The sequence below is a fragment of the Strix uralensis genome, chromosome 1, assembly GCF_047716275.1.
Source record: "Strix uralensis isolate ZFMK-TIS-50842 chromosome 1, bStrUra1, whole genome shotgun sequence".
Lineage (NCBI taxonomy): Eukaryota > Metazoa > Chordata > Aves > Strigiformes > Strigidae > Strix > Strix uralensis.
Window position 1 is genome coordinate 37,126,492 of NC_133972.1, and position 63,997 is coordinate 37,190,488.

The 63,997-nt window shown below is 39.9% G+C and overlaps 1 protein-coding gene across 3 annotated transcripts; it reads right to left on the minus strand.

Annotated features, from left to right (window-relative positions):
* Nucleotides 1-19,296: 19,296 nt before the first annotated feature.
* Nucleotides 19,297-58,898, minus strand: ABCB5 (ATP binding cassette subfamily B member 5). 3 transcript variants are annotated; one of them, XM_074863064.1, is made up of 29 exons: nt 58,760-58,896; nt 57,629-57,726; nt 56,495-56,582; nt 56,325-56,373; nt 55,111-55,264; nt 54,592-54,658; nt 54,172-54,363; nt 52,822-52,993; nt 51,671-51,795; nt 49,472-49,646; nt 48,390-48,503; nt 47,402-47,512; nt 44,904-45,029; nt 43,433-43,636; nt 42,039-42,209; nt 39,303-39,464; nt 38,579-38,818; nt 36,423-36,569; nt 35,900-36,004; nt 35,043-35,120; nt 33,812-33,895; nt 31,675-31,878; nt 30,727-30,827; nt 29,284-29,424; nt 28,643-28,799; nt 26,186-26,383; nt 25,056-25,262; nt 23,912-24,058; nt 19,297-23,379 (listed from the first exon to the last, which is right to left on the minus strand). In XM_074863064.1, the coding sequence occupies exons 2-29, from the start codon at nt 57,699-57,701 to the stop codon at nt 23,182-23,184; spliced, it is 3,990 nt and encodes a 1,329-aa protein (XP_074719165.1). In that variant the 5' UTR covers nt 57,702-57,726; nt 58,760-58,896; the 3' UTR covers nt 19,297-23,181. The 3 variants fall into 3 exon arrangements, with proteins under 3 accessions (XP_074719165.1, XP_074719175.1, XP_074719184.1); XM_074863074.1 differs by lacking the exon at nt 26,186-26,383 and having other exon boundaries at nt 58,760-58,898; XM_074863083.1 differs by lacking the exon at nt 31,675-31,878.
* Between the last annotated feature and the right edge of the window lie 5,099 nt (nt 58,899-63,997).

Sequence of the window (63,997 nt, forward strand, 5' to 3'; positions counted from 1 at the left end):
TCAAACTTCTAGATGGTTAAAGCCAGGTAAAATAACACCCACATGAGACGTAAAGAAGATTAAGTTTAAATTTAGAATGCTTTCTAGACTGAAAGTTAGAAACTGATGAATAGGTTGTTTTCAATGTTACTCGTCTGTGGAGAAAAAGTGATCATCACAAAAAGACAAGAAAGTAATTCTCAAATATTCATCTGCTTAACATAAGTAGTTATAGCAAGTTTTACAGAGATCTTGTAGCCTCCTGCAGTCTGCACAGGGAGAACTTCCTATCTGGCTACATTGTAAACATCACTATTCCATCTATAATCTTGCATCAGGTAGCAAATCAAGCTTCAGTTATCTCTGTATTCAAAACGCTCAGCACTACCCAGCAGAATGCTGTTCATAGGAAAGGCAACCTGAACTTTGGTTAGGCTTTAGTAACCACGTGGCTTTTAGATGAGTAAGTATTTTGTGATGAATACTCCGAGAATATTCTTCTCTACTGCTATTGGGATGTCCCTATATAGCTTATGATGCTCTGTATTTAGGTATTTGAATCTAGAAATTAAATTTTCCATGAAGTCACATAATGTTGTTTATGTTCCCTGGTTAAGTAAATATCTCACAAGTCATATTTTTGTCTTTAATGGGTCTAGAAAGTGAATTTTACTGTCATCTCTCACACACATTTCAAGCCATTTTAATTCTACTAGCACCATATTTACAGCAGACAGGAAAATATATATTTTGATAGGGCTAAGATTGCTTTTCTTTCCCATCATACTTCAGTTCTGTTTGGTAGCTGACTGAGGTAAGGACAGTTAAAGGTGCAGTGCCAGCGGTGACGGTGGGGCCCTTCCCTGACCTCATTTAAACTGGGCAGTAAGTAATTGCAATGCAATAAATGTGGCTACAACAGCAGTAAAGCTTTTGTGAGAACACTAATACCATTAGGTGATCTCAGTATCAGCTCTGAAGTTTTATTCTGAAAATGTTAGGGAGTGGTTTTCAGACAGCTGAGATACTGAAGAAAAAAAGTCAATCAGAACAACATAACAATAAACCTACTTGCCACAGACATCCATATGATCCTAAATAGTTTTGTGTTAGTGTTTTTTTCCCCCCTCATCATGTCTATAGACTCTTTATCCTGCAAAAATACAGTAATGTTGAAATTATTATTTACTGGAAAATCTTTTAATTGCTAAAGAGCACATTTTCTGTTGATGTGGCAGCTATAAGAAATCATTAAAAGCTACAACTTTACATGTAATATCCTATGAGCTCTTGTGTTATACCAGTTATGACATCCCCGTTGCTTGTAGTGTCCCTACTCCCAGCTACACTTCGAGTGAAGGGAACAATTGTTGCAAACCAGGGGATGGGGAAATCTATCACAGAAACAGATGAAAAAGATTGGGAATATTTCACCTGGGAGAGACTGCAAAGGGCAGGATTTATACATAGGGTACACAGAAAAGAGTTTGGAACTGTCTTCGTACCTTCCTGTGCAAGAACAAGAGCATAAGTTCAATATCTAGGAACAAAGTAACTGTCCATCTGAAATGCAACAGGAATGTTGTATCTATTTCCAAAAATTGTTGCAAGACTTATATATACTTCACTGCACTGTACTGGACTGTATGTGTCCTTTTGTGTGATTTTACCTCTGTTTATCTATTTAAAACATCCAAGACAGAAGAATTTACAAGCCTGGATGCAAGTTCCCTGTTTTGGGATGCAGTTCCTTTATTCTCTGCTCAGAAAGGGGAAATACTATAAAAGAGTCATATGATGCAATATACACTTTCTACAGCACTCCTCTAAAGACAAACATTTCTTCTGTACCAAAGAGCTACAAGCATGAGAAATCACACCGCCTCACCACTGCTTCTCCTCTGAAGCAGCACCCAGCTTCAGAGGGTTTTCCAAAGGCGTCCGGAATTGCCTGGGGGTGTGCAGAAGCTGCATAGCAAATAGCAGCCACAGATAATTTCAAGAGAAATATTAGTTCAACTGCAACCAATTTCCTGCCCTTTGCCATGGGACACTATTTTGCATGAGCCTATTTTTAACTTGGGTTATTATTTCTCTACTATGTTGTGATAGCTACAGGAGTACTGTTTTCAGTTTATCAAAGCAAGCGTTAACTTGGAAAAATGGACTTATTCAGACTGTATGTAAAGGCAGAAATAATACTGCTGCCTTTTATTTTAGAAGCAAAAATCATAACAAAAGATATATTGGAAGCACTGGTGCAAAACATTATAAATGAAAATCCCAGGGCCTGAAAAGAAAAACATAGAGAAAGACCATCTGCCTGCCAGCTTCTATGGAAGATGTAGCCTGTTGTGCTAACCACTCCAGGAAATCCCAGCTTAAATCAAAGTTCTCCAGCCAAGCTGCTGTCTTTGCACGTGGTGGATAAGGAGGCGCTCACAATGATTGATCCTTTGGCTCTGAGCCTTTGCTGTTGACAGTTGTTGAGGGTCTCACAAGCACTGCTGAGGCTGTCCTGTGACATTGTGAGTTTGAGGGTCGAAGTATCCTCTGAAACCAATCTCTTGAGACCTCTTGTACCTTCAGATCTGCAGTTTCTTACCTCTGTGTTTTGCCTCTAGAAGCGAATAAAACCATAACACAACTCTACAGTGTTGTTTTATGGAGTATGTTTATCCAAACCATGCTAGGGGGCCAGGTGATGCCCCAGCTGACACACCTGGATGAATGCCAGTAGCAACCATAGCTTTCAGAAAGAGCTTCCCAGTGTGCTGACAAGAACAGTCACAGGTATGGAAATGGAAAGGGTGGCAGTGCAAAAAATAGCAAGCACTGCAGAGTAAGGAAAAATGATACACCTATTTGCTTTCAATTATACTGCAGGGAAACAGGAATAGAATGAAATCTCCAAGGCGGCAATTAAAAAGTGGTTGAAGATGCTTTTAAAAACGTATAAGCATAACTAATCCATGAATTTCACTGTCTAAATACTCCAGAACCATAACAATAGAGCAAAGATTTCAGTCTTGAAAAACTTCCTTGAATCAATTTTAGGATGATTGACAACACAAAATTAGCAATAGATGGGATACATATTTAAAACTGAAAGACAAATGGAATCCTTTACCAGCCATCATAGTCCATTCCTCCACTGAACTCACTACTACTCAGAATCATATGTTGACTGAAAAAGTTTAGTATGAGTTTTATTCAGCTGGATTGAATATCCAGTGAAGTCAATTGGGCTGTAGAGCTCAGGGACTGAACCCAAAAGGTTCTTCTATTTAGAAGGAGCAAAAGCTACCAGGAATTGAACAGCCTTAGGGCAAATACTCATCTCAATAAAGATACCATGAGTGAGCAAAGAAACGACTAGAGGGAAGAATATATATATCACCAAATTTAGTTGTACTTTAGATGTCAGAATCATAAGAATGAAGTGAGAATAACCTCAAGTCAAGCAGATTTGGATGCTGCAAAAAACTAAGACTGATATCAGGTAGTTCTTAAGATGTATAGATAGAAAATGAAAGAAGCAGCAAGACCATTGTGTATAATTGCCTCAACCATGACCTAAACTACTAAGTCAATACCTTGTCTCAGCTTTCCAGGAAGATGATGATGTCATGTATGTGGGAAAGTCAGAATCACAAAGGGAGCAGACAGCATGGAAATGGAAATGACCACGGTCACAGAGCTGGTGGGCTCAGCTCAGATAATCTCTGTTCCAGAAAGGAAATGGCATCTTCAGTTCTGCCCAGAGGCAGCCAGTCTGAGACGCTCTGGGTACATCAGAGGCATGTCACATGTTTTACTTGGCAGAAAATAGATATTATGAATAATTTTGGATGTGAAGAAACTGATTAGAAATGACTCCCATCATCTTCTAGACTTGTGTGAATAGTTTAGGCAGTCTTAAATTTATTTTGCTGAATCAATGGTACGTGTAAGAGGAATCAGGAGAAAGTGTAATTTGCATTCAATTTGATAATCAGTAATTTAATTTAATGAACTCTTCCCACATCAGCAAAAATTGAATTTTAAATCACCTGATTAAATAAAGAGAACCTTTCAATACATAACCGAGGACTTGTTTAAACTTTCTGGTGCAAATTTTCTGTGTTACCCCAGGGATGAATATGATCTTCAAGTCCAGACAAAAATATATTTACTGATGTAATACAGGGAAACAGGGTCACCGCCACCAGCACATTCCATTTACAAAACATCTCAGAATTAAATCTGTAACTCCTTTAAATTCAGATAGTGCATATGAAGTTCTTGTTTAAGACTGGGGATTCATGCCACTGTTATTGAATATAGAACAGAAGCTCAGACTGGAGCATCATTGGTGCCTTTACCTGGTATTAGAGCACTTCTAGGACTGTACACATGTATAAATACATTATCACAAGTGACACAATACACATGAGGTGTAGAGCACACAACCTGATTTGCAAAGATTGAGCTATGGTTAGAAATACACCCTTCTGAAAAAAAGCTTCTATTTGACAGATATCTTTCCCTTTACTTTCCTGTGTAGTTACACTAACAGATTTGGTATACCGTATAGATTTTATAAATACTTTTCTAAGGTTAGTATCTTTTGTATTACTTTCTTTAGGTTCTTTCAGCTAAGATGGTTGCTGTCTCCTCTCATTTCAACTAGCAGTGGTGTGAGCTGGCACACAGAGGAAGGATGTAGACATCCAAGCAGCAAATAAAAGTGGCAATGGCTTTGCAACCTGCAACCTCCAATCCATTCAAAGCAGTAGAAGACAACAGTCATTTGAGGCAAGGAAGCTTCTGATGAATTTCTTTTGCAATTTAGTCTTTATCCTCTGCTGAGGGAGAAAGCTGACAGTTAAAAATTATAAATGAAAAACAAGAAAACAGAGGGGAAAAAAAATCTCCTTTTTCCACAAAATATACTCATTGTACTCAACCCAAGACTGATGTCTGTCAATTTTATGGGAATTAATGATGCCTTACACAGAGAAAAGTCTGCCATGGGAGCAAAATTCTGTAAATTACCTCAAAAGGTTTTTTTTCAATTGAAGTGTTGGACCTACTTACACGCATTTATATATTTGTAATAAAATAAATACTACGTGTTTATAATTTATTTATATATTGTATACTTATATCACATGTAATATATTAAATGCATTAAATGTATCACTGCATGTGATATATACTTACACATTGTGTATGTGTTATAAAATTAATTTTTTCTTCTGCTGGATATATACGTGTTTCTGAAGAAAGAGTATAGAAATTTGTGTCAGTATATGGTATTTTGTTCACAAATTAATGAAATCCTTGCTTTTAGAGTATAGCTTGTTTAAAAAAAGAGCTGTGATCAATTTTTCCATGTTGTGCAATTGCATGCTTACAGACTTGCTTTAGGCTTATGAGCATTATTGCCTTGTATTTTTCCTTTAAAATACCAACAAATGATATTTGTTTTCTGAACGGATTCCACTCAGACTGTTCCTTTCCCCAAGATTAATACTCTCGACTCCTGAAGCATTTGAAAATTCTGGCAACTCTCCAATCAATATGTTGAAATGATTTTCTTATTAGCATCTTATCTGTGTTTATCGGTGAGATGTTTGACCCTGAGCATATAATCAATAGTTGGCCAAAATATAAGTTCAGAGGGATAGCTTCTCAGTTCTATACACAAGCTTTTCTGGATTCACATATTTATTATTTTTTCCTAAGGTTTAGTGAATTTGCAAGAAAATTCTGATGGAAATAAACATTCCCCTGATGCCAAAAGTGAATATAAAACTTACAGTCATGCACCATAAAAACCAGCTTCCTAATTTAACAGAAAGTTTTAGATGATGGGAAAAATGTGCCTGAGGACAGCATGGAGCAGGAAGATGTTTTTTCTGAAACAATATAATAATTTATTTTTAAATGAGAAGTCTTTTCTCTCCAGAATTATGAAAGTTGCTGTGCTTGGATTGTGGAAAGACATGATGCCTTTTGGAATAGGCTTTCTATTTAGGACATTTCTTCTGCAATTTGCTTTGACCTCAGCAAAGTACATGGGTGAGCATTAATAGAGGGGGACCTTGTGTTTCAGTCCTATCAAAGCACACTCTTTGCAGAACAAATTGGAAAAAGCTAAGTAATTAAAACCACCCCACAACTGCATGTCTGTCTCTCCTTGCAATAATGTTGTCCATCTTCAAGCCATGTGTGTCCATGCCAGCTCTCCAAATTCATTGCAAGTATCAGTATCTGTCAGGACTTCATTTTAGTGACAAAACCACAGATAAAGACTTCTTTCTGAGTTCAAGCTCAAACTAGTTTTGATACCTCAGGATACCAAGCTAAGTTTGAAGCAAAGTAGAAAAGCTGTTGGACTACCATTTTATTGTGGCTTTTTTTTTTTTTTTTTCCTCGCATTTGTCTCCATGTTAATATTACTTTAGCAGTTCTTTCACTGGCTGGTCCCCTAATCCACACGCTGGTGCCTGGATGCTTTGGCTGATGTCTCTCCTTGCAATGCTGTGTTAGCCAGCTTTGTCAAGAAAGGACACACAGGTGGAAAAGAAGCTAGGGAGCAGACATGAAGTGTTTCTCTGAACCCCTGCAAATTGTCTGCAGCCAGACAGTTGCAGAGACTTTAAAAAGCCAAGGTTATCTGCAGAATTGTTGAAGAAAGTATTGCAATTAGACTGTAATTTTTCAGAAATATAGGTAATTTGCAGTGTACCCTTCTGACTCTGGCTTATTCCCTTTGCTTTATGAGGGTTGATCATCTAAGATGTACATATCATTTTAGCTCCTGAGACAGTGACTCAGTTTATAATCAGGATCAAATGCCTCCAGTTTGGAGATATCTTTTAAACCTGCATGACTGGATTCACAAATACAACCAGTATATGAGAGCTGTAGAAAACGCAGATAAAAGCGGTATTTTAATTTTTAAAAGAAAAAAAAGAAAGAAGGGAAAAAAGCTTTGTGAAAACATCTGAGAATTTGCTTTCCCATGACTTCAGCTCTGGCTCCAGGGATTCCTTAGTGAGAATGACACCTAGCAGGATGATTACTCATGAAAAAGAGACAACCTTTTAATCCCAGGGGCATGATCATGTATTGCATGCATAAAACTGCTCACTCAGGATAGTTCTGATGCCACAGGTTTACTGACCTGACTGCTCACTGGGCAGCATTTGCCTCTGCTTGTGCTCTATTTTCCTACTCACTAGCAGTGAATGCATCAACTACCACTTCTGTCTGGGCAACAGTAATGACTGCGACCTCAATAGAAATCCAGTCTCTTCACAGTGCCTTCCTTCTCTGCTTTTGTTACACAAGATTTCATAATGTTCATGATGTGTGATCTTACTCAGCTTACGTTTCTTTACAGATAGCTGCTTTAGAAGTGAGAAGGTTCAAAACTCATTCATACAATACAACTTCAATAGCCACCACTTCATTACAAGAAACAGATAAAATAATATAAACTAAAATCCACTTTAAAATCAGTTTTGTAGGATCTCTTCAGTTTTTTCCCAGGTTTCTCTGTTGGGACAAGGAAAGCAAACCGATGTCTCTTGGTTAAAATACCTTGCCCTTTAAGCTATTCCCTACATCTCTCCAGAGCCACATGGTGCTAGGTAAATTGCTTGCAACTGAAATAATTGGAAATAGTTTCACTGAAAGAAGGCTTAAAAAACATACCAAAGCTAACAAAACTGGAGATTTAACTTGACTTACAATGCTCCTGAAATACTTGAGCACACTGTATTCCAGGAACACAGTTTATCCTCTTGCATTGAACTGCACAGTTTCAGGTACAGTTACGCAAATAGGAAAAGATCACTGGGAGTTAATAATAGTTATTGAAACACATGCTCAGTTAGAACCATTATTTTAGCCATGCAGTAAGCAGGCAGCTTTAGTCAGAAGCAAACCTCAAACCACTTAAACCATGCCACCCCAATTCGGAAAAGTTGAGAGTGCAATGTAATGGCAAATAAAAAAGGGAGTAAAACCACCTGTTGATTGTTCACAGCCAGGCAAGGAGAAGGTGATAAAGTCACTAACGCCCACATGTTAACTATTGCCTTGACAGCATCGCACTTACCCTCTCCGTGCCCAGCTTCTTGACAAATAGATGCAGTAGAGGAACTGACTGCAAGACTCTCTGGGGCTCTGAGGAGAATTAGTTATCTTCCTCAGGAAAGTTACTCCTGTGGTGTACATTGAAAGAGATGGGTCTGGCAAGTCAAGTGATCTAAAAACACTAACCCAGGACTTCCAAAACTAACTCTGCAATTCCCTCATGAGCTGGGAAATTTGGAGCTTGGAGATCGCTATAGTTCCCTGGGGCTGGACTTAACACACAACCTGAAGGACTTTACAGCCAAAAAGAAGAAATAGTTTTACTGGCAGTCTTCCTTCTAACTGTCTGTGCCTTGAAGAACCACTGGGTTCCCAAGAGAGAAGAAATTCTTGCAGGGAAGTCTCTTGCCCCTCTCCCTCCAACCCAACGTGTCACAAGACAAAGTTTTTGCTACAAATGAAGGTTTACACAAGTGGAAATGTCTTTAAAAAAAAAAAAAACCCACAACAAAAAGAGGCAGTCCACTGTGAGTGGGGATTGCAGAAGCATGAACTATCTGCAGTTTATGCTGTGCAAAGAGAATAGGCCGTTCATAGTGAAGACTAAATTTCTTTGTGTCCTAATGGCAAATTATTCAAGCAGCTCTTTACCTCGCAGCCCTGCCAGCTTGCTGGGCCTGTGCCTGAAAGTGGCTGTGAGCTATCGCAACAGCATGGGACACGCGCTTATGGCATTGCTGATGCAACTAAAAATATTGTGGAATAAAGCAGGGATCTGGACAAAGTTTGTTTGCCAATAGATGTCACTGTTGCATATTTTATACAGCTTTAAGTTCTGGCAAACTAGCCAGCCTAGCTGTGCTGGAAAAGGTCTGTATATGTGTCTTATTTTGTTTCATAGACTCTTGTCTATGCTTTTTTATGTATGTCTGTTCATATGACAAAAAGCAAGTAAACCGGGGCATCTGCTCGCTAGTGCTTCATCAGTTACATAGTTAAAAATAAGTTTTATCTGTAACATAACAGTAAAAGCAGGCCTTTACCATTGATCTGTTTGAATTTGCAGGCCTGGCAATTAGCAATACCATCTGCAATACAGTTGATAATCAGACTGCACAGAGATAACAGAGGTGAAACCAAAGAGCCGCAGAGCTGCACATAGCAGCCCACAACCGCTCCAATGTCTCAGTTGGTGCTGAGATAATATCTGCTCACGTGCCATGTTGTTGTGGGCACATGTAACTGAGAGCAGGACTTGGCATGGCTTTTTGGCAACCCCTGCTTCTGACTCATGTTCCGAGAGAAATACCAAAACACTCCTCTGCTAAAGCACCGGGAAAAGGCGCCTCTTCCATGCTGGACACATCAGCTGGAGACTCTGCTCTGTGGGGAGGAGAAATTTTCAGGGGGTTTTATTCTTTCACTAGGGGTTTGCCTTCCCTTACTTTTCAGATTATTCATCCTGGATACCTCCTTTCATGCTGTGGCCCCTGCTCATGCTCCCACATCTCTGGTTACGTAGCAGGGGAATCACAGAAAATGCTACTATAATTAATGTGCCACTGCAGGATCCTGTCCTGCCTGTGCTCTCATTCTTGGCTAATGACTCAGCCCCTCTTTTATTCCCCCTTATGGCAATCAACGTGCATCAGTGCCTTTACCCCAAATGGCAATGTTTTTAATAAGGACAGTGATCATATCCCTTGCTTGGCAATGCCAGGTAGAACACAAGTGGTTTTGATCCTACCAGCGTAACCAGAAAATCCAAAGAGTTTTCTTGGCCTCTTGAATTTCCTGCATCTCATTAGACTGTCCGGCGCACATCTGTAACAGCTCACAACCAGGCCTGTCAGCACATGGCTCATTAAAAAGCCATGGCTGCCAGCTTCTTTTGGCCTAAATCCTTCCCTTCACAGCATAATACAAATACTGGTCTGTGCACTGAGTACCTTAGTGGGAGCTTGAGGGAAACAAAAGCAATCTCTTATCAGACAGTTCTGTTCTCTGTGGGTGTCAGTGGGTGCTGATGTGCAATAGCCTCTCTGCTCCTCAAGAGTAGGGAAGTGGAAAATCTCCACAGATGAGACTCTGTCCTGAGGAATTTGCCTTGTAAATTACATAGAAAGGTCCAACGGGTGAGAAGGTTTTGGTTTTTTTTAATTTCCTCTCCTCTCCTAATCATGTCGTATCATATGCAATTTGCAAGGTATATACTTAAAAAAAAATTTAAAAAGGAAAAAAATATATGAGGATTTAAGTTAGGGCTGTTATTTCCAATTCCCCTTTACTCTGTCCTAATTAAAAAACATTTCTGGTAAATTATTAGAATTTAATTCTTGGAGCATGTGAGCTCCTAAACATGTCAAAAGCCAGAATACCTCAAACTTAAGCTGCCTTGAAGCCTTTGCCATCCCAGTAACAAAAGCTGGAGGTACAGACTTGAGTATCCTCACCTTGCCCTGCTAATACTGCTCTTCCTCAGGAATCTCAGACATTTCCTGCATTGGGGATCCAGAGAATTTCTCATGCAAACATTGCTCAAGACCTATTTTGCCTAAAAACATCTTGATTTATGGCAACTTAAAAATATTTGACTGTCTGTTGAAGCATTAAAAAGCACTGAGAGTTTTGTGGTCATGTATTAAGGAAGGAGAAAGAGTGACTTTTTATTTGGGTGTTGGGTTTTTTTAACAGTAAAAATGTTAGAATCAGGTAATTAAACCAAATATGTATGAAAACATAGGTGACATGTCTCCTTTCTCCTCCAGACTCAATTTGTTCCATTAGGGAGAATGTCAGAGGGGCAAGGCTTGCTCAGAAGGCCCATACAGGGCACTACCAGCAGGCCTTGTCCCCAGCTGTCTCCTGTGGGAGAAAGGGGGTAGAAGGGATGACCCACCTGAGACAACGCTTCAGGGGGTCCGCTGGGGTGGTGCAGTTGGTGGTCCTCTGGGGCAGTGTAGTTGGTAGCCTGGTCATCCTCATCACACCAAAGTGTTTATGTGGCGAGTGGTGAGAGAGATGTAGCGAGGATGGGCAGTGGCTGTCAGCTGCCATGGCCAGAGGTTGGGCAAAGCATGGGAGACCAGAAGCTGTGGTTTCCTGTCATTGTCCTCCCTTTCCTCTTCCACACACCTGTCTCCATCTATTTTCCATAAATCTTTCTTTCCCGTCCTGCCGAAGCAACTTGGTGAGAGTAGGTGGGGTGGCCATCAGGGTGCCAGGTGCTCTGTGGCTCGGCTCAATGAGAAGGGCTCTGCAAGGTGCACAGGCTCTTCTCGCTGCCAACTTCAGATGCTGTGAGCCCAGCCTGGCCTCATCAGTGCAAGGGGGGCTTTTCAAGCACTTTCCTCCCTGGCCAAGGTTATTAAACCAAACCCTTTCCCTGGGTGAGGCAGGCACAGCTAGGGACAGAGCAGTCTCACTCAGGGCATGAGATGGCGCTATGCGATGCACTACAGAACTTAACTAGAACGCAAACAACTATTGTTTTCTTTAATTAATCTGGCTTTCCTCTCCTCAGCCTCCCTTCCCCAACAGGTTCCCCTTGTCACAGGAGTCACCTGCCAGACTTGCATCTCCAGTTTTTTAGAAACAGGACTGCATGATCAGCTTTGGATGTGTACTTTATTCAGTAAACAGGGAAGCAGAGGTTTGCTAAAACTATTCACAGGTAAATACAGAAAATGGTTTTAGCCGTGAAAAATTGTTGAGAAGGTTGAAGCTCTTCATCTCAACATGTCTAGAAAAAAAAAATTACCTGCATAAACTTTTTCTAATCGAGAGTTTTAAAAACAGAAACAAAACTTTCAGTTGCTGTTTGAACAAAATGTTAAAAATATTTGGCTTAGCTGAAAAATAGTTTTTTAGTGAATTCATTTTGATTCTGGTTTCCCCAAAACAATTTGGGGGAGAATATCTTTGCACTTGCAATTTGCTAGGGAAGAACTTGGCATGCAGGAATTAATGGTGCCAGGTAAAACCCTGAGCCTGTATTAGAAACCTGATACACATCCCGACACTGATCCTGGCATATCTAATGCTTCACTGGGTGAAAAACTGACTGGCTGGCTGAGTCCAAAGGGTTGTGGTTAATGGAGTTAAATCCGGTTGGCAGCCGATCACGAGTGGTGTCCCCCAGGGCTCGGTTTTGGGGCCACTCCTGTTTAACATCTTTATTGATGATCTGGACGAGGGGATCGAGTGCACCCTCAGTAAGTCTGCAGATGACACCAAGTTGGGTGGGAGTGTTGATCTGCTCGAGGGTAGGGAGGCTCTGCAGAGAGATCTGGACAGGCTGGAGCAATGGGCTAAGGCCAACTGTAGGAGTTTCAATAAGGCCAAATGCCAGGTGCTGCACTTGGGCCACAACAACCCCCAGCAGCGCTACAGGCTTGGGGAGGAGTGGCTGGAGAGCTGCCAGTCAGAGAGGGACCTGGGGGTGTTGATTGACAGCCGGCTGAACATGAGCCAGCAGTGTGCCCAGGTGGCCAAGAAGGCCAATGGCATCCTGGCTTGCATCAGAAATAGCGTGGCCAGCAGGGACAGGGAAGTGATCTTACCCCTGTACTCGGCGCTGGTGAGGCCGCACCTCGATTACTGTGTTCAGTTTTGGGCCCCTCACTACAAAAAGCACATGGAATTACTCGAGCGTGTCCAGAGAAGGGCAACGAAGCTGGTGAAGGGTCTGGAGCACATGTCGTACGAGGAGCGGCTGAGGGAACTGGGGTTGTTTAGTCTGGAGAAGAGGAGGCTGAGGGGAGACCTCATTGCCTCTACAACTACCTGAAAGGAGGTTGCAGAGAGCTGGGGATGAGCCTCTTTAACCAAGTAACAAGCGATAGAACAAGAGGTAATGGCCTCAAGTTGCACCAGGGAAGGTTTAGACTAGATATTAGGAAGTATTTCTTTACAGAACCGGTTGTTAGGCATTGGAATGGGCTGCCCAGGGAGGTGGTGGAGTCCCCATCCCTGGAGGTGTTTCAGAGTAGAGCCAACATAGCACTTAGGGATGTGGTGTAGTTGGGAACTGTCAATGTTAGGTTAATGGTTGGACTAGGTGATCTTCAAGGTCCTTTCCAACCTAGATGATTCTGTGATTCTGTAACAAAGTAACTGGTCCTGCAGACATAGCTTGCCTCCCTTTGTCTCCTCAAAGCTCTCAGTGGCCCTCATGCTTCAAAGCCTGGGACTGTGGACAGATTGCTTATCTCTGCTGTCACTGGATGGAGAAAATCTCCTGTCTTGTGATCTGAGCATAATGAGGCTTCTTAAAAAAATATGACCTTTTGAAATCTCTGTTACTCATCACCCAGAGAGCAACCATACCGACAGAAATCCTCTGTCTTTTGTTAGTTTCCCGTAGCATCATTACTCACCATTTCTGGAGGTTGCTTACCCTTTTCATGTGTAGGACTTCTTTGTTAGAGACATGTCATTATTGTGCTTCATGTGCTTGAAAGTATTCAGACAGGACTGAAGCTGAATGGTGCTAGTCATTTCATAAACACCTTGGGGAAATACCTCTCCCTCTCTTGACAGTTCTGCTATTCAATCTGAAGCAAGATAGGACTAGTGAATGTGATGAGCTGAAAGAGGGAAGGCCATATGAAAGATGTATGGCTAATGTCCTTGTAGAACATCATTTACCCCTTGAGCCTCATGAAATATTCCCAGAGAACACACACATCTGACTGTCATTCAATTCAACCTTTAATGGTTGCCAAGTTTTTTTGAAGGTTAAAGCAGTGCAGAGTCCTGAGGAAAGATGTGGAGATGTTTCTGCTTGTGTGTATTCCTCTAACCATGCACTTCAGGTATTTAAGGCTTGGGGTTTTCTTCCTGTTTTAATTTTTGCTAGACTGATCTCATTTGGGGACAGGATTCTCCCTGCCTTGTCAGAAAGAAGCTGGCTCATTTTAGAGGCAATTGTCTAAATAGTAGATATGGTAACAATTATAGTAAAGCCCCTTCTGACTTTGACTTGCCATCAAACTGGGGTTACATGCATTAACTGCATCTCAGTACTGGAAGTTTCCAGGCATTTCCAGTTCTAACAGTCAATCTGACCATCTTTATCCCCCCCCGGTAAATGAAATGCAGCACAACATTTTTTGTGTACTCTGTTTCAGGGAAAACATTGTCTCAAGTAATATGGTCTCACTAAGTAGGCCCTTGCTAGTCTTAGTGAAGGACAGAGCTACCACGGTAGCTTAGGTTCTTTCTCTGTGGCAGTGACTGCAACTGAGACATTGACTAACATGTGGGGCAATCTGAGAAGAAATGGGGGGGAGGGTGAAGGAAATTCCATCAGATTTTGAGGAAAACAAATAGAACTAACGATGTAAAAAAAATGCATAGATAGTTTTTAACAATATCCTGTTATTTACAAATCACACATAATCAAATAACACAACCTGTTATACGCAACATTAAAAAACCTTTATCAATGCCTGTTTTCTTGTGCTTGTGCTTTTTTTTTTATTAAAAAATCAGACTCAGCTTAAATATGACTTGTGTTAGCACAAGTTTATTATAAACACATGTGAAAGTTTATGTGAATGTGCCAGTCCTGGTGGCATTATGATTGAGTGTACTTAGCAGGAAAGAGGATAAAATACATTTTTAGATATACTATACTCCCCATAAAGATGAAAACAAGCTAAAGAAGTCATGGCAAAAGCTGAACTTTAATGAAATGCATTTTAAATGTCACCCACATAATACAGTTCTTTGCTGATGCTTGCCAGTAACTGTGCAATTGTGACTAGGGTGGGATAAGCTGTACTGGTGTTGGTTTGAGATAGTTTTTAAGGACACTCAGTGTGAGGGTGTTGGCCCATGGCGGGTGGCACTTCCAGGCTCCTGTGCTGAGCAATTTCTTAGTGCTGTCTGGGGTCCAGAGCAGCAGCGGGAGCACTGCTGCCCCTGTGTTTTTCTGAGAACGATGTGCAACTGTGGGATGGCTGGGGGAAGAATGAAAATACGAAGCCTTCACAGGAAAGAAAGCCTCTGGCAAAGCAGCGAGACGAGGAGAGGTTTAATTTTGCAGCAAGAAGTGTTTTCAGAGGAGCTGGTTTGGGTTGTGTAGCTTTTCATAATACTGTCTCTCATGGAAGCCAGGGGGCAGCTTCTGGGGTCTGGACAAACCTGCTGCTGCTTCATAGCGTGAGCTGTCTGGGCTTTTCAAGTGCAAGGAGTTTAATTGTTTTCCCAGGAGGTATGGCTAAAAGGCCTAGACATAAAAGCTAACAAAGGTTTATCTACTGAAAAATGGAATAAATATGCGTAACTAACATCATGTGGGCAAGTGCACTGTGTGAGTCAAGAGTGATGGCTTAAGTGTCTGAATAAGCTGAAAAGAGAAATTGCATCATCAAAGCTTGATGACTGTCAGAAAAAAAAGCTACTTTTGACTCTGCAAGATTGAACTAAAATGCTGAAAGCAAATGGAATTTTCCCATGATTTGAATTTTTGCTTGGATTTTTTCCAAACTTCTCATCATGAAGCAATCTCTAATGTAGTTAAATATATACAAATATATATTTTATAAATATAAAACTATGTATCCATTCAAGTATACTGATATATATTGCAAAGTGTATACTTTCCTCTCTTTCATAAATGGGGCAGATTAGACATTTTCTCTCAGAAAATACACATCCATAACTGCATTTATTTGTGAGAAGCAACTAAGAAGTGCTAGATGCAAAGATTATTTAATGGTGGTGGATGCAGACAAATTTATCAGAATCAATATACATTATCATATTGTGCAACTAAATGTATAAGTGTAAAATAATTATAGCAAGGTACTAAGATATACCAAAAAAAAAAAAAAAATAGGGAGAGAAAGAAAACATTAAAACATAACACTGGAAGAGTCCCAAAAGGATTGGCATAGATTCATGGAAAAAGTTGCTCCAGGTCTCAAAGTACGTGTGAAATAAGAAATGAGTCTTTATTGGGAATCCTATTTATTCCAACCAAAACTGCATTACTGAATATTAAAAAGTAAATCACATTACAGATGTCTCTTCACATTGCTCTAGCATTGTAAAAGTGACCTATTAAAATTTCATTTTCATATTCAGTGTTGCTGATATACATTTCATTTACAGTAAATAAAACACATGTATTGGGTTTATAACCAAGACTATTAGTGCTGTATAAAGTGATAGTTGTTTGATTGAGTTTCCTCTGAAGCAACACACATACTACATTGCCAGGTGCATGTTCATATGAATAGCAGATGTGAAAATGGGAACTCCACTTACCATTTTTAGTGTGGTTTCACAAAAAACAGGCAATGTACGGAATTGTCAGAGACATAATTTATTTTGATTCCTGAAAATGTTAACTCCTTGTTTAAAATTCCCCTCATGCCATCCAAGAGGGAAAAAAATCCAGATTCTGCTAATTCACTCATTATTATAAGCCATTTTGGATGCTTCTGCAATCTGTAAATTTCTTTTCCATTTTACACATTCAGAATAAATAATTCCTGTTTCCTGAGTGTTTGTCCTTCACTCCAACGTTTTTGCCCTGCTAATAACTAGATGAAGAAATTCACTCTCTTGTGCTGCAGAGGCCCTTCCTGTTCCTTGAAGCACTCCTTGTCTGCAAGAGTGCGCTCCCCAGTGCCTTTCTGATCAGGACCTCCAAAAATTATTTGCAGGACTGATAAGCTAACCTAGCAATCTCTTTAAGAAAGATGAAACATTCAGAGTGGAATTCCCTTCACCTAATGTAAATGTATAATCTGAACAAAAACTGAGACTCCTTATTTAGATTTATGGTAAGAAATAGGCACTTCCCTGGTGTAGTTCACTATATGCTCAGACAGACATTTGGAAACAGATGAGTCATATCCTAGAGTGCTTTAAAGGCAATCTGATTGATTGCTTCAGCCCTAAATGTTTGCAGTTGAGTGGTAAGTGTCCCAAGGCATGGGACTTTCCCCCTTGTTTCCCTCTTGATAGAGTATCATGTGCATTCTCTGGAAATGCTGCCTGTGGTGGATCAAATACTGAGGATATCCTTTTGCAACCAGGGGTGAACTTGAACAATTATTTCCACAAAAATAGCCATATTCAGGTCATTCTTTCAAACCTCAAGGACCATAACAAAAGGAACTATTCTAGTGCTGATTAACTGCAAGGTGGTTTAGCTTTGGACAACACCGGAGAGGACAGTAGTCACAGGTGATGTTCATAATGATCAGAAAGAAATGAGGCTGTTACTCCTATGGAAACATCAGAGCAAGAAAATCTGTAGTGGTCAGTTCAAACAAGTCCACAAAATCTATTTGTTGAGTTAACATGACTTTAAAATATCTTTTTGTGAAAGAATTCAGTAAAATAAAGATTAGCGTCTTCAGGAGAATTACAGGAAGGCTTAGCGAGTTTGCTTTGGAGCATGTGATACTGATGTCGTTGGACAGGCTGGGGATAACTCAAGCGGATGTGTGAGCTTCCCTAAGGGCACAGCAAATTATTAGTTCCAGATGGAAAGACATGCTTCAGAAAATAGTTTCTGGACATGACTGCTGATGAGCCAGGTAGGCAATAAATGCTAAAATGAGAAGATGACTGCTAGGATCTCAGGTAGATAAGAGCTGTCTGCAGTCTGGATGACAAACACAGCACAGAGGCAGATGGAAGCAATCCAGTGTGTAAATGATTCACTTACTGAGTGCAATGACCAGTCTTCTGCTGAGAAATTTTTGTTAATTTTAGAACATAATCTTTTTACATCGCTACTTTTGGCACTTCCTCTCTCATCTCTGTCTGTCTTTTTGCATTGGACCACACGGTGCAGCATCTGCTGTGTGTGCTAGGGAAGGTGCTTGAGGAGGAAGAGCAGCCCAAGCAACTGGAAGAGAATAGTCAGGGAGAGTTATAACCCTGGAAAACGTCAGGGCGATGGGCAATCTGTGGTAAGGCTTATATATAGGGCAGCCAGAGGTTGATAAAGAATAGCGAGGCAACTGGATTTTTCTGCCTTTGCATGGAAAACTGTCAGTCCTTTACAAGTACCTAAGGATCAGGACTTAACAAAATAGGGGCCTCAAGTATATTTTACAAGAAGAAACTACATATATGCTGTTTGTGGCCTAGTTGCCTAGCTATTTATCTTCTTGCCTATGTTGAAGATCTTAGAAATACCTTAATGTCTCAGACATGGAGAAGATATGTTTTACAGAAGTCACATTTGTCCTACATACAGCAGTATGGATACATGGAAAGAGGTCAAGTGATATACTGACTTTCATCCACTGGCTTGACCAGTTCACGCACAGTTTGGATATAGCTGTAGTGACTGCCATGTCTCCAGCATAATTCAAATCCATTTGCAAACAGAAGAGCTTGGAAATACCTTAGAAAAGCTGTCACTTTATTTCCTTCTTCGGCAAGAGACAACCACCACTCCAGATAAACTTTATGAGCTCTTCTGCTTTTGGATGTTTTTCCTCAGAAGAAATGAGTTCCCTGGGTAGAGTGCCCGTGCCCGTGGCAGCAGGCAGCGGGTGAGCCCTAAATGGAGGCAGAGCTGGAGCATTGCTGTAACAAACCCGCTTCTTCATGGACGGGGAGGCCCAAGCCTCATCCCGGTAAGATATTTAACCCTTGAAATCCAGGCACGACGTTACCAACTGTCCTACAGATATCTATATGCTAGGATCTAACAGATCAAGATCTGGCTTTTTTTTTTTTTTTTTTTTTCAACCGGTGTTAGAAGGGCAGCTATTTTCCTAGAGCAGGCACAGTCCAGGGGAGCAGTTTCACTTCCAACCCTCCAGCAAAGTCAGGTGAGCAGACCTTAACGATCCTGCATAGTTTCTTAACATTTCCTTTACTAATTAGGTGAAATCACCGACCATTAACATTTAAATAGGCCCGCTCCCAAGTGTGACAGGAATTTTCCTACAGCTCAGTACAACAAGAGCCCTGTGAGCTCTCCCTCAGCCAGACACATTTCCACTTGCAAACACATAAGTAAAAAGTCAGCGGCGCAACGTGTGTTAATGGTAGCCAAGAAAGGATAGGTTAGGTATCACCTGCCACAGATTGTTTAGTGGAATTTTGCAGACTCTTCCATCTTTAATTAAATTTATAAATCTAATCCAGGTACACATTGATGTACTCGTATTTCAGTTGACTTTAAAAAGCCCTCCAGCTGTTCTTTTCTCCACATTTCTCAAAAAAGAAAATAGTTTCCAAAAGTACAAGGGTTGTGAATTGCAGTTTTAATGAAAGCTTTCCTTCTGGCCATACAATCAGCATTATTAAATAACTTCTTTATGAGGATGTGTACTTTACAGATTTTAGATGAATAGACACTGAAATTTTATAGGCTGCAGAGGAAAGTAGACATTTGGGAAAAAACATGTGATGATAAACACTATATTAATTTACTGTTTTGCAAACTGTATTATTCCTGAATTGACAACAGGTATTTCAAACTGAAACAGTTCATCCAGGAATGGGAAACATCCACACCCACTGGGGCTGGTGCACTCCAATGATCATACAAACAAGAGGACAATTAACTCTTTGAGGCCATAAAAATAATTGGGTCCTGTGCCCCCTAGTTCACATGCTTCAACTACTTATCCCATCTCTGGAGCTTCAGTCTGCATTAGTAATTGACACTGTAACTTGAGTAACAATTGCAAAGTTTTAAACAAATTTAACAGCTATGTATGATACTACAATGGAATCAAGTGGTTAAGAAACTCTCAATTCTTTCTCCAAAATCCCTTATGAATGCCTTCTCTGAAGTCTTCACTCTTCTTTTTTGGGACATGGTACCTTAATAATTCTGTAGGAGGCTTAGATCAGTGCTGACATAAAGCAAGCATCTAGGCTAAGTACTTCTTGTCCAGTCATGAACGAGGCCTTTAGTGTTCCTTGACAAGCATGGGCTGATGTGTTTCCTTCATCACTATCCGCACAGCAGTCCTTTTAGGGGTGAGGTCCCCAGTGACACCAGTAATGACTTACCATATTATGGGCATGTTTGGAGAATGCTAGCCCCTGCTTGGGGCTCTGGCACCTGGGGTAGATAGCAGCACAGGACAGAGAGTGGTGGGGCCAACAAATCCTGTGCTCTTAACACCTGTTCTCATAGGCTTTTCTTTTCTGACAGGGCTAATTCTTTTGATCTCTATAGCAGTCTGGAGTTTGGTGCTGAAAAGTTGCTTTTAGCATACATTTGTCTCTGAATTTAGATCTGCTTTTAATTGGAGCACCACCAGTCTGCAAGCTCTATGGGCATGTCCAGCATGGAAGATGACTTGGATGGTCTGAAATAAACCATCAGAGCATAGAGTTTGTTACAAGTGCCTACAAGCTAAGCATATTAATCTATTTATATCTCAAAGAGTCAGCAAAGTCATTCAGCTCAGTCTGTCTTTTTGAAGGCATGCAGTAGTGTGCTCTTCTGTCATTCTTGCAGATGTGTGGGATTTTGCTCTGCTTCCTCGCCCACCCTTTCTTTTGGGTTGGGGAGGACTTGCTTTTGTCTGGTGTTTTTCTTAGGTGTGCAACTGATCTTTTAAAAAGGGCTGTGATATGAGTGGCTTTTAGTACGTTTGTATTGAGATAAATCAATAAAATATGTTTGTACATTACCTAACATCTCACTTGTGAACTTAAGTAAATCAACACTATTTACCTTAATCATGTTTTCTATTTCCCCTTTTTAATCACGTATGAGCAGAGGATGTTCCTGAGGCACAGCTGTCAGCCGTTGCCCTTTCCCCACTTGACTGTCACAGACCAGAGCGCTGCACACCTGCTCCCTCCATCATCAGCACCTGCTCCTTCTGGCTCCATGCCTACCCTTCCATAAGGAACCATCCTTAATCTACATATCTGGTACCAAGTCTGTCCAGCTACTACAGCATGAGAATGCTTTATATAAACAAGGGTGAGGAACTTGGCAAAAGGGATGCAAGTGTAGTCACTTTTCTTCCCATAGTAGGTAACGTTGACCTCTGAAAGAGCAAATAAGGGGAAACACAAGTCACAGAACTTATTTTTCTAGGCTGACCACACTGCAGCTCTTTCAACACCTTCCAGGCCAAATAGCGCATATTTCCCCACTCCTCTTGCCCTTGTACTAGTAAATAATTCCAAGCTGGTGGGAAGGAAGCACATTTTGGATTCTTCTTCATTATCTGCATGGATATGAATGCAGTATTTTCTACAAAGATGTTCCCTTAACTAGCCCCAGATGTTAGATGATTCTTTATGTTGCAGACCCTTAGCTTACTGACTGTTATCTCCTCTATTTATATATTTAAATGAATTTCCCATTTTTACTTCATCTAACTTACTTGTTACTGCAATAGATCGTAATGAATTGTAACATTACAAAAATTTATTATTCATTACAATTGTAATGAAAAACACATATATATCTATCCCAGAAGTATAAAATAACTCTTTCTTTCCCCAAAAGATTTCTGGATTAAGAAGGAAGATATTTTATTTTCAAAACTGAGAATCAAACTCTACTGCTTGTAATTTTAACACCAGTACAGAAACAAAACAGGGAAGAGGGAATTAACTGGAGCCCACATTACATAATTTGGAATGTAATAAGGGCAGCAGCTCCTGTAGTATCTGCCTATCACGAGAAAGTGAAGAGGTCACACAAGAGGGGTGCCTGATAAATCCTGAGAAAAACTGTGTGAGGGAGAGCGACTGTATTTATTTTGGCAAAGCTGAGACCAGAGTTTGTTTTCATTTGTGTGTTTTATTCCCCTTGTGGATCCTGATGCCGGAAAACAATTGAAATGAGCAAAGGAGATAGTCATTACTGTAAGTTTTTCTGCTACAATTGAGCAGAGTTATCTGGAAATTATAAAGTACTGCAGGTTGCTCCAGGCCATAAATCCTAACCCAAAGCCACGTGCAAAGCCTTGGAAAATTAAAATGCTGCAATTGGGTTTAACCAGCCAAAAAAAACCAGCTGCTGAGTCACTCTGACTAGAGAGTACATATTCTTCAACTGTTGAAGGATGAATTGCAGCACCCTGGGGAATATATCAGAGGAATAACCAATTATTAAAGCACATGTGTAAACAAGTTTTGCCAACACTTCAAACAATCTTTAAAATTATTCATAGAATCATCTAGGTTGGAAAAGACCCTTAAGATCATCAAGTCCAACTGTTAACCTAACCCTACCTAGTCCACCACTAAACCACATCCGTAAGCACCACATCTATTCAAAATGAAGGATCTCATACTGAAAACCACTTTTTTTTTTTTTTTTTGAGCAAAAGCTATTTACATGGCTGACATGACTCCACTCCAAAAGAAGCCATCCTAGCTTCCCTGCAAGACTTTCAAAATTACCCTGATGGATGCAAAGAACAATTAAACTCTGTTAGGTCAGCAATTAAAAAGTACTAAACAAAACAATGGTATCTTTTATGTCAGTTTATCTCTATATGGACATCTTGTAACTACTACAATTATTGTCTGAAATAGAATACTGAATCTCCAAGAAATGTGTGAAGCACAGCAATATTAGAAATGTGGCATAAAGTGGGGAAAAAATCCAACAAACCCACACATCCAACCCTTCTCTCTAAATTTCATATAAATGCCTTTATTTGGAATCTCAGCAGACAGTAAGAATTGACAGTCATCTTTAATTAATAAGACTTTTTGTCTGCGTCTGGCTGGTGAAGAAACCCAAGGGACAAGCGCAAGTACCAGCTCACTGCTTATCCATGATGCTTAACCACTGTTGTACTCTGGTACTGCCTTGGTCTATGGCACCTGGTATGGGCCAGGATTTGGGGGGACAGAGAGAGCAGGGTGTCCCACCTACCCCATGTTGTGGATGAGACTACTCCAGCTCTGGCTCTGTCCAGATCACACGATCCCCACAACTGCCCAGGAGATTCAGCCCCTGAGACTTCCCCACGCACCTTCTTTGCCCCATGGGTGTGTGGGACAAGGGCTACACTGGGTACAGCAACCAGGTTGCAACACACAGTTCCTGCTCCATCAGCACAGACACAGCCAACATTAATTCTCTGTAAGTTTTTCATGTCTTTCCAGAAAAAAAAAAAAAATATGCAAACAGTATTAATTAGAGACTTGTGCATTTACAAGGGCATAGTAGTGTCCTTCCTTTGCCAGTAACTGGCTGTGGGTGCCCTGTTCAACCACTCTGCCATTATGGATCACTGCAATGATGTCTGCAGTCTGTACAGTTGTCAGGCGGTGAGCAATGATGATGCAGGTTCGACCTTGCCGGGCATTATCTAGAGCTTTCTGGACAATCTGCACAAAAATGTTGTGAAAATGCTGTTAGCACCTGGACAGCCTTCACTTTTCACAGGAACGATATTTGATTTCTTACTCTTTGTTATTACCTGAATATATGTCCCATAGATATACAAGTCAGTACATACACGGAACCTTTACTCAACAGGGTTTCTCACTGAGGTCAGTGAGGCTGATCAAATGAGCATGAGACATTGGGAAGCGGGTTCTTGGGCATCTGATTTGGGTCAGAACACAAATTCAGTATTTACCATCAAATGCAGCTAATAAGAAGACAGCTGAAGAGTATTAGCTCCCCATGGTGTTTTCTACTTGAATTTTGGGGGTTTTCTACTTGTTAATTTAAGTAGATATGCACAGCTTCCCAGTATCATTCAATTCACAGCTTGCAGCTAGAAAAGCTATTGTGATACACCTGCCCCTGCCCTGTTGTTTCACAGCTGAGCATTTGTAACATTGATTTTATCCTACAGAAAGCAACTAGCCATATACATAGACATACATGTTTCACATAATAATCATTACTCACCTTTTCACTTTCTGTGTCAAGAGCAGAGGTAGCTTCATCCAGAAGCAGAATGGCAGGATTACGAAGTAGAGCACGGGCAATTGCTATTCTTTGTTTTTGACCTCCAGAAAGTTGTGTTCCTTTCTCACCCACCCGGGTATTATATTTCTGGATGTTAAAAATTAAAAAAAAAAGAAGGCCTGTGAATACTCTTAGAGAAGGAAGATTAGAAAAGTAAAGTTTTATGCATGGCTATAAAAATGATTAGGTATTTCCATCTTGAAAGAAAAGAATAGCGCAAGTGGTTTTAATAAAGCTAAGGTTTTATAAACACCTTTAGTATAAACAGTTATACATACAGCCACACATAGTTATACCTGGTCTGAAAATTTACCACCACAAAGACTGGAAGAGGTCTTGAATGGTACCACCAGTGATACAGCTGTAAGGTGTCCACAGACATTTGCCCACGAGCATATGATCATAAGAATAACTAGAGATTTAATGCTTACATATATATGAATAACTTGATCCTGCATTACTTATGAATAAAGAATCCCAAACTTCATTAGTAGTAATGAAGATGAAATATTTTTCAGCATCATTACATCATTTTCGAGTTACACAGAACAACAGTGAAAACAAACTATCAAAGCATTTTTCCTTGTTAGAACCAAATTCTTGGCAGGCATGAAGGTCAAATGCTATGTCATTCACTTTTGATTTATTGCCCCTTCATATTTGTTAAGAAACACTCCCTGTGAGTGCCCATCGAATTAGAAATAAAGAATTTAGTTTTACTGAATTATTTTAGGAAAAAAAAAGTCTTTCTCAGAGTAATGTGAGAAATTTCAGCTATCAAAGGAAAAAATCTAAAAAAAAATGATGAGGACTTATTTGTACATAGACTGTCCTCTTATTTTACCCCCCTCATATTCTGCTTTGTCTGCCCCATATTAATTGAAATATTGGCTTTTTTTTTGAACAAACTAAGAAGGATTTTAAGCTTGAAACACACTGACATTTTAAAACAAATTCTATACTTTTTCCTATTGAGAGAAAAAAAATGGTTATTTTTAATCTCTGTAAGTGAGCATTACCTAGATTTCTCCATATAATTCCAAGTATCTAATCTCACCATGAAGAAAAGATCACTATCTCTTACCTCTGGCAGATTTTCAATGAAGGTATGAATATTTGCTGCTTTAGCTGCTTCTTCAATTTCCTCCTGACTAACCACCCTACTGTTGTCTCCATATTGAATATTTTCAGCAATGCTACAGTCAAACAAAATGGGCTCCTGTGACACCAGGCCCAGTCTGGACCTCAGCCATTGTAAATTCAAAGATCTGGTATCAAATCCATCTGCTAACTAGAAAAAGCAACAAAAGAATGATGCCAATTGACTACAGAGCTCATCCACAGATACATATTGTAAACAGGAAACATGAATTGTAAGAGGAAGCCTGTTACGTGTTAGGTTCCCAGCTGAAAGCAAGTAAATTTTGCATGCAAAATGGAAAAGAACCAGCAGTATAGATGAAATATTTCCTTCCATTAGTTTTTAATTGTGTGTGTGTTTTTGCTTCTGTTTCCCAGCAGACAGAAACAGAGTGCAGATTACAGGCTGTTGCTGCAGTCCTTCCAGCCCTACTGACCACAAGCAGCACTGAGAACCTCATGGGAAAGCCCATCCCTAAGAAGCTGAATGCAACAATAAATATTCTCAGCTGTAGGCCTTTAACTCAATCTTAAAACTTCCAAGGAGGTTTCTTTGGACTTTTTATACCCATTAACAGGGATTGCATCAAAAAGCCCATTGCAGCCTTCTGACAGTGTCACAGTAGCATCCCTGTGGGATTACATTTGTATTATCTGAAGCATGTATCTATGTCCCTAATGTGTGAATTCATATGGGTGAGATGACTTACACACTGACAAGAAAGTGACATGAACATTATGCCCCTGTGTGACCAGGTTGTGATCATCTTTGGGGAGGCAATGCAGTCTGATGTGGTCATTCTCTTCCCCGGTGAGATCTGCACCCTGAGCCAGCACACCGTACCAACATGGGTGCCAGTGTTGGTACATGTGGAAAATGCACAGGGCAGGCAATGACAGGGGTCTTGAGGTTGTCTACAGCTCCACTGGAGCCACAACCTCAGTAACCCACGCCTCTAAAAAAGGCATCTTGCCAGAGATATTGCCAGGATTGTTCAAAGCCTCTGAAACCGTGAAAGATAAAGAGTGCTGTAGATTTTATTGTTATTAATAGCCACACAAGTCTATTTTTACCACTTGTCCTTCCACAGGGTCATAAAATCTCTCCAAGAGCTGAATGGATGTGCTTTTGCCACAGCCACTGCTTCCTACTAATGCCAGAGTCTGTCCTTTGTTAACCTTCATGTTGAGTCCTTGCAAAACTTGAACTTCTGGCCTTGTTGGATATACGAAATGGATGTTTCTGAATTCAATGTTACCTTCAAAATTGCTCTGAAAAGTAATAGAGAGTTCACATGCTCATATAAGCATTTATTAGCTTTAACTATAATAAAACTTGTAAGACTTGGTAGTTAAAGTGAGAGAACTGACAATGTTTGGGAAGTGTTTTCAAAACTGCTTTTGAAGTTCTTTTAAATTACATATTGGCTTGAGTGTAGTATCATTACTTATGGGATGATCTGCAGCTGTAAGTTGCTAGATCCTTCTGGAGAAGGAGTTTTCTGCATCTCTTGTATCTATTTTGCTCTTCTCCTTTGAAGAGAATATCTTTAGACAAATATACAATGTTAATATTTTCATTTCTGACATGTGTAGTTGAGGTACTTCTACTCTTGATATAATCTATAGCATTTGCTTTCCTGATCGCACGCTGCAGGCAGCATAATTTAATGAATGTAACACAAGGTCAAGATAGCAGAGCTAAATTCTTTGGTAGGTAATTTACAGGCGTGTAGGACAAGCTGTGTTTTAAAAAGTAATGATAGTTGTTAATTAGCCTTAATAAGCCTCTCTTATGGTTTGGGGTAGGAGCCAGTCCTATATACATACTAGCAGCACCGCTAGTACAGTGCTCTCACAGCACTGTATGCTTGCACATCATAGAATGGTTTGGGTTGGAAGGAACCTTAAAGATCATCTAGTTCCAACCCCCCTGCCATGGGCAGGGACACCTTCCACTAGACCAGGTTGCTCAAAGCCCCGTCCAACCTGGCCTTGAACACTGCCAGGGAGGGGCCAGCCACAGCTTCCCTGGGCAACCTGTTCCAGTGTCTCACCACTCTCATAGTAAAAAATTTCTTCCTTATATCTAACCTAAATCTGCCCTCTTTCAGTTTAAAACCATTACCCCTCATCTTATCACTACACTCCCTGATAATGAGTCCCTCCCCACCTTTCCTGCAGGCCCCATTTAAGTACTGGAAAGCTGCTAGAAGGTCTCCCTGGAGCCTTCTCTTCTCCAGGCTGAACAACCCCAACTCTCTCAGCCTGTCCTCATAGGGGAGGTTCTGCAGCTCCCTGATCACCTTTGTGGCCTCCTCTGGACCCTTCAAGCAGGTCCATGTCCTTCTTATGTTGGGGGCCCCAGAGCTGGACACAGGACTCCAGGTGGGGTCTCACAAGAGCGGAGTAGAGGGGGAGAATCCCCTCCCTCGACCTGCTGGCCACACTTCTCTTGATGCAGCCCAGGATACAGTTGGCTTTCTGGGCTGTGAGCACACATTGCTGGCTCATAGTCAGTTTTCCATCCATTAATACTCCCAAGTCCTTAATGAGCTCAAAGCTTTGCTTTGCTGAAGTCACAGGCATCACTGGTATTTGAGACCAGTCTATACTAGAAATATTTTCATTTAAGTTTTATTTTACCAGGGACCTTCTGCCAAATCCTTCAACGTCTGTGCTGGAGAATGCCGATTCAAGAAGATATGTAAGCGTGCTCAGAACTTTAAAGGCTGAAAATCTTGTGTATACGCTTAAAGTTATAGAAACTGGATTATGGTTTCCTGAGTAGGGGCTACCACCTAAAACCTACACGGGAAGTTAATTTTAAACTTAGATGGATGTGCAAATGTAATCCTTCCAGATCACATAAACTGAAAACATTTCATGCAGAAATCTGACAAGTGCTGAGGTCAGTTTCCCAACTGACAATTTTGGTTTAGAGGTGAGTTTTTTGGAATTTTTGAGTGTGTTTTGGTTTTTTACCTCTTGTTGTTTTTTTCCTGTCATCCCTCCCTCCCCCCCCACTTTAGAGCAAAATAGATTATTTAAGTTAGTTTTGACTTCACAAGAGCACATTTTTACTTTTAAGAGTTTTCAGTTTTAAGAGGATGGCTCTTGGCAAAACTGTTTTGTCTCTGAAGAAACTAGTCTCTCATCTAGAAAAAGAGTAGAAAAATGCATTTGTATTTTAATTCTCCTATAAACCCTTACAAAGACAACGCAACTGTTAGTGGAACTGACATTGTTAGTATTTTCCTGAAACCATTTAAGATGCGGGTCAGTAGAATGACAAGTAATTTTTTTTTAACTCATTCAGACCAAAACTATGTTTAATGCTTTTGACTGGGAGAAATAATATGGTCCATTAAAAAAAATTGAGTCAGTACCACTATTTTATATAACGTCTGTCTTTTGTGACACCCTAAAAAAATATGAAGCTATGCATGCAGCTGCAGGCAATAAACCATTACTAATTTAGTTTGTTTTAAGATTTTTCTGACACCCCCCCCCCAAAAAAAAACCCCTTACCAATTTTTCACCTTCTTCACTGTAACTGTCAATTAGAGGTTTTCTGTCCAGAAGTTGAAAGATTCTTTCAGCTGACATTCTAGCTTTGCCATAATCTGGTGCCAGGGAAGCAGACTGACCAACATTTATAGCTGCAAATATGACGGAAGAGAAGACTCTAAAAGCAAAAGACAAAGCATCACTGGTTTCAGGTAGAACAATGTGTTGTTTTCCTCATGTGTAAAACAAACCCCCAGAATAAATTTTTGTAGCATCTTTAGATTATGACATTTCTGGAGCTTCTCACCCCCCCAAAATGTCATCCAGTATTAGGAAGTTCTATTTGTTCCTATAACTACTTTATAGATGAGCGGTGGTGTCATATCACTTCTTTATGTAATACCCTCTGCCCGGAAGAAATGTCAAAGAGCAAAGACTTCTCCAGAGTAGGTGTGCTGAGCATGGCCACCCACTTGCTGCTTCACTGTCTGAATACACACCTTTCCCCAAAACAGCCCTTCTGCCCAAACTGCACTGCCAACCAGACTGAATTTCTGAATCTCTATGCCTTACCTCTGTAATTTGATGAAGTAATTTGCATGCATTGAAATCACCATCCCATGTATTTCTTTTTTTTTTTACATTTTATAAAGTATACTCACATAAATACATTTTCAAAGTTGCTCAGACAATGGGCAATGAGCCATGCCCCAAATCTGAAGACTGCAGCGTTAACAAAGTAGTTTGCACACTGAGCTACTCCATAGGTAAATCCATAGAAAGGGGCTTTTGACAGAGAATCTCTGATAAAGAAAGAGACTTTCCATAAGAAGCTTGTAAAACAGAAACAGCAGACACTGGCTGAGGGAAAGCCAGATTTCTGGGTTAAAGTTTTCAAGCAATACAGCTCACCCTTTGAAAACACAACAAATCAGAACACATGCACACTCACAGACAACCCCTGCCAGACCCTAAAAGCACCCCACGTTGTGACATGGAACTGCCCTTAGGACAGAAAGCAATGAGATCCTTCATCCTCAGTTATGCTATCTTGAATCTCTGCTTTTCTATAGCAGGGCAGGTCACTAAAGCAGTTAAAAAAAAAATTTAATAACTACCACAGATGACCCATTTTATTAAGAAAACAAGCAGGCTCCAGCCCAGCCTAAGAGCTGCCTGCGGGCTTCCGCCAGGTCTTCCCATCTGAGCAGACACCTCTCATCCCGATTCAGAGCAGGGATGTATTGCTGGGTATCCCCTCAGGGATTCAGACTAAGCCTCTATTTCTCAATCTGTCCTTCTAGAGAAGTTTCATTATGTGTAGCTAATTGATTGCACACTGAATCAGAGTCTGGAGGACTCTCTGCCTTCATGGTTTAGGATGCTCTCTAAGGAAATGGAAATCTCTTTCTAGTCTGAGCTGTAAATCAGAGACCTTTGACAGTCCAGGAAAGCATCCTGCCCATATCTGGGGTATTACCAGACACTGAATTTTAACACTGTTTTGGCTGAGGACAGACTATACAATGCATCATTTTCAATTCTTTCTTTTACATTAGTTACCTTGAAGGAGGAAAGAAACAAACGATTTTGTTTAAATAAAGTGGAGCTAGAAAAATCTGGCATCCCTGATGCTTCGAATGCGTTTCAGTGGAGACAAGTCAGTGAGGTGTAGTGGGTCAAACAAGGGAAACGGGAAGTTGATTTCAAGGTTTCAGTCATATGAGAGGAATAAGACTGGTTTGTGTTACAAGGGATATGGTATGGGAGTTAAGTAGTATCAATGCAGTACTCTGAAATGGAGTGAACGTATGGCCTACATTCTAGGCATACACAGGCAAACCCAATATTCTGTAACACATACTCAGAGAATGCAGTTTATAAAGTGTTTGCATAATGAAAAGGCAAATCCTGCAAATGTTTTTTTCACTCTGCATTTAAGAATGTATATTAAAATATACCAAGTGAACAAATTTCAAAACGATATAAATGGCTATTGATATCCTTCCCAATCTTTTGGGTATTATTTTGCAAGAAGTGTATTTACAATAAATCTGAAAGACTAAAATGTACAAAGAAAGAATTATTAAAGAAAAAAATCCTACCTATATGGACCATTCAAATTAGTAACATATCTTTCATAAAATGCTTCTTCCCTTGTCAGTGAAGCTATGGTTCTTATGTTTTCAACGGATTCTGTTGAAATCTAAATTAGGAGATAAAACAAGAGGTAATCCCTTACAACTGAAATCTACAACATATCTCCTAAACACTTGATCTCTTCTCTAGCATTTATTACTTTAGATCAGGAAGTGCTTGCTTAAGAGAGGAGATTGAGGTCTGTTACCAGGTGAAGGAAAGCTCAGAGCAATGAGATTATTCACCCCATAGTCACAAGACAAGCAGGGGGTGAAGCCAACGGCATATTTGAGTTCAGAACCTTGGGCCAGCATGCATGAAGCATCAGCAGCCCCTGCCCTAACCCATGGATTGTGATCCTGATGAATTAAACCCTATTTAATAAAATAGGAACAAACCCTAGTCATGTGGACACCGTTTCCACTTTTGCATGGACTACTTCTGTCTCCTGGAAGAGCTCTATCTGGTGAATGAAGACAGTACCTTGAAACCGTTGAGCACGTTCATGGTTTGCATTTTATGATGGAATAAAAAAGTATCAATGTCAGGGCTTGGTGGCTCAGCCCTGCAATGCTTCTGGCCACAGGACAGAGAAGTGCAGAGCCACGCTGCTTACCCTAGGCACAAGGCGCACCAGTGCTGGGGCTGCTGCTGCTACAGCTGTCCCTGCCCAGAAATCCACCATGGAGGCTTTCAAATGCATTTTTATAGCCTAATTTACAGATGTTTTGTGTTATCTATGTTTTGATTTATTTGGGGATGTATAAACATTCCCTTCATCCCCCATCCTGTCCTGTCCTTTCCTCTCCCCCTTAATTTATCTTGGATAATTGAGTCAGCCGTAATATAGCTACAATGTTGTCCTTAAAAGTGATCTCACACCATAACCCTGTAGTTAAAATTGGAGGACTTACTCTTCCAGCCTCTTCCAGGGCTTTTTGATCTTTTGCGGCATGACCAGACACAGAGCTAACTCTCGCAGCATTTGTAGCAATAACGAAAGGAATGCAGGCCAGGATAAGCAAAGTTAACTGCCAGCCGTATACAAAAGCAATAACGATGGCAGTCAGAAGGGTAAAGACAGTCATAGTCATCAGTCCCAGTCGGCTTCCAGTTGCCTAAGAAAACCCCAGAAACCCCCAAATATCTGTCATTAGATTTTCTTTTTCTTACTTGTATCACCACTTCAAATTACTATATAGTTGAGGCCAGTGGTTCAGCTGGAAAACAAAACCATGTGTGGTCATGAGTGTGGACATTATGCACCTACTTATGTAGCTGTTCCTAGACGTTCCTCATACCTGCCAGGCCTTCAAAGTAGCCTAAACAGTGATCATGGTAGTTGCTTAATGAAATATGTATCTGGGAATTCCTGCACTACCTGAGGCACAGAAGACTGTCACAGTAAGGCAGGTTGGTGGTTAGGTGCCCAGCATTAGGCAAGAGGGGCTTCATTCTAACAACAGCCATCCACTGACCTGTCCCACTAATGGTCGTGGAAACTACTCATCCTCAGGTTCTCACACTGCTGCACCTGGGGTTGGGTACTCAGAAAAAAGTCCGGATTTGGCAACTCTGCAGAAATGCTTTATCTCAAGTGGGATAATGAGTGGGAAAGATGAACTCATACTGAAGAACTCCTGTCTCCTCACAGCCTGTGTAACCTTTTCATGAAGAACTTTTAAAATGAGAGAGGATTATCATCCAGAATCCGGGTGGGCTCTGATCTGCAGAAAAAAGGTCTGAAAACAGCTCTGTGGAAATAGTTCATCTTCCAAAATTTGGCTTGATGGAAAAAACAAAAATCCTTGGGCGGGAAGCAAAAATTCTTCTCTCTTTTGCCAAAGACTTTCCTGCCCTGAGAAGACTTTTCTTGTTCAATAAAATTTAAAATAGTAATAATTAAACCAATGCCAAGGTGAATTGTTGCCATATGTTCTAGGGGCTGCACATAAAGATGGATTTGGAAACTTCAGGCAGCGCAGCATGAGGCATGGTACATACTTACTGACAACTCTGCAGCGCTCCAGAGAACACAATAGCTTTGGAGACCAATTCATGCCCTTAGCTGGCTTTTGTAGTTAGGGGACCCTGTGCACCCCTCCCTTCTACTGCCCTGACAGGGTGATATAGTTCAATGCCACTGAAGCAAACTGGAACTTTAAAAGATGAAAATGACTAAGTTTTGTCAAAGACTATTTTCTTACTACAAGCCCATAAGGAAGGAGGATAGGAGAGAGAAACAAAACTCTGAAAAACATAGGGATTAAAGGGTTCTTGGATCTACATAGTTGAAGGAAACAAAGACAACTTAAAACAAACCAGTAAACTTTTCCCCCACAAGTCCTGCAATGATTTTTTTTTTTCTTTTTCCAATGAGAAGGGAATAAACAGAAAGACATTTGGCAGATTATCAGGGGCTGCTGATGAGGTAAGCAGTAGGAGGAATTGTGCAGAATTTGCCATATTCTTCTGCCAGTGTCCTGTGTCCCCTTCTACCATACCAGTGCCTCGAGTCACTCCCTCCCTTGGCTGTCACCCTCCCTGATGTTCTTTATTAATGGTGGGCCATTTCTTATTGTTTGGTCTGCTTCTGTGTGAAGCACATTTGGTGGGGATGGGAAGAAAAATTCTCTTCATTAAGGTCAGTAAGGGTTTGTTTGCAGATGCAACCTTTTCATGGCACTCAGGTGACACCCATCACAGGGTGTAAAAACCTGGGGTCCACTGATTCTGGTCCCCAGCACATATGCAGATTTCACTTTGCATGGTGAAGTGGTCTAAAGTTATATACTTAGCTTAAAGACTTACAGTGAGGGAAATGAAATGTACATGAACATCTGCTGGATTTTTGATAGTTCTTATAAATTATCAGCTGGGAAGCCATTTCCATGGTGTCAACAGCATGCTACATAAACACATCTGACAGTCTGTGGGGGAGATCTACTACCTTGTGTTCTGAAATAATACTATCAGTGTCCCTTGTCAACTGCAATTAATATTTGTAAGGAAAAAAATACTACAAAAACACACACAAAAGAATCAGCATACCCCTTTAACTTGGGAAGCATCTGTAGCAAGCCGAGTTAGCAGAACACCAACAGCATTTTTCTGATCATCGTACCATCCAACCTCCTGCAAGAAAAGACCCTAATTTTTGTTTCAAAAAGTTACATGTTCTTACCATATTTCAGATTTATCAGGATTACTAATAACATGAACAAACATTTCCAATATTTATCAGGATTTCTAATTAAATGAACAAACATTTCCAGCTCAGGTAGCATACAGAGAAATGGAAGTACAAGTCATGATGGCTAACTGAAATATTCTTCCTCTGTAGTCAGCACCTTCCAAGTAAACTAAAAGGACAAACTTAAAAATATTATTCTGTTGTGAACATCTTTGTTCATAATCAAAGTATTATAAGTTGTGATGTTCTTCTGAACATGCCTATTTAGAAACTTTTATTATAAAACCCATTTCCTCAGGCCTTCCTTGGGCCTTCTCTTCTTACACATTGGGCCTTCTCTTCTTAATGGAATAGTTACCTATTCCATTAACTATAGAAGAACAATTCCTCATCTATATTTGTACATACAGAAAGGAAACGAGGCCCTTTTACCTCCAAAGGCTATGGCAGGTTTTTTTTAATCACTAATTTTCCCTCTCCTAGCCCCTTTGTGAAGTTTCTATGAACACACAGGTTCTTGTCCCCAGTGGGTGTATGGAGTGCCAAGTTATGCATTCTCAAACTTCTATGCAAGTAACATGAAATTGCACAAATCAACAGGAAGGGTTTAATATAAGTAACTTTATTCTTCACATGGGTAATTCTTGATGCAATAGGGCAATTTGAATTGTTTGCAGTAAAAAATTATCAGATTGTCTATTTGCTGTGGATTGCAGCATGTAGATTTAAATCTAAATAACTAAACAGATTAGGTTTAAATCTATATATCACATACTTACATCATGAACACCCAAGCAAGGGGAGATTAAACTTTTTGGTCATCCTTGCATACACATATTAGCATGCCAGAAATATGCACATTTGCAATGACACTCCTTCAAAATTAGATTATTTGCAGTAGCAACACTGAGCCAAATTGCACATGGATTAGAAGATTTTCAGAAAAGTTGTACTTTTTCCTAAACTAGTGGTAGGAGAGACATGTTTTTGTTTTTTCTCCAGACCACACAATTAAAACCCAATGTGTACCTTGTAACAGTCTGCAAAAGACATCTGGCTCTCATGATACCCTAGCTGCATAATTCATACCTGCTGAAGTAATGCTCTGAAGGACAAAGAGCGCAGTCTCATTGTTAGTATCTCCCCAGACTTCCCAAACATGAATCCCTGGGGGAGGAACAAGAGTCACATTTTCCCATCTGATGCTTTAACTCTGCTTATAAAGCTGCACAACAAAAGCAATGACACCAAAAAGTCCTACAACCCCTTGTGCATATGTAAGTATTGGGAAAAGTGCCATTCACATTCCTGGAACCTGAAACTATTTTCCCACAGGAAGGAAGCAACATGACAAAGAAGGCAGGAGCTTTGTAACGCCTTATTTGTATGCCCCAGACTCATTAGAAGATAAGTGAGCCTATGTCGTCATTAGTCTCTGTACTCTGACTGCTACCAGGGACATTCACTCACAGAAGTCATACCAGTGGATTTTATGATATGGACATCATTGTGCAGTAACTGTTTCCTGAAAGCTGTGGAGCAGTCATAAGAGGACAGCAAGTGATGGAGTTTGCTTGACGGTATGAAAAACACTGTCTGCTATGAAAAAAGTCCATTTTATAATTACTTTGGCAAAAGTCTATAGACTGTCAATGAGAAATGTCAGTCTTAATAACTTTGACTTTTAAGGTCAGACCTTCAACTTTGATTTCAATCATGCTGAATCCACATTGCCTTCAGTGGCTTATTTAAACCAACAGCAAATATGGACATATGTCTTTAAGTAAACACATCCATAAAACATATATATCTCATGAAGAACCCTGGCACTTCTGCCTGTTTTTGTAAGCTCTGATTGGTGTTTTGCTTCCCAGACTGCACTGATATGAGTTATACCTGAAGCCTGCTTCTTCTAACTTCTAACATTTCAGTGTAGTGGCACTTACTTGGATTATGTATGTTGCTAAGGTAATCACTCCAAGTAAAAGAAACATTAAAGAAAGCACCAAAGTGTTTTTATTCCTCTTTTCTGTATCTGTTTCTTGAAAAGCCTATGCAAGAAAAAACACAAAAATGAGTACGTAGACAATGAGTGCCAGTTACATAAACCAGCCTTAATCTCAAGAAGCTTGTCTGCTTCAATTTGTCTTAGCAAGTATCCTGGAACCTGAAATCAGTCTGCAGTCCACTTTCTGTTGAAGGCCAGAAGACAGCCCAGCTTTCCATTTAACCTACATCTCACTAATTTGTTCCCCCAGCTCCTACTATTTTTCTTCCTTTCCTCTGCTAGTCAGATGCAGTTCCACTGGGCTCTGCCTCTAGAGGGTCACTTCACCAACATTTATGCATTTTTCATTGGATCCATTCATACAAGTGAATCCCACCCAGAGTCTTACATAGGGAGAACTGGCTGAGCTTGGGGGAGGCTCAGTACTGCAACATCCATTTGCAAAAAAACCCCAAACTTACCCCAATGATTTTTCCAAATAAAACAGCAAATGCAGGATGGACCCCACCTGAGACAGCAGCAGCAATCACTCCCAGCAGTACATACAGCCACTCAGGTTTGTTCAGAGCCAGGATTCTTGAGTAAGGCACAGCAGGGAGATTTTCTTTCTACAGTAAAGGGAAAGCTGCAGGTTTTCCTTGGAAAGTTGCAGAACATGAAATTCCCCAGGCAGTGGGGGTGTTCATTAGGCTTTGAATAGCAAACTGTCTTGGAAAACTACTGAAAGCCCTGTCTGTGCACTTGGACTGAGCAAACATGATGGATATCTGCAGCTTTGCTGTTTCATATACTAGAACTTCAACTGCACTGTAAAAGTTTGGAGGCAAAAAACTTAACAAAAGGCTAAGTCATGAGGGGAGAAGGGCCAGGACAGTTCATTGAAAGTCAGATAGGACTGGTCACCATGAACAGCAACTAACACTTGTATCTTTATAAAGAACTAAAAGTGTCACTGTTCAGAGCACAGAAAAGATCCCTCTGGTTCAGCTAAATGCTAGTGGGCTGGCAGTAATACAATTGGGTAGAGAGGTCATTCTCTTTTGCAAACTATAGCCTATGCATCATTACCAAAAGCATGAAAGAGGCATATGTAACAGTCAGCCTGCATCTCCTTTAAAAGTACAAAAATGCCCTGTTCTGCTTTACTAATTTATTCAAGTGCCTATGCCCCCACAGGAGGAGTTCTGGAAAAGCAAAAAATGAAAACATTGGAAACGAGACAAAATATTAGGCAGGATTATGAAGAAGTTGCTCTTGCTTCCTGGTTATTTTATCCCATATTTCAGATGTTGAATGAGCGTGGCTAAGCCTCAACCATGAAAGTGGGCTGAGATTTCTGAAATAATTACAACTGCTGGATGCTTGATCTCTTAATTTTTTTGTGAATGTGATGAATACTGAAGTCTTGGGCATGAACACCCACTACTTCCTCTGAGGTCTTAAGCAGTATTTACACAGACAAAAAGTATCTTTTGAAGTTGCATAACTTTTTTTGGTCATAATAGGAATGGATCCAGCTCCTTCATACTATTTGAAATATGTATTAGCTGGAAGCTATATTTTAGTGGGAAGGAATATTGATAGATACAAATTGCACTAAGCCTTCTATAATTATTTTTAATAATCAGATGCTGTATTACAGATGAGATACTAACTTCTGCAGATTTAAAAGGATATGGTTTTACTTCAGAATTTACATTTTATTTCTTCAATTCAAGGGTCCTGAAGTCAGATTAAAAAAAACCCAAAAAACAAAACTCAAACTCCCCAAATACCAAACAACTCTTCCAATATATTTCATGCAAAAAAATGCTGTAGCTTAAGCAGTACAAAATAGGAAAAAATCAAAATCAAGTTTCTGTTGGGCTGCCTACCCAAAGTCTGATCCAGAGTCCACCAGAAATCTGTTCCTATTCATTGCCATGAGCAAGTTTTACTCAACTTTGACAAAACAAAGTTCTGTTTCTAAAACCTGAGCTTCCTATATGACTTTTATTTCTATGAGACATTTGTCATCTAAAGTGTTTAATCTGAATAAAAACCTTCAGAACTGGATGTTTTAAAACATATACTAAGACTCAAAAAGAGAGAGATAGAGAGAACAATGGTTCTTTCATTTAGAATACACTTCAAAAATGCTAGGGTTCTGATATGTTTTTTTCCTTTGACATAAATGCAGTATGATATTCCAAAGTACCTTAACATTCAGTACGCACACCCCAGGGATCACATTGTCCACCAGTATTTGCAACAGTGAATACTAGGAAGTAAAGAATCCTGCAGATGAAATCTCACAACTCATTTTAATTAGATGGAATCAAAACATGAGTAACACTGAAATAATACACTTAATTTTATGAAGCATGACAAATCAACAGCATGAGTTTTTTCCAGCTCCACACTAAGTCAATAATGTTAAAATGAAGTTTTGGTAAGATGTACGTGATTGTCCCCATATCCCTAGGATAAATGCTCAGCCTGGTGAGTACTGACTGTAATAGCACCAGAGTAAAGGTTGCATGGCAGCCAGCTATCTAAAAGTAATTAAAATCATGTGCTTTGTGTTTATGCTTAGATGGTATCACTAAAATTCTAAACTAAAAGTTTTAATACCAACCTCCAGCTCTTTTTTTTTCTTTTTTCCAGAGGACTTTTTCTTAGAAGAGCACCTTTTGCTCTTATATCTACTGGATCTTCTTCGAATGCTGCCTCTCCCAGAGATCACCGATTCTTCAAAATGATCTTGAAGAGTCAGCTTCTCCACAAAATCATTTTTTTCATTTTCCTCATATTCCTCTGCCCCTGTGTCTTCACTTCCTTCTGATGTCTCATCATCTTGAACATTATTGCTACAATCCTAGTGAGAATTCAGGATATACAATCACAAGGTGTTTTGAGCAGGGAGAAGGAAGAGTAAAAATTTTTTCTCATGAATACTGTTTCAGTCATGTGATCACTGTTGCCTATAGGCCGCATAGATTTCAGTCTGTAATGGCAGAGCAGTAGGCTATTTGGTCCTGATTGGTTTTTTCCTCTTTTCTCTTTTTCTTTAAGCAGTCTATTGAATCCACCTGGAATCTAACAGTTCTGTGGTTATGCCGTAATTATGTAGTCTGTGCCTTCAATTTACTTATGTTTTTGACATATTAGATTGTGTAAATTTGAAGCACTTTCATGGGTAAAAGCCCCAAGAATTCCGAGCCTGTGTCTATGCCCAGACTGGAGTGACTGAGCAGCTGCCAGCTGGACAACATGCAGAAACTATAGAGAAAATGGCTCCACATAGCAGCATTTCACAACTTTGTGAAATAGAGAAAGAAAATAAATAAATTTGCCCTTACCTGCTGCATTACAAGAGAATGGTAGACTCCCTTCTGCAACATGAGTTCACTGTGTGTCCCTTGTTCAACCACAATGCCTTTTTCAAATCCAGCAATAGTGTCAGCAGTTCTGATGGTAGACAGTCTGTGAGCAATCACAATGGTGGTACGTCCAGTCCGAGCCTTATGGAAAAACAACAAAAGCAATTTACATTAAAATATGCAAGAAAATATCACAGAAATAAAACAAAGTTATTTTAGGCATTTATAATATCAAATAAATCCAAACTGTAAAAAGAATTCTTTCTTCTAAAAGCAGATTTTTTTCCTGGTTTTGTGTCTCTTGTTTAACAGTCTAAGGATACTTTCACTTGCCTAATTCAGACCGAGAAAACCACATTAATCTTATTAGACAGGCAATGCAGGTATTAAAGGCTACAATTAAGGTTATTTGACTTTTTACTGAACTTGAACTGTTTGAAATAAAGTTGCCCATAAAGATTTCCCATGTGTATGCACACACAGGAGGGAAATGCAGTGAGAATAGTTAGATCTTTCTCAAATTAAAGCTAGGATAGCTAGCATATAAAGAAAGGATATTTTCTTTATACACTGTCCACGCATATTTTAGGAAGTATAACATTAGCATGACTTCTGACAAAACTTATCAGGAAAGCATAGATGAGTGGAGCACATCTGGGGTCAGAAATGGATTTTAGCCACTCCCTGAAGCTCTCTCCCAGTCTTTTTAAATCAGCTACATCTCAAATCAGGGGCCTGCTGGGACTTGGCAGGGAGAGCCACCAAAGCCTCAGTCTGCAGGTTACATGCTCCATCCCTCTCCATCTCCCACGTGCAGACCAGTGGTGCGCACAGTTCTCATGCAGCAAATGAGCACATGCCAGCTTGTGGCTGCTGGAGAGAGTGGCTTCCCTCCTTGCTGACGCCTGGAGCAGATGGTGACTTGGGGGCAGGAGGAAAAAATCCAAAGAGACCTCACACAACAAATATGTTCTGCAGTCAAGGAGTCTGCTGGAAGGTACTTGCTACGGAAGCTGTAATATTGGCACAGGAACAGGGGCATGGAGAAGATGAGGACAGTTTCAGTAGATGAATGCTTCCATTGAGATTTGGATTCTTCCCCTGCACCTGTCATTAAGTCATGGATCTGCTGCAAGTCACTCAAAGCCTGTCACAGGAGGTCTGCCTTGGTGCAGATTTCATGGCTGTGACCCAACACACAGAGATGTAGACCCTTCACCACTGCAGCTGCAGCTATGATCAGAACAAGCAAAATGCTTTAAAAGATGCAAAGTTATCTGAAAAACAGCAGACTACAGACACATACATATGACTGCTCAGAAATGGTGTGCACCTGTGAAGTTAATATCTCTGCTTCTCAGCTGTAAAAATAACGAACAATATTAGCACCACTTTTTCCACTCAGGGATGTTGAGAAGAAACTTGTAAATCCCATTTGGGGACTACATTGAGGGACATCAAAAAGCTGTGAAAGATGAGAAAGTTATGATTCAGGGTTCATTTTGGTGTGCTCTGGGAACATGCTGAAGGATGAGGAAGAGTACATAGAACAGTCCCCTTAATTGAGTGATCTCCCTCTACGTTAGGCATTAAATGAAGCAATAAACTTCTGGAAAAGGTTAGTATTTGATCATGGAATTAAAGAACAGGCAGAAAAAAGCTAAATTACCGCTGAAGCAGCAATATTTTGGTGCTTAACTTTGCAGCAATAATATAATTTATATACAAATTAGATTAATATTATTTTTGCATCCACATGTTATCTCAACACTAATAATATCAGTATAGTCATGCAAATATAACCAACATCTACATTTTACCTCAAATTTAAAATGACTGGTAATGAAGGTGGCAAATTCTGTATTTCCCTTGAGCCACACTTGTAACTCATATCTCTCTCTGCATAACTACTGAAATGAAAGGCAGGATTTTTCACTTAGCTTTTAAAAATACATTAAAATAAATATTAGATGAATGAAAAAACATTCCAGCCCAACCATGAAATTCTTTTTTAATCAAAGCCTTTAGGCTCCATTACATCTTGGTGGAAACTGCTGACAAAGGAGGGCTGCAAGGAAGGGACCATAAACTGGTGGGACAGAGGAATGGGTACAGGCTCTGACAGCTCTGCTCCACAGTAGCACCCACCCTATAGCTGTGGGGCTGATAAAAAACACAAAGGGGGCAGAGACTCAGTATTTGTAACTGGTTCAGCTTTTGTTCTGTGATTTGCAGTCAGTCTCTGTAAAGAAAGAAAATGGCTAAATCCCAAGAACTTTCTGAAAATTATGAAGCAACTGTTCAATGAAGAACAAACAGTAGGAATATTATACTATACATTTCTATTAATATACCTGAAAAAGGCTGTTCAGTCCTCATACCTTGCCTTGATAAGATGTCATCCATATTTCACCAGCAAATGAACAATTGTCATTTGAGGAAGGGCGTGCAGGAGCCCTAAGCTACAGTTACACATGACTGCGTCTTGGTAATCAGTAGTAACACTAAAAAACCCAAATAGACATGTTGTCTCAGTAAAATTTTGATCGTTTAAACTCCCTGTTAAAACAGTGAAACTGAAACATCCATTCCAATTTCATTTTCCAGTGTTCTTGATTCCAATGGAAATCTGCACTGAAAATTGTATGTTAATTTTTTTTAAGTGGTGTTGCACCTTTTCATGGCAACTGGTAGCTTCAATAACATGACTCCTACCTTATCGAGAGCTGCTTGCACTATGGATTCACTCTGAGTATCTAGCGCGGACGTAGCTTCATCCAGAAGAAGAATCTTGGGATTTCTTGCCAGGGCGCGGGCAATAGCAATTCGCTGCTTCTGTCCTCCACTCAGCTGAGCCCCTCTTTCCCCTACCACGGTGTTAAATTTCTGAGAAAGGAGAAAACAAAACAGAAGCTGTGGGACGTCTCAAATGAAATCCTCCCTTCTCTTTGTGATCGTAAGTACTCAGCTTTTAGACAAGACGTAGCTTTTTCCGTCTGACTTGAGCATGGGCAGAGCAAACATGCAACTACATCTATCCATCTAGCCCTTAGCCAAGCCCTCCTACCCACATTACATACTTTACATGCCTAACTTTGAACTTATAGTTCTTCAAAGTCTTGATATTTACCGCTTGATCAGAGAGTGCTCCAAACCCTGTTTTTTCTCAAGACAAGCCCGTAAAAAGCATCTCTGTATTTACTGAGGACTGCCTACCTTTCCAACAGGGTTAGGGTCATAGGGACCCACCAGGACCTATAACGTTGTCTCTTCTGAATCTGAGACCCCCACCTTGGAGCCATGGCTTGGTTCCTACTGACACTGTCACTCACTCCAAAGTCCACTGTAGTCTTTTATTATACAGATGTTTAAGAGTAAATATGATCAAATAACTCTTCCTGAGAAGAGGGAACCTTGGAATAGACTGACATGCTAGAAACGGCACATGCTTGAGAGACAGGGGCCAAACTCTGAGATAGAAGAAGAATTTGAAATCAAATCCCAGGTGGGCACTTTTTCCACATCTTTTTAACTGCAGGACCAAAAGGAAGGACATGCCATCATCCATTCCTGAGAATGTGTTTTGAATGACTCACTTCCCACCCCCACCCTGAAAGGAGTAAGGCACCTACTGCTAAGAGATGGCTCAAAGCTGTGAATCTCAGGCAGAGAGAGAGTTCAAGCTCCCAGCTGCTAAAAATGGCCTTGGTTCAGGGCATACTTATTTACTTCTACTCCCCATTTCCTATTGAATGCGCAGACAGCTTCTGACAAAGGGTTTTGGATTTCTAGATCTTCTTTTTAAAAGCCCAGCTCTTCTTGTGCCTCATGAGATGGGTAAGGATGGTCATACAGCTGTGAAGCTTCTCTTCTCCTGAGTTAAGGCATTGACATTTTTTCCAGACTTAGGCACAAATCTTTTGAGGGCAACCAAACAAATGCACAATATCTAGTACAGAAAGTCCCTTAACTGAAAACTGCTAGAGGCTATAAGATTATTTTGGGAAGTTATACTACAACTTGAATTCCCATGCTCTCCCTCTCAGAAACAGGACACTGGCCTAAATGGACCTCTCATTCTTACACTCAAAAGAAGTTCATGAACTCACATCAGGCAGTCTAGATATAAAGTCAAAAGCATTGGCTTCCTTGGCTGCTTGCTCAATTTCAGCATCAGAAATATCTTCTCGGCCGTAGCGAATGTTCTCAGCTATTGTTGTTGCAAACAAAACAGGCTCCTGGCTCACAATACCAATATTTTCTCGTAGCCACTTTACATTAAGTGTCCGAATATCCCAACCATCTAAAGTAATCTGAGAGGAAAAGCGTATGTCAAAGAAGTTGAGGAAATGCACTGTGTTCATAATAAATCTATTAATTGCTATTACTTGACTTAAGCATGAGCTACAAGGACAAAAAAGAAAAAAAAAAAGTTGTCTTTAGTAGAAACCTGTGTTGGGGGAGAAGTTATAACTATAGCTTTTCCATCCATAGCACAAGCCAGAAAATGATGAGGAGCAGCATAAACAGAGAAGACAGGAGGGGTTTTTTGTTGGTTCCCCCCCCTCCAATAACCATGCTGTTGAAGCTGGCTGAAGAGCTTTCCAGCTTCCCTGCATATTTTTTACCCTTTTCTCATGCCCCTGTGCCAGTTTGCTGCCCTTGCAGTTGTGGTTACACATTTGCCTCTGTGGCTGTGCTTTACACCAGATCAAAGGAATAATCCAAGTTGACTAAAAAGGAAGGGGAAAGTTATTTTTAACCTACATCATTTGCTATGTAGTCCTACGAACACTGACATTAGCACAGGGGAGGAACGGCAAACTAAGGCATAGGGGCAGAAATGAACAGCCACAGAAACACTAAGAAACAACTGTGTTGATAGTAGATAGCTGCCTTGATACATTATGTAGTGATAGTTCAGCATTTAATATCTGAAACGCTTACCTAGTTCCAACTAGCAGTAACAACTACTAAGTAGCATTCTTCAAATATTAAGTATAAAAAGAAAATTTTCCTTAAACATATTGTTTATTTTTCTCCTTTTACTTTTGGAAGTTTCTTATGAGAAGCATTTACCATTTACTGGCCAGATCTAGTGCTCTGTGGTAGAGCAGACATACAATGTGTAATGATGGAAACTTTTGCTGTGGGTTAGCTGATGGAGAAAAATGAGCCAAGAAAACAACTATTTAAAATAGGAAAACTCTCTCCAGGTTTTAGTTTACGTTCAATGAAAAGGAAGCAAAATACAGCAGAGCACTGTTTGCTTAGAAAAGTTTACAGAACCTTAAAAGATAATCGTTGATGAAAATAATTTTAATTTCAGATCTTGCATCTATTCAGAGGTTTGTGGTATTTACTACTTCTGGCACAGTACAGCAAGAAAGAGAATAATGAAGTCAAGCCAACAGGAAAACATAGTTAATTTGAAATTTAAATTGTGGAAATGCTGAACTATGCAGAGATATGTTCAAATTCAATAAAAAATAAAGATAAAAATCAAGGTTCTGTCAATCCAGCAAACTCATGCTTATCCGAATAGCTCTCAGTTTTTACAGTTCACTTGCAGGCACTCACTTCTCCCTGGACAGGATCATAGAATCTCTGCAGCAACTGAACAGTAGTGCTTTTTCCACAGCCACTGGCACCAACTAAAGCAATGGTCTTCCCAGTTTGAACTTTCAAGTTTAGACCTTTGAGGATCTGGGGAAAAAAACAAACCAAACCAAACCAAAAATATATATCTTAGTTTGACAAGTTTGATTAGAGAACAATCTGTCAAGGTAACTGTAGTAATAAGCAAGGCAGTAGTAAAGGGCGCAGTCTGAAGGTATGGCAATTGTACCTGGGAATATTCTGGGGCACTGATATGAAAGAGTCTGCATCTATGCTTGTGAAGTGTATTAGCCTTCAAAACAGCATGGCTACCAACCTGCCTTTTGGGAATGGTCCCTGGATCCTTCTGGCTACCAAACAAAGCCTGGGAATTATTTGAGGATTGATAACTGGAACAGGCCAAGTTCATGCCAAGAAACATTTTAAGAGTTCCCTTGCATAGACTATTGCATTCCAGTGCCTGGGAAAATTCTCCAGCACATTCAAATCAACTAATATAGACACAGCCACAGTACTCTAAACTTAATAGCTCATTTTCTCCAATTTGTGTGATCTGATAGCAGGCTCAGGGTTCTTATGTTCTCCTGCTGTCCTCCATTTTCCAATGCTTAGACAATGGCATAACACTTAGTTATGAATCTCACAGAAAAATACTTCCAAGGTGCTAAACATTATTGTTGAGAAACAAGCCTGCTTACTTCTATTTTTAGAATATAAATGGCTGTTTTGATAAGGTAACTGCTGGAAAGCCGTTAATAAATCCCAATCTTTATTGTTAACAGCCTCAGCAACCTGGGGAGTAGTTGCAGCTTAATAATATCTTTGTTGCCATTTTCACATTTAGGAACATTTTACCTCAGAAGATGTCCATGTCATATATGAGTAATGCTGTGCAGTTGCCAAAATATTTGGCTGCTATGGGAACTCTTCTTGTTTATACCAGGCTGATTTATGATTTTGCCTACACGTGTTTTTGCAATGAGAGATTTAAACAGTTGCAATATTGCTCTCTTCTCCCTGTGTTACCTCCAGCATGGTTTGTATCTCCAAGAAGCTGATATCTTGGTGCCTGCATTATCAAGTAAGAGCTATGTTCTAGATACCACAATTTCTTCAGATGCAAATAGTCACAACCACCCAATAGACTATTTCTAGCTGTCCTCTATCAGGCAAGGTGTTGTCAAGATTAAAACTGACAATAACTGGACTGCTTCAATCCGTTTGATTTGGTTTAGCCTGGACAGTGGAGATTACACTGTGTTGCATCAATTACTTTAGAGATTGTAGATAACTTCTACACATCTTTGCTGATTCCTTTTGGCTCTATTAAATAACATTGATACTCTTAGTAGGGAGAACTGCTGAATCAGTAGGTTTGGGAAGAACAACAAAAAATTTCTTATCTCCCTCCGATTTGGCATGCAGACCCATAACATAGCTCAATAGCATGAATAGCATTTTTCGGAAGAAGGATGAAGAGTCCGCTCTGTCACTTCTGATTTCTGAGCCAAGAATGAAAGAAGATGCATTGCACTGACTTCAGTCAGGCAGAAAGCCTAGCTCTGTATCTGTTCTTTTATCAGCCCCAGTGTCCTGGAAACAGATTTGATGCACAATGGGACAGACCTCAGATGACTGAGGTGGGACAAGCCATCTGAAGAAATAGCCACAGTGATATGAACTTTCCCATTTTCACCACTTAATTGGCATGTCCAGCTTTTGTTGACCTTTGAAATATCTCTTTCTACCTTTTTCTTCATCAAATAACAGCAGCAAAATCCCCTTTCCTTTCACCTTTATCAAGGTCTTTAAAAGATTATAAACTGTTGAATATAGTAGAGAGGTCAAACCAACTGTGTCACCACAAAAATAATCACCATGACATGACGTATATAGCACTGCACAATAAGGGTACTAAGAAAAGTTTAACTGGAAAAGAATAGGTACATCAATTTATTAAGCAGCAATTTTAACATCTGCCCAAAATAACATTTGACTTCCAAAGGTATATTTAGGATGATATGTTTCAATCCATTTGACGGCATCCTGTTGTAAAGCCTCTCTCACAGGTCATTTTTCACATGGGATATCACAGCAACTCAGAACAACCAAGGGACTGGAAAGAGCAACTTCCTGGTTTAACTGTCTAAAGTCTGGAATTTTTAATGACAGATCTTGAAAAATCTTATTTGGTTTATCAGAGCTCTTATTCACAGAAATTCAGACTAGGAGCAACACGTGTTCTTAGCTTTGTCCAGTAGAGGAGAATGGTGAGCAGGTAGCCAGTGACAGCAGATCTAGAGCTTTGTCTGTATACTACTGGGGGGAAGAAAATAACATCCCATCTCCCACGATAGGCATGAATTTTGTATTCAAAAACAGCAAGAAGATTAGACAAGTAATATGGACATAGGCTGCAGAATTTCCATACAGTAGATTAATCCAAAGCGAACACTTACTTTAACATCAGGTCTGGATGGGTAACTGAAATGGATGTTTCTGAATTCAATTTCTCCTATGAGTTTGTCTGGTTTGTAGCCTTCGTTAGAACTGCTATCTATGAGCCGTTTCTGGAAAGAGGTTTTTATAATATGTTACTGGTTATTACACTTTTAGAACTGTCATTTCAGCTGGGTACATTGTTCTCTCTACTTTCTTAGCTGCTGGTTTACACTGCAGTACCCCATTGCAGAGCTGCTGCGTTTTACTCGCAGGATGCTGAATGCAGGGGAACATCTAACTGTGAATTCTACTTTGACAAATATAGTACATTTTCAAATGCAACAAAATCCACAGCAGAAAATCCATAATTGCAGAACACAACGGTACTATCCTGTAGCCAAAAGATGGCCCTCAGTAATCCATATGGGATGACTTTATACTCACATCAAGAAGAACAATGCAGCCATTTCTGCATGAACTTTGTAGTCCTACTTGTTTAAACTATTCCATATACACTGATATCCAATTGCTGCATAACACAGTAAGACCAAGATAATAACAGTGTGGAAACCCTTTTTCACAGCAACATCAGCACTGCAGCTTTATATTATTATAGCTTTCAATAGCACTATTAATGCCCTACTCACAAACTCCCCCACCCCACAGAAAAAAACCCAGCTCAGATGAAACTGTGCGTACATGTATTTTTAAAAAAATAATATAGTGCCTTACTACTTTCCCTTTGGAGTTGCAAGTCTAATAGAGAGATCTCATCCATAAATCTCAGATACACATGCCAATTTTACCAACATTCATTGTCTCAAATAAAGAGGCAGTTTTCTTGATATTAATGGAAATATTATGGGTTTCAGTGGTAGGCATCTATAGAAATTACGAATTAGGGGCTTTTGAGTGTTTTTGTTACACTTCTGGAGGAAAGAAAAAAACGGGGGCAGGGGGGAAGAAATTAAGTGCAATTGAAAGTCTTCTTTTCTGCTTACTTACCTTCTTGATAATCCGATATACTTCATAGGCAGCCCCACGTGCATTAGCCACACTCTCCAAGTTGGGAGCCGCCTGGCCCAGGGAGAAGGTTCCAACGAACACAGAGAAGAACACCTGTGGGAGAGGGAGGTGTAGTTAACAGTGATTACAGAGCCACCAGTGCCTGTCTGTTAAATGCCCAAGTCTTTCTAGTACACCCTTTCCAGGAAAATGAAATATGAAAGTGAAAGGTGCCTTTCACAGTTGCTTCTGTCCACTCCCCGTTTTCCTGGAGTGAATGGTAACTACTGACACATGCCTTTGTGGCATGAATGACTTTTCTTTTTGATGTTCTTGCATTTTCTATCATGCACAAATAGAACAAATATCTTTCTCTGTTGCTTTCCAGATGTTCTCAAAGTTAAGAGGCTTGCAAAATTTAATCCAGATTTTCTTAACTGAAATTCCACCTGTGGGACCAACACACAATTAACTTGACATGCTGTGAGGAACCATACTAAGAACTCATCAGAAGTCACTTAAGTGTGAAAGTTAAGCATGTAAACAAACTTTTGACATCAAGAAGATAGCTAAATATCCTCAAACCATTATCAACTTAGACATACTGGTAGCGTACAGTAAAGGCTTGCAAGTAAACAACAACAAAATGCACAGAAGACATTGCAGCTAAATGAGACATTGAGGACTTCCCAGTACACATTCAGCACACCAGTAGGATTCATTTATCCTAGCATCTAGCTAGAATTTTGTTGGCGGTCCAGGTTACTTGTCTTTGCTCCCTAACCACCAGCTCTAGGTTGTTCATCCTGCCCTACAATAGGGTCCAAGACAAGTGAGAAAAGTGAAGATACTTTTGCCTCTACACCGATCAGAGTGGGAATTCTGGGTGTCCTGTTCAAACTTGTTATATCAAAAGCTAGGTAAAATGAATGCCCTCCTTTCAGTTTTTTTATGCCAAGTGAGTCTCTAACAGCTAATTTAGCAAGCACTCGGCAGAAAGTAGAGATAATTATGTAGACCACTTACATAACTATCTTCTTGATGTTACAGAGCATTTTTCAAAGCTTAATAGCTGTACTTACAATTAACACACGGCCAATGTCATAACTTTCTTCCTCAGCAGTGAGCTTGGTTCCATACCAAAATGCAAGCGCATAGGTTCCAAAGATAAGAAATTGTGAAACACCTAGAGATGTGTTGGTGGTAATGGATTTTTTCACTCCAACACTTTTAGCTATCTCTAAGTTAGCATCATATCTGAAAGTGGATAAGGAAACCATTAATTTGACATGTACCACATGCCATTCTGATTGATATTTCCCAATGCACTTCTTTTAATTACAAGGATTTCTGCCATAAAAGCAATTGAAGTCGCACAAAGAGAATACAGGGGTTTTTTTTGACAGAGGACTAGTAGGGATATAATTCATTTGAATAAATCTGCTCTGACACATGCTGACAACATTGTCATACCACTATGGAAGACATACTTAGAAAACAATTGGATATCATGACTTCATTATCATGATGGAAGACTCCATACCACTCTTGAGCCATTTATTTCTATTGGTCCTGAAAGGACACCTTGAAAAAGTTTTATCAACATTACCTACGAAAGGCAAGGTTTTGTCTTTCACATTTAAAAAGGGCAAAACAAAAAACCCACAACCCCAGGCACTATGGGTGAAGGCAGGTAAATGACTAGAAGCCAGATCTCCCTCTGACGCCAGAGTTGTTCTCTTACTGGTCATTCTGAGAAGTCATGAATCTTTCCCTTAGGTTAGTTTACTGATTAATATGGCAATATAGAAAACAAGTGGACACAGAAGACCAGTATAAAGACTGACAAGTTCAATGCGAGACTTATTTCTTCTAAGGATAGTTTATATTTATTCATCTATAGTTTCCAGCTAACAGCTTTCACTTACTCAAGCTCATTATGAAAAGTATAGCCTAGGAATAGTGCATCTTTTTACTTGTCAGTGACATGCTCAACAGCTTACACTTTTTTCCAAATACATATTTTCCTATACAAAACATCCCCATATTAGGAAGACATGAAATTCAGTCAGCTGGGGAGGAATCTTAAAACAATGTGCATTAATTTTGTCCACGTAAATTGCTCACATGCTACCAATGCTGTGTTAGTTCCTAGGAAATCCACCAGTTCCATGGGTTTTTTACATTAAATGGAGGTGGAGCTGTGGAAGAGGCTGAATGGTCAACCATGGAGAAAAGGAAGCCTTACTGGCATGGTTACCAAGGTATCAGTTATTTTGTCTCTAGACGTCAAAAAAAAAAAGAAGAAAAAAGTAGTTTGAAGCAGCTCCTACTACTGGATTTTCAGACACTTTTTTTTGCAGGGACCAAGAAGATGGGGAGGAGAGGGATAACACATCTAGCCCATGTTAGGGCTTTTTCGCTTTTACTGTGTAAGCAGAAAGGGTCTTAATACTGTTGTAACTTAAGGACAAATCCCAGTAAGCAGAACACAGTGCTAGAAGATAGAGCTCAGTCCTTGGAAGGAGACAAATGCAGGAGCAGGCTGTAGGACCCTGATCTAGGGCTAACATCACCTCAGAAATTTCGCACAAGACCAGGGCAAACATGAGCATTGAAAAAGAGATTCATGGATCATATGGATCAGGCCTTCTGGTTTGCGTTTCCCAACTGCATGGTATTGGTGATGCCCTGTATTTGTATACTGAATGTTATTGTTTATGCTCGTTGAGTTATCTGATACATATGTGAAGAAATTTGTGGTCAGCCATATCTACCTCACCTTTTACATTTGACTAGGGCCAAGACAGAATTAGGTCAACTACAAGTGTTATTTGCAAATCATGAAAGTAATAAAAGCCAGTGATGTGATTTTACATAAGGCTGTTATCCAGTGAAGCTTAAATATAAGCTCATTAATCAAAGATCAGAACAGCAGTGAACATGTTCTAGAAGTTAAGCAATTAATCACATGCTCTGCTGCATTTCACTACTAGGTAAAGATAACCTTCCCACCACTTTCACTTTAAATTCAACTCCAGATCTCAATCAGAGGAGAAATTTGAGCCTATGCTGCAGTGATAACACCAAGTAGCCCATCTTCACTGACTAGGTCTATTTACACAGCTTTATTTTCAGGTGAGCTGTCCACTTATAGAAGGATAAAATGACACTAAGGTAAATCTCATTCCCCTGCCCCTCCAAAAATTCCCCCACAAACCCAGCCCACAGCCAAACTCCTTTTCCATATTTTAAATATAATTATTATTTTAAAAACTTACTTTGCTAATGCCTTCTGCTGTCCATTGAAAGCCACAACAGTCCTGATTGCTGTCAAAATTTCTTCTGCCACAGCTCCTGCTTTGGCGTAAGCAGACAGCTCTTTAGCAGTAAGGGATGCCAGGAGCTGGAAAATTGAAAAACATATATTATTGCAGCCTACTGAAAGACTATGCACACTCTGTTGGTGAATAAGAATGATCAATGCTCGAGGCACAAGATGAGGTTTTAGGAAAAAGGGGGTCAACTCCTCTCTGTGCCCTGAATTTCCCCAAAATCCAGCTCATTCCCTCATTGTGTCCTCATTACAGTGAAAGACTACACGAGCATCAGATGAGTTTCATGACTGATCCACTTTCCTCCCAAGCTGAGGACAGCCTATGAACTACTCTATGATGTGTGTAGGGCCAGGGAGGTGTGCCATAGCTGCCCTGGGGGGTGTCTGAGGTGTTCAGAAACTAGAGCACCAGTAGACATTAAAGTAAGCAAGGTAGTCACATTACAGCTTCTAATGTTCTTCCTAGCTTATTTGAAATGCTTCAGGTAGAAAAAAACCCTAGTATTATATATAAGTAACCACTCGTGAATACAAGCTGTACCCATTAATGCGGCAACAATGGATCACAAGGGGAAAAGGCTTTCCCATCTGAAAGGGAAACCTCTCCAGATATTTCACTAATTCATATCACTCCAGTCTGCAGCAGCTGTATATATGTCCTAGGGTCTACTCTGTACACATCATGAAACTTGGTAAATTATTTGCAAGAGATGTGGTATCATATATGTGCAGATGGAAAGAGCTTGAAAGCATTTGTGTTAAGAGGAAAGAGTTGAGGGTCACAGGTGTATGTCTGGGCTTCCCCAGAGCTCTGCATGAGGAAATCACTGTGCGATGAAGATGCTCTGATGCAGATTACCCTTCTGTCACAAGGTATGAGGACAGAGTATGTGGACAGAAGGAACATGACCTACAAGTACATGCTTGGGACCTCAGAGAAAAGCTACAGAAGGAGCAGAAATCACAAGGTAAGCATGGGCCAACCTCCCAACTTAGAAACCACACTAGGTTTCTCCCATTCTCTCCCCTTTTCCTCCGCATAAGAGTTATAATGTTTTTCTGGTTTGCTTTGTTTATTAATCCCCACACACTTACAGTTGACCAAACTGCTGCTGATGCAGCAAGCAGAGGGCTGACTGACAAAATCACCAGTGTCAGCTTCCACCCGTAGATGAATCCTATAATAATCCCTGCCAGAAATGTGGCAAAAAACTGTACAAATATACAGATCTTGTCTCCGATGCCTTCATGGATGGTGTTGATGTCACTTTAAATAATAATAATGATAAAAAAAAATTGTTAGCTTTGAATGCCTTTCATTCTATCTCCCTCCCCCTCCATTTCATGCTGTGTGGCCTACTGTCAGAAGCTTTGCCATTTCCTAACTGGCACAGTGAAATTTCTAACCACAGCTACTGAACAGTACCATTAGTCTCTTGTGTGGCCAAAACACAGCAGAAACCTATTTTTTAGGACTCATTTTCTGTGTTTTCCAACATTCTCTGCTGTTTCTATGCCTTGTCACTAGGTCACAAATGACCTAGTTTCCTTATCCAGCATCCAAATGGAGCAATACAAGCAAACAGCCAAACAGCCTCCTCACCTCCCGTGACCATCTCCAAAGGATTCCTTTCGCTCAGCTCTCTGATGCTTTTTTAAGTTCTTAATTTTGGCTACAAACTCAGATCAAGGGTTATCTCCATTCTACCAGAACAACCATTATTTGGAAGAACCTCTGTTTTCCATAAAAATTTCCTTCCCCATTTTCTCTTCCCAGCACATACAGATATTAGAGCTGAGAGTGGTTTCATTTAAGCTTCTCTTACACCTTTCAAGACACAGCTCTGTCCAAAGCTACCTTAAAATCCAGAAAAAAAATAAATCTGTGTTCATGCATATAGTCCCATTGCATCTTGGGGTATACAGTCCTCACTCCTATGTCTATTTAAGTCTATGGAAAAGCTCCAAAGATTTTTTTGACTGGATGGAGTCCAGCCTGAGATCTGGCTGGATGGAAATGCAAGCTCATTTCCATTCAATAAAGTGTCAGAGCTTTAAGTGTTTGTAAACTAGCTGGAGACAGCAGAACTGTTTATTTAGTACTGTCTGCCATGTACTTCATGGACATCAAAAAGCCAATGTCAGGCATTTCACAGCAAAACCCCTTCCAGTGCATATATCACAGAAACTGCAAAAATGAAGCTGAAAAGAATAATTAATTTCTCCCTCAGAGCTGCAGTATTTCACATTTTAGGTGTGGGTTTGTTTGGGTTTTCTGCTTTGTTTTTTTTGGGGGGGGAGGCTGGGGGTGTATTTTGGAGGGGTGGTGGGGTTTTTTTTGTTGTTGGCTTTTTTTAAATCTCTATAGGCTATTCCATAGATGATAAATGGCAGTTTTCTTTAAATGTCATACTTCGGGGGGTAAAAAATGAAGAGAGCCCTCACTCTGTCAGTCTGGTGTTCAGCATTCCTATCTGGGTAGTATCAAACCAAGCCATCTCCTGATGAAGCACTGCAAAAAAGAACTTCTGCCGGATCCTTGCCGTCTGCCTTGTAGCAGCAATCAGAAATGTCCATACTTGGATGGTGCTCAGGATCAACACAGCACAGCCAATTCCCACATAATAGTAAGCAAACCTGTGATAAGACAACAAAAGGCCATATGACCTATCTTGTGAGAAAAGTCACTCACACACAAAACAACAATTAGTCTTCATTTACTATATCAAAATAAATCCTGAAGCCTGTGAACACATTAGGAAGCCTTTTTGAGAAGGCAAACATTTGGCTTCGGCTCAAAGGGATAACACAGTAGAAGAAACCCCCCCCATACTCTGTTAACAGAATAACTACAAAGACTCTTACTTTGTCATTTCACCTTCTATATCTATGCCTGGAATTGATGGACAGCTGGAACTATTTACTGAAGCATCTGTCGGGGAGGAAACAAAATGTAGTAATATTTGTGAAAGTATTATATGTAGAAGATAAATCATGGCAATCTAGGGTCATCAGCTTGGGAATATTTTGTATTTTGCAAGTGAAGTTTTGCAAAATACAAAATCATTTGGCAAACATGCATTAATTTATAAGGAACTTCTAGTAATTAGTGCCTGATAACTGAGGATACAGAAGGTGGTCATGCTCCTTACTATCTTGCTAAAGTTAAGTTCATTCATAAAGAGCACATCCAATGCACTGCTTCTGTCCTGGTCTAGCCATTAAAGATTGATTAAAACAATTGGGTCATTTGCAGCAGGATGAATTTTGCTCATTATATACTTGATTAGATGTGTACCAGTGCCATAGTCTGGGGGAAAAAAATCCCAGCCCCTGTGGCAAAACATAACTGGTATGTAGAGAAGTCTAATTTTAACTTTTTACCTTCTGACATGTTTGATTTCAGGCCACTTAGCACAAAGCTGTTTGTCATCTCTCCAAACACAATGATCATAAGTGGCAATCCAGTACCATTTGCAGCAGCTGAGATCAAACCAACTACCATCAAAAGGACATCCACCCAATCAGCATAATGAAACTATGTGAGCATAAAAAAAAAAAAAAAAAAGAGGAAAAAAAAAAGAATGAAGTTATACCTGACAGTTCACATATTTGTTACAATATAGCAGCCTCACAAGACATGCTTTATTTCTACCTACGTATTCTAAGTAGCAACAACACTTCAACTGGGGGTAAACTCAGGACATAAGAATTTTGTAGTAGGTCCCACACATCTTTAAATCAGTACTCAGTAAGGCTGCTAAGAGAATATTGGCAGGACACATGGTTCTTCCCCAACTCAGCAGTGAAAAAAAACAAAGCGTATGTCCTACATGTTTCTAAGCGATGATCTTCTCTGTACAAATATATTGCATTTTGTGTTCCAGTAAGTTACATATTTACTAAGATAATGCCTTTGAAATGTAAACAAGAGTGAGTTATTGACCAGCACCTGGGTTATATCTACCAGTAGAAAATGTCTGCAGCAGAGATTGTATCTTAAGGCTTGTCTACCCTCGGACGTTTGTTTGGTTTAAGGAAGGATGTGAATTTAAACTGCCACAGCTATTCCTGGATGTGGTTAATCTGAAATCAGAACATTTTATTCCTGACTGTCCTAACCCTCTTCCAAAGTGTAAATGGACATGGAATAAACTAGGGAAGAATAAAACTTCTCTTGTTCCAGAATAAGCAAGTCCATGTGTAAGAGTTATTTGGGAATAGCTGTTGTATGGAAAACTGACCAAAACCATACCACTGGTTCTCTCACAGAGCAGATCCCTCAGATGTCAAACACAGGATAAATCCTTTGTAAATAGAGCCAAGGCAAGGGCCTGTGCAATATATATGTCCAGATCAGCCTCAGCAGGGGTGAGCTTCATCCTCCAACAGCACTAAGGTTGCACTGCTGTCAGTGCAACCAATACTCTGAGGGGGGAAGCTGACCTAACAGGTCAAATTTTAAAGAGGTCTAGCATCAATAGGTCTCAGGCTTCTTCTCCAGTTTTTGATTGCTTATTAGTTGCAATTCATAAAGAACTCATAATGACAAATAAAGAAAAGAAAATATAAAGCAGACCATCAAACTGGACACTAACCAATTCAAAAATGCCAACCATCCGTTTCTCTGGCTTCTCGTTTTCCTTCCTAGAGGAAAATGCAAAAGACTAATTAAGATGAGTTTTTTCTAACAAAGCCATATTAAACTCCACCCCCCCATACATCCGATACACCAGAGGCTAATGTGTTAAGTTCAAAGAATGCCTACTTTTTTTTCTTGGGCTTTAACTGGTCACTTTGTTCAGGATTTTCTTCATGTTGGAAAGAAGGATTGTCATATCCCTTGCCTGCAGATTCTGTGAAATAAAAAGATTTTTTTTTTTTAAACATTATAACCCACCTTTTGTACCAGTTTCTTGCAACTTTCCCTGCCAATTCTTTTTCATTTTGAGCTTAACAACTACTTTTTCTCATGTTCTTGGAACAGCCTTGTGAATTTTTCTTGAAACTTCTTTTCAGTTCATCTCCTCTCTACTCCAGAAAAAAGCTTCCAGCTCCATTTCTGAGATGGAAACAAACTTTATTTTTATAATTAAAATATATTTATACAGAAAGGCTATCAAAGACTAAAAGCACGAACTAATTAATTCTGCAAACACCTACACAACTGAATGCAAACAAGGAGAAACCCTACTGAAATAAGGGGAATTGCTTATAGTGAAGGTTATAATTGCTGTAGGTAACACGAAATAGATGCGAGTTAACCAAAGAATCACGTCTTTGCCTGTAATAATTGTCTCCATTATTTCTTTGTATGGCAGTAGTTGCCACACATCCCACTTCCTTTGTGCTAGGGGCTTTAGAAAGCTACACAAAATAGGAATCCTACCCCACAAAGCTTATGATTCTAAATGTATAAAATCAGATGTAATAAATGCATAAAAAGACTGATGAGCAACCACAGTAGGGAGCCAGCTGTGAATCACATCAGGAGAAAAGAGTACCACACACCAGTCACCCCCAATTTACATTTACCTGACTCACTATGAATAGAATTTTCCATGTACTGCTTTTAATGTCAGTCAGTCTACAAAGGCTGGTTTAGACAACCATTTGAAGGCAATAATGGGCTTCCACCTTACTGAGCTTATTGTAGGAAAATTTTCATGCACAGGCTAGGACCCACCTAGTTTTATCTACGTAAATAAATTCTGCTGAACTTGGTGGCATGATTCATGCATAAACACTTTCTAGGCAGTGGCTTCAGTTCACTGGAAACTCATTGTATTATCTCCTCTAAAACCACTATGGCAATCAGGAAAAACTTATAATGCACCTTTAGATCTGGAGCTGTGGAATATATTCCTCAAACACACACATAGCTTTCATGCTTGTGGCTTACCAGCGTTGGAGAGGTCCATTGCTGTGGGATTTTCAAAACAGTCCTTCATTGTTCTTCTTTGTTGTATGCTCATGAGATAAAGTCACATTAATCAAAACCTGCATTAAAAAAGCAGCAAAACCTTTATAAAAAGTAGATATTTAAAGAGTACACATTAAAATATTTGTGGGTTTTCCCATGACTCATTATATTTTGGTCTCAACATCGTCCTACTTAAATATTATGACTAAAGAAAATACGTAATAGCGTGATAAAGAACTACTTTTAATGGGATATTAAGAACAGTGCAAACTACTGCCATGGAACCTAACTCAGTAGACTGGTTTAGTAGCCTTTTATGCTAAATCCCTAGATCATTCATATACAAATTATGGTGGATGAGCTATTACAGAATAGAGGATTTGACTCATTATCTTATATTTGACTAAAACTTACTGAACAATCATTATAGAATCATGGAATGGTTTGGGTTGGAAGGGACCTTAAAGATCATCTAGTTCCAGCCCCCCTGCCATGGGCAGAGACACCTTCCCCTAGACCAGGTCTTGAACACTTCCAGAGAGGGGGCATCCACAACTTCTCTAAGCAACCTGTTCCAGTGTCTCACCACCCTCACCATAAAGAATTTCTTATATCTAAGTCTACCCTCTTTCAGTTTAAAACCGTTACCCCTCGTCCTATCCCTACACCCCCCGATACAGAGTCCCTCCCCATCTTTCCTGTAGCCCCCTTTAAGTACTGGAAGGCTGCTATAAGGTCTCCCCAGAGCCTTCTCTTCTCCAGGCTGAACAACCCCAACTCTCTCAGCCTGTCCTAAGAAATGTAACATAGTCATGTTTGTAACAATAAAAACTAAAGATATGTGTACGCATTATGCCATACACCAATTAAGCAAGATTTAGAAGCAGTAAATGACTGATGCTCCAAGTTTCCCTAGGCTATTCTTGATGTATCACATACTCAGATTTAGAAAAAAATTAAAAAGCAAAAAACCAGACATGAATTTGATGAAAGCTAAAAGAATAACGATAACAAAACACATAATCAACCTGACATTAAAAAAAAAAAATTAAAACATCTTTTTCGATAGATTTCTGTCTGCGTTTTTTTCCTCGTGTTATTTCAGCTTACCTTTACGCCACGCTGTGCCCATACGTGCGGGTGACCGCGGCCCCTTAGAGCCTCCCGGCGGTGCGGGGCGGTGCGGGGCGGTGAGGTGCCCCCAGTCCCGCGGCGGCCGCGGTCACCAGCGCGGCCCGGTGCGGTCCGGTCCCCCGCGCCCCGGCCACCGGCTTTATAGCGGCGGGCACCGCCCTCCCGCCCGGGCTCGGGTTTCAGGTGAAGGTCGGGGCCGCAGCCGGGCAGGAGGCGCCAAGGAAGAGGGGCCCGCGGGGTGATGTCGGTCGGCGGGCTCCTGCCCTCGGCTCCGCCCCGTTACCAGAGTATTGCCTCACTCCCTGAGTCTCATCGTTACTACAACTTGAAGAATTTTAGTTTAGAAAACGCTGCTGATAAGCAGAGGTGAGGGGGTATTTGGAGAAGAGTCACTTGTCCAGTGAAAAATTCAGGCTTGTGAAAGCTATCTGCCAAGTTGTACCAAATTTGGGGAATGGCTTCACTGCATTTGGTGAATTTCAACTAAGAGTAAAGATATGCTGGTGAATTTGAACTAAGAATTGTTAAAAGAAGTGTTTTCATTTCCTGTTCTAAATGACATGAAGATCAAAGCTAGCTAATTTCATTACTGTTTTTAGAGAAGCTAATCACCACATTTTGCTCACTTAGTTCCCACCCCTTCCCCACAATTTCTGTAGGGTTTTGTTATGACAAAAGGAACACTGTTTCTTCTTTGGGTTAGCTCAGAGGTTTGTTTGTTTGTTTGTTTTGTTTTTTTTTTTTTTTCCCGCTAAAGAAATCAGGTAAAAAAATTAGATTTTCTGCACAACCCTAAAATTAACAGTTCTTCATCTGTATCATTTGCTTCCAGTAATGCCTTTAGCATTTATAAAAAATAAACTCCTAGTTATTTGTCCATCCACTCAAATGCCCTTATCCCGAAGCTGATTCCCAGGTAATTAAACTAGTTACTAAGGTGAAGTTATTATCAAGTAACAAGTTCAGGACTCAGCCTAGTTTAAGCTTCCCTTTTCTGCCTTCCCCACAGGATTCAGATTACATTTTACATGTTTGTTATGATGCCCTGAAAGAACCTCAGAAGAAAAGGCATTATTAGGCGTCATCATCTCCCGCCCATTGGGACCCAAAATGTTCAGTTAGATTCAAACTCCTACATGTCAGATCTAGTACTTTTTAGTACTGTCTGATCTCATTAGCATTACCCAGGGTTTATATTACTGACTCTGCATTAAGCCTGCATAACGCACATCCACGGCTGTGTTCTCTGTTCCAAAAAATTAATAAAAAGCTTTGACTTCTGCTGCCATGAAGAATCTTTTTTAGAAGAGACAGAACAGTAAGCTGAAATATTTCACTGTCCCAGCTCCAAGGTTCACAGCTTATGCACTATTGCCTCCACCAAAGGCAACAGGTTTTTTTTTTTCTTATTCATCAAAAGGGGAGAGAGAACAACTCCTCACCATGTCTCAGTTTTTGTTAAAACAAGTGATTAACTGTTCTTTTCAGAAGAAACTATCATCACATTAAAAATTTTAAACATAGGATCATCCCACCTAGAAAGCAAATGCTGGATTTGATGCTAGATGTGGGGCTGACAGAACACATAGATAGCAAAGTAGAAGAATAGAGGTAGTATGGACGCAAAAACCTTTTGAACCAGTTTTCAGAGCTGTTAAGTACCCACACATCTTACTTGGGATCACTGGCAGCTGGGGAGCGTTTGGTACCTCTGAAACACAGACACGTTCACTTTTCAAAGCTTCATTATCAGTTATTGACACACAGTAGCAATAAAGTGTCAATTGCAATCCAGATCCATTCCTCTGCACACTGTATGCCTGCTAACAAAAAGCCTCAGAGTTCCCCTGCATAGAAAAGTCAGTCTAAAAAGGATGTGCAAGATGAGCAGGGCAAACAACTGCTAGTGCAGAAAAAAGAAGCATGGGGTGTTGAAAAGAAAGTTGTTTCCTTCTCTCTCCCTCCTCCCCATTTCTTCATTTGAGAGTGATGTTATACTCTATGCAGGTTAATGAGCATCTCCAAGGCGGGGGGGGGGGGGGGGGGGAGACGGAACCCCAAACCATAAACAAACAGATTAAAAGAGAAAATGAACAAAAGGAGGAGTAAAAAATCGTCTCCTGGAAAAAGATTCCTGATCAAACCTACTGAGAAACATGGACTCATAGTCTAATTACAGGTAACTACTCTGTACTTAAAGAAGAAATAGATTAGCATAAGCTGACATTTTTGCAGAAACAAAAGTTCTGGACTAAAATACACACACGTCAAGCAGAGAAGACTCCCATCAATAAATAAAAGAAGGCAGAAAAGCAACACAAGAAATGGTAGTTTACAATAATGCCCTTGCAATTTTTGAACACACACACACATTATGATAAAATACCATAATGTGATTTGGAGAGGAAATACTATTAAGCCACAATGCTTCTTTTATCCAAAAATATTTGTTAAATTTAGGAAAATACTCTCTGCATCTGAAAAATGTATTCTATTCTAAACAGACAATGTACACCCGTGCCCCCATGTGTTTAGTTCATCTGTCCAAAAGCAGTCAGTGATAGGAAAGGCAAAATTAAACACAGTCAAGTATCTTTAATTAAAACTAGCCATAACTGAGTGAGCTAGAAGAGATATTTGCTTCAAAGAACTATTAACCATAAGCACAACATTACTAAAAACAAACAAAAACATCCCACAACACAAGCTGGAAATGAGAACTCATTTCCCCAGCAAAGCATTAGCACTAGAAAGAATATAATGTGTGGTATGCAAAAGTCATAGACACCCAACTTTAGTGGAACATTTCCTCAAAACAAGAGTCAAACACAAAGAAGGTGTATTGTATTTTACAAGTGTCATAGCTGCTTATTGCTTTTTGACTTTTGCCACAGACTAGAAGAGCACCAGCAAAACACCAAGCCTACACCCACTAGCCACACGTGGGGAGTCAGGGCAGTATTTGACTCATTACCTTAATCGCAGCTGATTACCTACTTTCCATGAAGCTGGGTTGTAATTAACAGACCTTTATCTCTACTTACTTCTCCTTGGTGTTAGTTGCTCTGTGACATTTGCACCAGAAAAACCATACCAGAGTCACTTCAAAAATAAAATTTAAAAAGTCCTTTTTTTCTTATTTATTTGTCAGAAATCAGACCAAAATGGAATATTGATACTCTAGGTCTTGTAGGCTTTGTGGGCTGGTCACCATTAGTTGTATCAACTCCCACAAACCTACAGCAGTACAAGGACATATGTATTGTACACAAGCTGAACAGTAATATTATTAATAGCCACTGGTAGTAGCTGTAGTCATGGTGCAGTACATGCAGCCTCACTCTGAGAAAGGGTCATATTTTGGTGGGCATAAAAGGAGTGGCTCATTATCATCCGAAGTTCTTCACTGAATTCACTGAGTCATAGGTTATGGATGTTGTCCATTTGGGTTATAAATATGGGACTTATGAATATATCCTACACAGTTAACTTTTGTCAAATAAAAATGAATAGAAGGGTTCTGTCTGAGCTTAATTAATGTCTGAGGGGCAGGGGAGAGGTAGGGTTTTCTCCATCACTGCCTGACAGATTCAGGTTGGGCTATGCAAGCTGGCAGTACTGAGTACCCACAGGGAATGAAAAGAACTCTCTTGTGGAGCAGCTGTGGGCTTCTGTGTCTTTCAGAGAAGGTATTTTTTTCCCCACTCTCTGTCACAGCAGTCCATGCTAAATCTAGCTGGGGTAGTACAAAATAGAAAGTCCATAGTTTCAGAATACCACCTGAGGCAATGAGAGTGGGGTAAATTCTGTTGACTAAGGTAAGCTTAATTACACCATTGGTTAAGCTAGTCAGAAAGTTTGGGGATATTAATCACATTTGCAAACTAGAACTTAAGAAGTTTTATAGTTTCTTTACAGGGAGCAGCTAACTAAAATGTTGTAATTCTCCAAACTAAAACCAAGTTATATATAGACTACTATAGCATTTGCAACTGCAGAGCTATCAGGGATTTGGTGCAATGGGTGGAGAAAGTCTGGATAGATGTGAGTGTTGGAATATTTAAAAATCAGGTAAAGAAATATGTCACAACACCTCTTGAACTTTCTGACAAAGACTGAGTTAATGTTGTCCAAAAGTCATAATGCTGTAACCAAGCAAAACAATTATTTGTGGTTTTCTGGAAATTGGGGAGTAGGAACATATCTGATTATTTTAACTAATCATCAAAGATAGCTATTTAATCATAATTGTTTCTAACCAGAACAACGTGCAAGAATTTATTAAGGCTGTAATGGTTTTACAAGTTCTCCATAGTACACATCTTCTCAAAGAACAAAACCAAGTAAATGCATTTCATTCTCTCCTATGAAGTTTGCACATCTGTTTTAGAAGAGACTTAACTGGTAAGTGTGAAGAATTTGCAGATTTCTCAAGTAATTACTGTAATTCTTCTTGCCTTTAAAAAAAAGGTTGTCAATATGGTTCATTGTTTTCTATAAAAGAAAATATAATTTTTTTTCTTCTAAATAATAGAGTTATATAAGTAGTAAGATCATAGGAAGCACAGAAGGTAGTCATTCTGCTGAACACTTTGTATATCTTAAACAGAAAAAATTCACACACTATTGAACAGCTGATAAAGACCTATAGAGATAATTCACAGGACTGAATGTTACGTTATAGACCTATTTCAGAAAGATAGGGAGAAAAGAAAGGGAAAGGGAGGAGGACCTGCCTTATGTAAGCAGTTACTTATTCTAGGGCCTTCCCTGTATCAGGAGAAAGACAATCCAAGGGGTTTTGGTCCATCAGAGCAGAAGTATTAGGAAGATGATATTTCATTAGTCTAGCTAAAGGAAATATCTAAAGAGACAATTACACACCTGGACAGCTGTTGGGCAACACAGGCAAGAGGAAAAAAATGCCTTTTAAATTCTTGGGCAGTGCTGGGAACAAAATTTTCTTTCAAGAAACAAGAGAAGTAACTGGAAATGGGCTTTTCTACATTTCATCCTGAGAGGTAGAATATGATCAAGGAAGAAAATTTGCGTGGAAGTGATGGTGAAATTACGAAGTTCATGATTCTTTAGAAAAAAGAGATAAGAAGTTTGAGTATAGAATTATTGTTATTCATGGAAAGGTAGTCTAAGGGCAAAGGGGATAAAAAGAGTTGACAAACTTGTTATGGACTTGAAACACAAGAGGACATTCTT

Excerpts from the sequence above, each read along its gene's own strand:
- ABCB5 (XM_074863064.1), bottom strand. The coding sequence starts at position 57,701 with ATGAGCATACAACAAAGAAGAACAATGAAGGACTGTTTTGAAAATCCC. Across the intron at positions 55,265-56,324 it reads TGGTTGGCATTTTTGAATTG|TTTCATTATGCTGATTGGGT; the intron begins GTTAGTGTCCAG and ends ATGCTCACATAG. Across the intron at positions 49,647-51,670 it reads CAGCAGAAGGCATTAGCAAA|ATATGATGCTAACTTAGAGA; the intron begins GTAAGTTTTTAA and ends ATCCACTTTCAG.